Genomic DNA, 70,734 nt, shown 5'->3' on the forward strand with positions numbered 1-70,734 from the left:
AATTGGGTTGTATACTTAAGTTTTTGCCATATGTTCAGAATTATGACTGAATTACAGTTTTTACAACTGCTAAGTTTTGCTTAACTGCTCAGTGTTCTACAAACTTTGATAAAATTTGGATTTTTTTTTTTTTTTTTTTTTTTTTTTTTTTTTTATGAATTTTTAAAAAAAAAGATTTGTTTTAATGTCATTAGGATTTGGATTTTACATAAGATTAAAAATCTTTTGATTTGAAAAGAATTGGCAATTCTGGTTTATAATTTGTGCAGTAGTTGGGAAATTTTGCATCTCAATGTACTCAAAAGAAGATTCTATTAGTGTGCAGGGTTATTCCTGGGTTTACTTGATCTATTTTCTGGGGGATGGTTGTGTTAGAGAAGGTGGGTTTGGTTATACAGTCTCTCTGAACAAGCTGCTTTTAGATTTGGGTATATGTTTTGGAATGGAGGGAGATGGGGGTGAGGGGAAGGTGGCTGGACTTTAGATAATTATCATTCTCAATTAGTAGGGTTTTGATCTATGCAGGCTAGTTTCTAGGTGGATCTAAATGGGGACTCATGGCATATTTTTGGATTTTTATGTGTATTAGCAAAACGAGGAGTGACACCATTACCTGCATCAATGTTATGATTAGGTTTCTCTAGGTTGGGTCATTTTTTTGTATGTGTGGGTGTGGGCATCTTATGCACTGTACACAGCTTCTGGCATTATTAATCCCAAGGGATAGCAAAATCAGCTATGGATCATGTGTCGTAATGTATAGGTTGCTACTTTGAATCTTCCATTGCCCTCCCTGGGTGCTAAAACTTGTATATATATATATATATATATATATATATGCACACACATTCACAGCTTTTGGCATTATTATACGGAATCGAAGTCTCATGTATTAATCATTATTATTTTTCTTATTGATTTGTTGCACTTATCATTAGTAAAAGTTTTGTTCCCACTAATTTAGCCTGAAATCAGCAATTTGGATACTTGACTATTGATGTTGGAGAATTTAAGCTTAATGGTAAAGGAAAAAAAGGCCCATTAGGCCATTTTCCTTTATTTCTATATGCTATATTTAATTTTTTATATTGTCTTGAGTATTTTAAAAGGTCATGTGAGTATGTGACTAGCATGTTACTTATTTCATGACCTAATAATGAGGTTGGATGGTTAGGGTTTATTCATTTTTATAATAACCTTTAACCCTATATGAAAGAGGCTGGCTAGAACTAGAAAGAGTTGGAACAGGTAATGTATAACTTTGTCCCTAAATTGCTTCTTCATTTTGCATCTATTAGTTATTATAATCTTGCTTACTAAATTTTTTCCTATAATTATGCTATTGTCAGTTAACACACACATTGTGCATGTTCAAACATTTGGCTTTACGTTTCTGAAAGCAGATTAGGTGATGTCATGACTCATCCATTGATCCAGATGGCTGAATTAATGACTGTTAAACTGGTCTACTTATGGACTAGTTTTACATATGTTTTCCCAACCCTTGCTGACAACACTTTTGAACAATGTGAACAGAGACTCAAATTAAACAAGCTTACTGATGCCGTGATGACAAAATTTGAGAGCTCATACCCCTCCCACACCCTCAGACCTGATCTCAGGAACCAAATTGAAGAATGCATTTGCAAGAAACTCCCTGATTTGCACACCCCTGATCACCCCACTTATGCCCTGGTATTATTCTCTTTTTCTTTGATAGTTCTTCTCCACCAGTTTTCTGATGATTTTTAGATGTCCTAACTTAACATGTGAGTTTGTGTAGATGATACGCAGAGCAATTGAAGAATTGAATGATAGAAAGGGCTCAACCATGGAAGCAATATCTAAGTTTATTTTGGAAGGGGTTGAGGATTTGCCATGGGCTCATGCAAGTTTTTTAAGTCATCATCTGAGCAAGCTTAGTGAGAGTGGAGAGATCATTAAAGTTTCTGAAAATTGTTATAGGCTTCCCAGTGAAAAAAGTAATTCTCTTCCTAAAAGAGGTCTGAAGAAGAAACGGAAGAAGAGGCATTACCATGGCAGTGAAGGAGATAGAGAGCATAATGTTGAAGAAGGATATCTATTTGAGAAGAAGCAGATGCTTAAAGAAGACAAGCAATCCCAAAATCTGGAGATTGAAGTGAATGGTGAACTCAGTGGAGGACAGAGGCATCGAATTGAAGACATCGAGGACCAAAATCGATCACAGGAATTACAGATTGAACAAATTGGCAAACAAAGGCAAGAAAAAAAGAAAATTAATGTTACTGATCAACAACAAAGTCCAGAAGAACAACGATTTCAAGTGAATGATGAACAAAATCTAGCACAAGGGGTACGTGATCAAAAATCTGAAGATGAAAAAGATGAACAACGATCAATTGAGGAAATTGAGGAACAGATTCATCATGATGGACGACAAATTGTAATGACTGAAAATCAGGATAGAGCACAAAGGCATCAAATTGAAGAAATTGAGGATCGAGATGAATTAGAAGAGCAACAATTTCAGGTTATTGAAGAGAGGCAAGCAGATGAACAACATGATGTATTTGATGAACAAATAAAACAAGTGCAACAGCTTGAAGTTGTAGAAAACCACAATGAAGCAAAGCAAAACAAAGTTGAATCGATTGAAGAACAAAATCAAGAACAGAAAGGTGATATGATTGTGGAAAAATATCCATCTCAAGTGCAGAAAAATAAGCAGCAAGATGAAGTGAGGTCACAACAAGGTCAAACACAAAGGCATGAAATTGAAGTGATTGTTGAGGAGCAGATTGGAATAGTAGAGAAAAATAAGGTGCCTGGAGAACAAATTCAAGAACAAGTGGGTGATGTAATTCAAGATCAGTGTCAAGGAAAAGAACAGCAAAGTGAACTGATTGAAGTGCAAAACTTGCCACATGATCATGTAATTGAAGATGTTGGAAAACAAATTCAATTGCAAGAAGAAATTCTATTAATTGAAAAGCTGATTGAACCACAAGAGCAAAAGAGTGAAGTGATTGAGGAACAAAATGAGCCACGAACTGAAATGAGGAGCAACATGATTGCCCCTAGGTTTTCCCCTTTTCAGTTATTTTGTGTCTTTATTGTGCCCTTTCCTTGTTATTGTTGATCTCATGCCCTCTTGCTTTTCTTGGTTAATAAACAGTGACATGCAGTCATCCAAGGAACCAGAGAAACATAAAGCTATTGTGATGACTGAGGGTTCTCTTACAAGCCTGAGATTGGACAATGATGGTTCTAGACCTCTATCAAAGGTGACGTACAATCTCTTTTCATCTTATAAAAGAATCATTTTATTAAACTTTTTTTTTATTTTAATACTTGATCAATGACAGGTTAAGTGCATAGAATTACTGAAGAGGACAAAGAAAATCCAGGAAAAGCTGATGGATATTATTTACTCAAAAAGTGAGTGGGCGGTGTCAAAGGATGACACTCTAAAACATGTGATGGAAGAACAAGAGAATGAAATTCTAAAGGATCCTGAGCAGTGGCAAATTGAATTTTCTGATCCAAAAAGGCCTCCAGGAATTGATGAAGAAGCATCGCTGGAGTTATTTCTGAAACATAAAAAGCAACTAAAGCTTTGTGGTCAGCTAGAGGTGCCAACAGCCTGGTCAAAGCCAACTAGAACTTCCACTGAGGTCCTCACAAATTCAGAACAGCTTGAAAATGAGCAACAGCCAGAGCTTGGGAATCCAGGCAGAGGATTAGATCTTGATTTAACAACAATAGAAGCAGAAGGAGATAGGCAAGAGGAATCCATATCAAAATCCCTCAACATGGACTCAAGGCAGCTTGAGATGGAGAAGCAACTGGACCTTGGAGAGGAACATGAATGCCAGGTAGTAACAATAACAATTTCTCATCTCTTTGCAATTAACTATTTATTATGAATACAAAGGTAGCAATTAGCAAACACCACATTATAGAAATCATCAAAGAAAGCTGAAAATTGTAAGCATGACAGTGAATTTAATATGCCTTGACCAGATATCACAACTGCAAAATTCAATTCAAGAAAGGCCTGTGGACCTTCAACTAACAGTACTCGAGCAATCATGTGAAAGGCAACAGCCAAGTCAGAGGCAACAACGGAGGAAAACACGGTCTCAGTCCTCAAAGGCATTGGAATCTGATTGTGTTGATGCGAAGAAATCTGAATGTCAGGTATCAATGTGACGGCTTTTCCTGATTTACCATTATATAGAATATGTTTGAAGTTTGAACGTAGAAATGAACATAGAATACAAACTTCAAAGATACTGAATATTAGGCATAACCATAAGCTTTTCCAGATGAACTTATTTATTTATTTATAAAAGTAATAATATAAAATGTTGATTTTGATATATTTTTTTAATAAAATAGAAAGGAATTTATAAGTGAGTTTTCATTATCTGGGAATTGATTGTTGCTTTAAAAGAAAGTGAAAGCAATGTAAAAATTATATTTTTGTAAATTTTGCTTGGTGATTTAAAAAGATAATTTTTTTCCTTTGTCTGGAATTAATGAATAATAAGGCAGGGGAGAGAGAGCAATAGGAAGTGAACTTCTTAGAAAGGGTTGCACATACCTAAGTTACATTATTAATTAGTGATGATTTAATTTAAGTTGGTAGGTTTCATTAGAGAGGAATTGAGATTAATTATGAAAGTAGGAGAAGAAGAAAAGACATAATGGGTAATGCTTGAAAGCATTTCTGAAAGAGGGGGAGCCTTGTATAGGTTATCTACATTTTTGTGTTTACTTATTTGTTTATCATATTTGAGAGAAGTTATGTATATATTATAACTAAGAAGGGCCAATAGACCTTGAACTAACACACTTTAGGAATCATGTCAACAGCTGCCAACACTGGGCCAACAGCAGAGACAACTGCGACCTCGGGGTCTAAGGCCTTCTGTATCTGATAGTGGCAAGATGAAAGCACCCGAGTGCCAGGTATTGAGGGTGACATCTTCTGTTTTGTTGAGCTATTGCGGTCATGGTTAATATTTATATCGTAAAAGATTTGGAATAGAACGGATGATTAAATGATAAATATTGAATTTTCTTAAATTAACAATCACTATATGTCAAATAGAATATCAATTCAAGTAATTGGTAGCATATGCAGGACCAGAAACCTGGAAATCGGATACAAGAAAGACCTATAGAGCTTGAACCTTCAAAACTTGACCAATCAGGTCAAACACTGGCACATACATTGGGGCAACTACAGCGAAGGCAACTACGGCCTCGGGGCCAGCAGCTGTCTAATAGTGGCCAGTCAACAGCACTTAAAAGCCAGGTAGCAATGATGTCAACTACTGTTTATTTATTTATTTTTTAACCTATTTATAATTAGTAATATGAATACAGTAATACTCTGGCCATGGAATTGTCAATAAATATTAAATAATATATGGCAAGATGAAAGCACCTGAGTGCCAGGTATTGATGGTGACATCTTCTGTTTTGTTGAGCTATTGCGGTCATGGTTAATATTTATTCGCTCCATCCCAATTTGTTTGTGCTGTTTCAAAAACCCAACATTTTAAGAAAACATCATTTATTGTCTTGTTTGCGGTATAAAAAGTTATAAGTTTCCAAAACTACCTTTATATAAATTTATCAAAAAATTGGAATACTAAATCTGAAATGGTTTTGGAAATAAAGTAAGGGCATAATAGGAATATTAGTAAATTAAAGGATTTTAATTTTAGAAACAGGATAATATTTTGGAACATTCTAATATAGAATAGAAGACAAACAAATTGGGAGTATATCGTAAAAGATTTTGGAATGGAATGGATGATTAAATGATAACTGTTGAGTTTTCTTAAATTAACAATCACTATATGTCAAATAGAATATCAATTCGAGTAATTGGTAGCATATGCAGGACCAGCAACCTGGAAATTGGATACAAGAAAGACCTATAGAGCTTGAACCTGCAAAACTTGACCAATCAGGTCAAACACTGGCACAGACATTGGGGCAACTACAGCGAAGGCAACTACGACCTCGGGGCCAGCAGCTGTCTAATAGTGGCCAGTCAACAGCACTTAAAAGCCAGGTAGCAATGATGTCAACTACTGTTTTTTATTTTTTAGCCTATTTATAATTAGTAATATGAAATATGAATATAGTAATATTCTGGCCATGGAATTGTCAATAGATATTAAATAATATATGTGACCATCAATTGAATGTGCCATATGATTTCAATTCCATGGAAGCCTTACCAATCTGATTGAATGTGCCATATGATTTCAATTTCATGGATTACTTAGCAGATTGAGAAAAGGCAACTAGATCCTCAAGGCCAAGGTGTTTTCCAAAATAAATTATCATCCTCACAGCATCAGCATGAGTTACAACAACTACAGCATAAAGGTCAAGGGAGGCCTCTGAAGTCAAATCCAGATGTGGACACAGCTATGGGGAAATATCCCTTAGATGATAAGCATCATCATAAGCAGCAGACACCAGAGCACCAAGGGTTGGGGAGGCCTCACGAGAAAATGAAAAATGAAGATCAAACTACCAGTGTATTGTTTCCCACAGCTCATCAGAATGGCCAGAGTAGGCAACTATGTCCTCGAGACCAAGATGCTTCCCAACTTAAACTGGCCGTAAATGATACCAAGGAAAAATCCCTCTCAAAACATCAGCATGAGCAGCAGAAGCCACTCAAGCGTAAAGGTCGAGGGAGGCCTCCAAAGTTAAAGCCAGATTTGGACATGGCTATGGGGGCTCAGCAGCAGCTGAAAAGGCATAAAGGCCGGGGAAGGCCTCCTAAATCAAAGGGTGATGAAGATCAAAATACAATGGCATTGTTGCCCATAGATGATCAGAATCAATATGAGCACCAGCAAGCAGGGTGTCAAGGCCAAGTGAAGCATCCTACACCCAAGGCAAAGGAAGATGCATTGGTGCAAGTGTCAATTCCCTTGGATCATCAAGATCATAATGAATTGCAGCAGCATCAGGAGCACCCACCTAAAAAACGGGGCCGAGGGAGGCGTCCTAATCCAAAACCAGCTTTATCTACTACAACCATGGACGTATTGTTTCCTTCACAGCAGCAGGAACAACCACAACATAAAAAACAGGGGAGGCCTCCTAAGAGGAAGTTGGATGTAGTCGGTGCAATAGTAGAGCCACAAACAAAGCGTAGCGGCCGGGGAAGGCCTCCAAAAGTGGGCTGAAAGAACCCAAAGACAGTATAGATGGTAACATGATGTTTTGTATCTAGTAGCATTAGGCATCATAATGTGGTAGTTTTTATAGTAAGGGTATTTCTTGATTGGTTTTTTGTCTATGTAGAATCATACTAGAAAGTTTTTTTGTTTCTTTTTTGGTAAAAATGTATAGAACAAATATCTTTCCATGCTTTGTTTCTTATATAATAATTTTAATAATATCGAGCAGTCTATATGATTGTGTTATGAAGTCTTCGATGGCTGAACCAAAGCAATGATCACTAAAAGAGACTTGGTAAACTCACTGTCATGTTGTTATTGCAGTTTTACTTTACCGCTCAAGGATCAAGCCAAAATGAAGTTACCATCCCAGATTAAATTTTTGCTCAGAGCTTTTGCTGTTCTTAAGCTCTTGAAAGCTTGTGGTAGCTTGGATTATATTTTTACACATTAATGAAGACATAATATAACACCTTAACTGTGATGCCCCAATTTAATTATGTTTGTGGGTGTGTGATGAGTTTCACATTAAGCATATACTAGGTTGAACTGAGTTTTATTAATAACTATAAGAAACCTCAATCGAGATTAGTCTTTTTGAGGTATAGCGTAGATATGGCTAATACTTTTCCTTGGGTTATTACATTAACAATGTGTCGAACTTACTAATAACTTGCTATTGAAAAATTTTTTCAACGACTTCATGAAAGAGGTCAAGGGGTTGAGTTTCCATGACACATTGGATTTTTACATGTGAGCATAAGAGTGGTGAAATAGTATTATTGCTCAAAGTGAGAACCATATCATGATAAAGAACTAGAAGATTATTTCTATTTGGTATATATATTCTGTTAGTTATATTACTAACTGTATTTAAATCCGTTTGGAAAATTTTTTAGATTAGATTTTACGTTAATCCACGGGTGTCCATAAAAAATATTTCACATATTTGATACTTTTACCTTAATGGTCGCTACTTTCCCCAATTAAACCTTGAACTTCCGACCTCTTCACTGATATTTCCCAATCCCACGCAGCTAACAAATATAGTCTTCTGGAGCAACATAAATGACAATTAAAAAATTTTACTAAAAATTTGTTTTTCATAAGTTTGTTTTTTTGTTTCTAAACTATTGAAAAATGTTATTTCTTCATCCTTATTTTTTATATAAACTATTAAAAAAAACCCTTTACAAAGTTTAAGAATTCAAAAGAAACGTTTTAAAGTTGAGGAATGAAAAAAAACTTTTGATAAAATTAAGGACCAAAATAATATTTTACCCAAACAAAAATAATAATCAAGCAGTATTAACACTTTTGCAGGCCCTTCCCACCGTCACCGGCCACCACAAAAAAACCACATAGCATTTTTTAAGTGAACAAAGGAGATAAGTGAATGGGACTTATTAATTACCAAAATTGTTCCAAGCTCAAGTTGAAAAGAGAAAGTATCTTATTGCAACGGATGTACGTAAAACTTTTTATCTATACCAACACCACCACAAAAACCACCATAGCATTTTTTAAGTGAATGAAGGAGATAAGTGAGTGGGACTTATTAATTACATAGGTTGTTACGAGCCCAAGTCAAAAATAGGAAGTATCTTATTGGAATGGATGTATGCAATACTCCTTTTATATTGGTAATACTACAAACACAATTTTTTCACAACAATTTTACAATTTTTAAGTTGGTTGATTGTTAGTAACGAAGAAAATTTGTGTAGGTCCTAGGAGCGGCTTGTTGTATTTGGAGGCTTAAGGTGAAAACTAATTTAAGCCTTTTATATATTTAAATATTACTTAAACTCTATTTTTTTATAGATGCTAAATTATTGATTAAAATTTTATATTCTTGTTCTACTAAACAAGTAGAATCATGTAGAATATATTTTTTAGAAAGTCTATAGACACATTTAACAAAACTTTTTACACCAGTTGACGTGACAAATTAATAGTGGTAAGTTAAAAAGTGATGTTAGTGGTAGACTTAGATGAGACCTAGTAAATACTTGCCAACTCTGTTGTTATGAAAAAATGTTATGAAATTTTTTGTGTATGTAGTAGTATTGTTTTTTTTTTTTTTTTTTTTTTTTTTTTTTTTTTTTGTGAGAAGTGCTACATCCACAATATTTTCACAACAAATACTAGGTGTTAAGTTGTTACTCGTTCTAATTTAAAACCACCACTGAAATTACTTTTTTGCCTATTAATAATAGCTAGTAACAACTTACTATTTAAAATTTGTTGTAAAAATATTATGGATGTAGTATTTCTCTCTTCTTCTTTTTTCCCTATTTTTCATTTGATAAAAAATTATTATTTTATTTATTGACTGATTTTTGGGCTTAATTTTTTAGGGAAATATTTGGACTTAATTAATATTATTACAATGAAATAAATAATTCTATTGGTTAAAATTTGGGAGCCTTAGGTGATTGCATCGTTTACCTATACTATAAAATTGGCCCTAGTAAGTCCATGACATCAATTATGCCCATCATTAATACTTGACCAACTCAGAAATTTGTTATTAAAAAAAATTGTGTTTGTAGCATTGTTACTATCATATATATGAACATATTAGTCATATAGACGTACACCTTACATTTACATGAGATTGATATTACATATACTCATTAAAAAAAAAAAAAAAGGTTTCTCTCAATTTCTTTGTTTGGTTTTTAATATAATTTATTTCATCGTTAGATACATGGTAAGAGTTTCTAATACTTTGTAAGTGATTAAATGCATATATGTAAATGATTAAAGGTTGAGAAATTAATCTTATTATGGGGAATCATGGAAGCTTCCTTGATGGGATATGATCGATACACTAAAAGTAATGCGGAAAATTGTGAAAAGAGATAATGTTTTATGCACAAAGAAGTTTCCAGGAAGCTCCCCCATATGCCCCATTTTTTCAACTGGAAGTGCTTTTATTTTTATTTTTATTTATTTATATATTTTTACAATGGACAAATCTATTTATTAATTATTAGATTTCCCAATACAATGTTCCAAATTCCAATCTCAAAGGAGGGAAGGAATAAAAGAACCGCTGGCATTAGAAGAAATCTAAGTTTAAGTCCAAACACCAGGTTCCACAATAAACCTATCAGAAAAGTAAAGAATGGTAATTAGAGAGAATTAAAGGAACAAGCAATACCCATTCCTCCTTGGCTCACAAGTAATACTATTAAATTATTAATGTTTACTATATGACCTATTTGTCACACCACCCCATTTCACCAGATTCCCATCTCAAAACCCACGACTTTGTTTCATGCAAAACAAAAACCACAAAACGTCAAGAAAGTATACAAAACTTGATCTCCTTCTCTCTCAGTCATTTCATCAAACACAGTTCAGAAATTCACTTGTTCATTCACTCCTTTGCAAATTGAGGGAAAGAGAAAAAGATATATAGGAGAGTAAAATGAAGGTGGGAATGTTGGGGCTACTACGTGTGGTGGTGTTGTTGCTGGTTTTACGTGTGTCCTCATCCTCATCATCATCATCATCATCATCATCAACACGACTTTGTTTCATGCAAAACAAAAACCACAAAACGTCAAGAAAGTATACAAAACTTGATCTCCTTCTCTCTCAGTCATTTCATCAAACACAGTTCAGAATTCACTTGTTCATTCACTCCTTTGCAAATTGAGGGAAAGAGAAAAAGATATATAGGAGAGAAAAATGAAGGTGGGAATGTTGGGGCTACTACGTGTGGTGGTGTTGGTGCTGGTTTTACGTGTGTCCTCATCATCATCATCATCATCATCATCAACAACTTCATATTTTGGGCAAAAGAATAGAAGGAGCTCTATACTACCAGAACCAGTACCAGTACAAGCAACGACATCATCACTGAGGCTCAACCGAGTTGGGTCCTCCATTGTGTTTCCTCTTCATGGGAACGTGTATCCTATTGGGTATGTATTGTATTATATTATTCTTACCCACTTACAGTTTTTACGGGGAGTAATAAGAGTATGTGTAAGAGTTCTTTTAAGATCATGACATTTATCACAATATGGTCAATTATGGAGAATCACTTTCACAATAATAGACAACTTCTTGTAGCACAAAGGTCATGTCTTTAGACTTTCTAGTGAAAGTAAAGTTATCTATACATCGTTTTTCACAATTTGTGATAAGATCCGTTGTGAAAGTAATATAACTTTCGTCTAAATCCACTTTTGCACTAATTACAGTAGATTATATCAATTATTGTGAAAAATTTTAAATATGTTAAATGGCCTAGATTATAATAGTAAAATGTATCTTTTATTGCTAAAAAAAGGGTATACAGTTTCACCTTCTACAATGCATGCATGCTTTTCATTTTATATTATAAAACTAAAAATGAGGAGGAAAGGAACAAAAGAAAAACCTTAAAATGTCCACGGCTAGCTTCTTTTTCTTTTTGGTGCTTACCAATTTGATATTTTCATTGTTTAGTTTCTAGAAGGATAAAATTGCAAAGGATACTAATTTGTGCTAGCATCTCAATTTCAATATGATATGTCTAACCCCATAAGACATATATTTGTTGAATTTAACAATTGGATTCTGCAGGTTCTATAACGTTACCCTTAACATAGGCCAGCCTTCAAAGCCATACTTTCTTGATCCTGACACCGGTAGTGACCTCACATGGCTCCAGTGTGATGCTCCCTGTGTCCAATGCACCGAGGTACATTGCTATGACAAAATCTGTATCTTATTTTCTTCTAATTTGTACATTGCTTTTCCCCCTTCCTCTTCTTCTTTTTCATAAGCATGCCTAATTAAGTTTATTCTCTATGTAGTAATGCTTTTGGTTATATTATAAAAAGAAAAACGAAAAAGCGAGAATATAGTCAAATATTCATGGAATAACTTGCATTGTAGCTCCCTGTTATAAAAGATGAAACATGACTCTGATGCCAAATTAAAAAAAAAAAAAGATAAAACATAACTCTGATACAATGTTAGAAAAAACATGACATAGCTTTGAAACCACTATAAAGTGTTTGAGAAAATATGGAGAAGAAACTAAAAAGGCATAGAGAGAAAGAATGAAAGAAAAAGAAAGAGAAAACAAAGAATAAACATGGTTCGGTTTTAGAGGCCGACATCCATAGAGAAAAGTTCTTGATAACTACATATTTATTATTAAGCTCCTTGTTACAATGAACCCATTGATGGGTTTCTAAAGTATACTAATATCTAGAGTAACAATACTTGAACTACAAGTAGGACTATGGTTACTTTGCTTATCCTTCAGGACTTAGATTGCTTTATTTATACTCCAAGTAGGATTAGATAGTTTAGACAACAGACTTGAGCTTCGACTAGGATTATGCTTTCAAATATTTAACACTCCCAATCTAGGAAACTTCAAATAATTATCTTGATGCATTGCTTCCACCAACCCAGATATCCCTCCTACAATTTTATGTTATTATAAATTTTGGGATTTTTTTTTTTCTAATTTCCTGTCAAATTTTTCCACTATCATTGTCTTCTCTATTTTTATGCTAATTTTTTTTTTTTCCTTTCAGAAAGTCATGTTATCCTATAAACTGTATCGTTTCTAAAACAATTAAAGTCGGTAAAAGTAACTAGTATTAATGACAATGTGTTAACTTGTTTTCATTGCAGACACCTCATCCACTTTACAAGCCCAGCAACAGCCTGGTACCCTGTAATGACCCTCTTTGTAAATCCTTGCACCCACCCGAACACAGATGTGAAACACCAGGGCAATGTGACTATGAAATTCAGTATGCAGATGGCGGTTCATCCATGGGTGTCCTTGTCAAGGATGCTTTTTCCTTCAACTTTACAAATGGAGAACAATTGAAACCTCCTCTAGCCCTTGGGTTAGTGACTTTGATTGCTTCCTTGATCTCAATCACTTTTATATACTCTTAATTTTCAATTTTCAATTTCTTGAAATTGTTTTGAAAGCAATCCAAGAGAGATGCTTTTAAATAGAATTGCTGTAGTAAGCTTTTCATATTAATACTACGTTGCAAGTTGTCGTGTGAAAGCAGCTTGTAAACAAATGATTTCCAAATGGTGACTAGAGTAATTTGAATCACAAATTGTTTTTGAGACTTTTACTTCCATATGGTAGCAATATTAGCTGTGAACTTCAATTTTGACCATTGTAATACTATGATCAGCTCCTTTTAACTCCTAAAAATCAGGCAGGTACCTGCCAATTTTTGACTATATAGGAGCTTGGAATTCTTATCTTATATATATATATATATGTGAGAGAGAGAGAGAGAGAGAGAAATGTAAAATTCAGTAGTTAATTGCAAAGTTTGTATTTCTTTCCATGGTAATGCAATCCATCAATGGATCAGGCCGTACATATGTCATTTAAGAACCAGAAATGGAAGCTGTAACAAAGTTAGAAGTTAAATGTATTTCATGTCAGGGGGAAAGCACAAGAATACTTATTAAGATGAACAGAATGCATTTTGAAGTATGTTGGTCATGTTTTAACATGGTAACCAAGCATTATATAATACTGCATTACTTGTCTCATCTAAGTAAACTGACCATTCCACTACATTTTTAAGTGGACCTATCTATGATAGGACACAATCCATATTTGGTACTGACATATTGCATATTTGCATGGTGATTTTTATATAATAACCAAGTGTTACTATGGCTGAATGAAACGTTCTCTTTTCCCGCTACTTAGGTGTATGATATGTGATGTATATAAGCATAAATGTTTAGTTATGAGTTGCTTATGTACACTATTACTTATGTGCTTGGAATTTTTTCTTGTCTACAGCTGTGGATACGATCAAATTCCTGGTCCCTATCCTCATCCCTTTGATGGAGTACTTGGCCTTGGCAAGGGAAAGTCCAGCATTGTATCACAGCTTAGTAAGCAGGGTTTGGTGCAAAATGTCGTTGGTCACTGTATAAGTGTCCGAGGTGGAGGATATCTCTTTTTTGGGGATGGCCTTTATGATTCTTCACGTGTGCTGTGGACATCAATGTCACGCGATCATCCGTAATTAGACCTTCTGGATCCCTTCTATTCAATTTAAACAGTCCTCTTTATGGTTCTTATTTTTTCCTCCCACTATAGTAAACACTATTTGTGAATGTGTCAGTGAACATTACTCACCTGGGTTTGCGGAACTCATATTTGGAGGGAAGACAACTGGAATTAAAAACTTACTCACAGTGTTTGACAGTGGGAGCTCCTACACCTACCTAAATTCTCCGGCTTATCAAGCTTTAGTTTCTTTGGTGAGTGAAAAGCATTTTGATAATGTTTTCCAAACTATAGTGTTACAAAGGCACCAGCATTTGTACTAACAATAAGGATAAGGCTCTGGCATTTATAACCCAGTTTTCTCAAATTATTTCTTAATTATTTTAAGAATTGTCGAATTACTAAATGACAATAGTCAATAGATGCTTCCTTTCATCTTCCGTTATAGTTTCTCCCTTTCCCAAATTCATTCCTTATTTCTATTTTCCATTCATCATATCCTTGCAAATTTTTGCTAATGTTGATGTTTTTCTTACTACAAAACTTTCAAAACCACTTGATTTATGTAACAGATTCCAAAAAATAATTGTCATATGTATTTGTAGGTGAAGAAAGAGTTAACTGGAAGGTCCTTAACAGAAGCATTGGATGACAAAACTCTCCCACTTTGTTGGAAAGGTCGAAGACCATTCAAAAGCCTAAACGATGTTAGGAAATACTTCAAGCCCATAGCATTGAGCTTCGCCAATGGTGGGAAAGCTAAAACTCAGTTTGAACTGCCCCCTGAAGCTTATTTAATTATTTCGGTAAGTCCCACCCTAATTCTCCTCACTTGTTCTTTTCATTTCTGTCTTAGTTGCAAGTAAATAATGTACTTTTTTTTTTTTTAAACATTAACAAACATACTATTCCAGCGCATGGGAAATGTTTGCTTGGGAATTATAGATGGAAAAGGAACAGGGCCTTTGAACATCATTGGAGGTAATTGTTGGTACAAAAATTTATGGATCATAACATTCAACATAATTTCGAACATCCAAAACTGAACCAAACCCCTTTATTTTGTTTTATTTTTCTTTATTTTTTTGCAGACATATCAATGCAAGATAAGATGGTGATCTACAACAATGAAAAGCAGTTGATTGGATGGGCGCCTGCAAATTGCGATCGGCTTCCAAAGTCTAAAACTTCTAGCATTTGGTGATAATATCAACTTCTCATCCATGTCAATCAGTCGTTATCGTCAAAGATCAAGCTCCTTAGCTATGATATAAAGGAGAATAGTTGTTTTATCCTCTTTGTATATTACACATGTAAATATGCCTAAGCAAAGTGTCCTCTGTACTCCCATTTGATATGTACTGGGTAGAAGCGGTAAAAGGTTGTACATGGTTGACATTTACAAATATTGTTGATGGCTTAAATGGAATTGATCTTGTAATACTGATCTGAGTCCTTTCCTGCAAAATTTATAGTTTCAGGAACGAGAAATGTGAAATTGTACAAATTGGTGTTGCAATCATTTCTTAACTTTTAGCCTCTATCCTCAATTGGCGATACATGGAGATGGATGAGTTCACTAAATTGGTTCAAGAAGAAGTTCCTTGGTGTATGCTATTTGCAGATGATATAGTGTTAGTGAATGAAACTAGAGGTGGAGTTAATGCCAAGTAATGCTAGGTTGGGTGGATGACAGATAAAGGATAGAGAAACTAATGATTTTCCATGATTTTGCGATTAGCAAGAGTGATGGAAAAAAAGGGAGGAAAGAGGGAGAACGAGAAGGATGAAAAGAAGAAACAAGTATTTGTATTTTTTTTCCATCATAAAACCATTTATGAAGAAAATGATAATATTAAATATCAAGAGGATGAGTAGTAAATTAGTACAAAGTGAAATGTCTCATCCTCCCTCCCATTCCTCCTCCTTTCCCTTGAGGAAATATTAAAAGAGGTGGATGCAATTGGATTATCATCATCCTTCCCCTCCCCCATTCCTATCCTTCCAAACATTTTATAAAAAAGAAAAAAGAAAGATGCAGTTCATCCTTCATTTTTCTTCCTTTCCTCTCCATTTTTCCCATTTTCCTTACCTACCAAATGAAGGGAAATTATTGTGTACTTTCGGAATACCATAGATGCGTACTTCCTCCTCTCACATAAATGATGGGTCTCACTAATTAAATTCATAGTGGGACCCACCATTCATGTGAAAAGGAGGATTACATATTTATGATACTCCAGAAATACCTAGTAATTTTCCCTAAATGAAAATGAATTTTGTATTATTAATTTAAAATTACAGTAATTGTCAATTTCATGAATTCAGTGACTAGTGGAAAGTTAGGAACCTATTGCTTTGTTTCTACATTTTTAGTGGAGTAGTATTTTTTGAAAACACAATTTCATAATTTCACAATTATTATTAAAATATTGGTTTGAAAACATGAGTTCCCTTCTCGTGTGTACGGTTGTGTGCATTTCTGTGTGTACAACAACAATTTTCCTTTTTAGTGATAAGGGTTGCAGACCCAAAAGAATGAAGTCATCTATTATTTATATGTTTTGGCTCAGTTGTATTACTATAATTACAAATTATTTCACAAATTGTTTATGTAGTGGGTATTGAATAGTTATTGATAGATAAAAAAATGATACTAATGATAGTTCAAATAAGAAAAAATAAGAATTTATTACATCAACAGTTTATAAAAATATTGTAAAATAATTTATAACTATAATATTACTATTTTTCCTTATGTACAAAGCAATTGAGACCGTCATTACAAACATGTCAACATTAGACTCCTTTTTTTTGGGCCAAGTTAAATCTCTTTAGAAGTGCACCAATACAGTATTCCAATCTGAAAGGAGGGAAGGAATAAAGAACTGTTGGCATTAAGTCCAACGCAGGTTCCATAATAAACCTAAAAGAAAAGAATGTTAATTAGAGATCTAGAGAATTAAAGGAACAAGCAATACCCATTCGTCCTTGGCTTACAAGTACTACTATTAATGTACTACATGACCTGTTTGTCACACCACCCACCTATCCAAATTCCCATCTAGAAAAATGAAAAAAGACCCTCCTCAATACCCAGGACACAGTTTTGTGCCAAAAAAAAAAAAAAAACCCACAAAACGTCAAGAAATTCAAAAGTGATTGAAAAGACCCTCCATTCCTCCCTTTTTCTGAGTCATTTCATTAAACACATAGTTCGGCCTTCACTCATTTGCAAATTGAGGTAAAAAGAAAAAGAAAGACTAGAGAAGAAAATGAAGGTGGGAATGTTGGGGCTACTACGTGTGGTGGTGTTGATGCTGGTTTTACGTGTTTCCTCATCGTCATCAGCTTCATATTCTGGGAAACAGAATGGAAGGAAGTCTATGCTACCAGTTTCAGCACAAGCAACGACATCTTCGTTGATGCTCAACCGAGTTGGAAACTCCGTTGTGCTTCCTCTTCACGGCAACGTGTATCCTGATGGGTATGTCTTTTATAGTACGTGTTAAAATTATTCTTACCCACTTTCACTTCTGGAAAAATGCTGTTATATACACTTTAATCCACACATCTACGCATATGCAAAAAAAAAAAAAAAAAAAAAAAAAAAAAAAAAAAAAAAAAACGTGAATTGAAGTAATATTAATAGTTCACTTTTTATGTGTCACTTAAAAAAAAAAAAGTAATTAGAGTTAAGAATAATGGTATTAAAAAAAAAAAAAAAGGAATAATGTCATGGATTTGACATTTTTTTTACAATTAATGAGATATCTATTCTGCTGAGTAATATAACTTTCATTTGGATCCATCTCTACACAAATTATAATAGATCATATCAATAGTTGTGAAAAAAATTATGTCATAGACTATATATTAGCAATTAAGGACGTGCTAAGATGAGTTGTAAACCCAAACATTCGAGATTTAACCCCTAGCTAGGAATTTCTCCTGACTCGACCCACACATAGGCCTTTGCACGTGGCTCGTGCGTTTAGGGTTTACTCTACGGGTGGGACTAAAGGGCTTACCTTGGCGAAGTCCCACATCATAAAAATTAATATCTTTTATTGCAAGAAAAAGATAATTTGTATTGTGTTAACAGATTGCATACCATTAAATGAAAGTATACCAAACTCTCTCACCATCTTCCATTCATCGATAGTGCGGCATTAAGGCATAGTGTGGGCAAGTGTGTATGCATATGTCTTATAGATTATTTGAAACCATGGTAAAATATGGTTTTACATTGTGCACAAAATATTCTTTCTACCTATATACCCAAAACAAAAACTATCCAATCAAATTCCCCAAACCTAAATCATTTTTAAGCTCCTATTTTTTTTTTTTTTTTTTAAATCTACTCGTAGGAGTTTAAGCAGCTTGATGGTGGTGGGAGACGTGTATGATGGAGGTGGGGGCCTCTTAGATTCCTCATTCTCTCTCTTACAAATACTTTGTCAATCTTATGTCTTTTATTTTGGTGATAGTAAAACAATGTGTTTCATTTAACAATCCACAACATTTTTGTGTCCCTCTATCTCTCCAAAGGCCTTATCTGGTTAGTTATTACTATTAGTTCTTAATTAATATTAGTATTTTTTTGCTTTTGTTTCTAATACTAAAGCAGTGGATATGTTAAAAGACATGAAGAAGAGATAAATATGTGGTATAAGTTCGGACAATTAATGAGAGATTAATGAGATAATAGTAAAAAAAAAAGTTAACGTCAACTTTTGGGTAACAACAAAAAAAAAAAAAAAAAAAATTAAGAAAAGAGGTAAAAATGGCTAAATGCAAAATTAAAACGTCACATGGTAGGTCCATTTCTTCATTTCCTCTTATGTGACTTTTGTTGAACTCATTTAAGTTTTGTGCGTGGTACATAGTTCATGGTGCGGAACTCTTTTAGGTCATCCTAATCCTAATTGTTTTGATTTTTTTTTTATCCCTTTTATTTCTACTTTTTATTGTTTCTATTATATATATATATATATATATATATATATTATATTTATTAATTTGAATAGAAACAAATTTCTTTTTTAATTCTATTTATTTTGTATTATTTATTTGTTTTTAACACTTGGATTTTGTAGGTTCTTTGACGTTACCCTCAACATAGGCCAGCCTTCAAAGCCATACTTTCTTGATCCTGACACCGGTAGTGACCTCACATGGCTCCAGTGTGACCTTAAAGGTCCCTATCAGCGTTTCCCCAAGGTAAATTGCTATGACAAGATCTCTATCTTGTTTCCTTCTAATTTTTACATTGCCTTTTCTTATAAGCATGCATAATTAAGTTTTTTCTCTATGCAGTAATGCTAATGGTTATATTATGACAAGAAAAAGGAAAAAGAGAGAGAATATAGTCACATGACTCACATCATGGAAACGCGCATTGTAGCTCCCTGTTAGAAAAAGATGAAACATGACCCTGAAAACATAACTCTAATACCGTTTAGAAAAGTTGTGACAGGGACATAGCTTAGACACAATTGTAAAGTGTCTGAGGAAAAATAAAGAAGAATTTAAAGAAGACCGAGAGGGATAGAGAATAACGAATTAACGTAATTCAATCTTAGACGTCTACATCAATAGGAGAAAGTCCTTGATGACACATCTTCATAGTTCCGTGTTATAATGAACTCATTGATGGATATCCATGATATCCTAAAATCCTAGAGTTACTTGAACTACAGGTAGAATTATGGTTATTCTGCTTATATTTCAAGACTTTAGATTGCTTAGCTTACACTCTAATTAGGATTAGATAGTTTGAACCCAGACAACAAACTTGGGATTGTCTAGGATTGCAACTTCATATATTTAACACTCTCGATAGATAATTTAAATAATTAGGAAAAATTAAAAAATTTCACCTTAAACTATATTCTATTTACACTTAACCCCTTGGACCATTGAAATGCATGATTGACCCCCCCACCCCCCCCCCCTACCCAAAGTTATAATTAACTCCATTTTAATGCCCCTAGTGTCTATTTTGGTGTTAAGTATGACAAAATTAAGTATTAAAAAACCAATTTACCAATCTCTCCAAAATAGAGGTAGATGGGTACATTTGTCTTATAATGCTAAATTCTGTTAGACTTGGCAACAAAACAAATTGCAAGGGGTTATGTGTTACGAAGTTTTTACTTTAGGGGGTCGATAGTGTATTTTAATAGTTTAGGGAGCAAAGTGTAGCATGGATATAGTTTAGGGTTGAAAAATGTAATTTCCCCAAATAATTATCTTGATTCATTGCTTCCACCAACCTAAATATCCCTTATTTCATGTTATTCTAAATCTTGTGTCTTTTCCTAATTTCCTATCAAGTTTTTCCACTATCATTGCCTTCTCTATGTTTATGCTATCCTCATTGTTATTAGAAAGTCATGTTATCCTTAATGCTTTGTGGTTTCTAAAACTCATATATGTTGGTGACAATAACTAGTATTAATGACAAGGATAAAAAGTAAAAACGGTTACAAACCTGTTACACACACTATTATACACATTTAAAAAAAAAATTGAAATGGTGAGTTAAAACTTGAAATCGTGTCTTTGATTCATGATTTCAATTCAAAAAATGGGTGTATAACAGTGTTTGTGTAACAAACATTACCCGAATGACAATACGTTACTATGTTTTCTTTGCAGGCACCTCATCCACATTACAAGCCTAGCAACAACCCGGTACTCTGTGAGGATCCTCTTTGTAAATCCTTACACCCTCCTGAATACAAATGTGAAACAACAGAGCAATGTGACTATGAGTTTTGGTTTCAAGATGGCAGTTCAACCAGGGGTGTCCTTGTCAAGGATGCTTTTTCCTTCAACTTTAGAGATGGAACACAATTGGAACATTCTCTAGCCCTTGGGTTGGTCACTTTGTTTGCTTCCTTGATCTCAATTACTTTTACATGCTCTCGATTCTCAATTTCGATAAATTTGTTTTGAGAGCAATCTAAGAGAAAGAAGCTTTTGAATAGAATTTTTGTGGTAAGCTTTTCATATTGTCTTTTTATAAAAGTTCTTATACGAGGCTGCAAGTTGTGTGAAAGCAGCTTAAGAACAAATTACTCCCAAATAGTGACTAGAATAATTTGAATCACATATTTTCTTTGAGACTTTTACTCCATATGGAAGCAATATTTGCTGAGAACTCCTCTTTTGACCTTTGTAACACTATGATGGTTCTCTTAAACTCCACACCAAAACAAAGAGGTAAAAGAAAGGCTCTTTTCAACTTCTAAAAATCCAGCCGGTACCTGCCTATTTTTTACTATACAATTGCTGGGAATTCTCATCTTATATATATATATATATATATATATATATATACCCACACACAAACATGAGAGAGAGAGAGAGAGAGAGAGAGTTAATTGCAAATTTTGTATTTTCTTTTCCTAGTAATGCGGTCCATCAATGGATCAGGCTGTTCATATTTGTCATTTAAGAACCAGAAATGACGAAATTGAAATGAAGCTGGAACTTAAATGTAACTATGTCAGGAGAAAAGCACAAGAAAACTTGTTAAGCTGAAAAGAATGCATTTCAAAGTATGCTGGTCATGTTTTAACATGGTAACCATGCATTACATACATAAAATTGCATTATTGTCTCATCTAACTAAACTAACCATACCCACTACATTTTTAAGTGGACCTATCCATGATGGGTCACAATCATTACTTGATATTGACATGTAATTTTGTATTGCATATATGCATGGTGATTGTTGATTATAACTAAGTGTTGCTATGGATGAATGAAAAGTGCTCTTATCCCGCTACTCACGTGTATGATTTGTGATGCATATAAGCATAAATAGTTAGTCATGAGTTGCTTATGCAAACTGTTATGAATTTTTTCTTGTCTGCAGCTGTGGATATAATCAAACTCCAGGTCCCTTTCCAAATCCCACTGACGGTGTACTTGGCCTTGGCAAGGGAAAGTTGAGCATTGTATCGCAGCTTAGTGTGGATGGTTTGGTGAGAAATATCATTGGTCATTGTATAAGTGTCCGAGGCGGAGGATATCTCTTTTTTGGGGACGACCATTATGATTCTTCACTTGTGCAGTGGATATCAATGTCAAGTGATCTTCCGTAATTAGCCCCTCTAGATCACTTCTATTCAATTTAAACAGTCCTCGTTATAGTTCTTATTTTTCTCTTATTATAGCAAACACTCTATTTGTGATGTGTTTCAGTGAATATTACTCACCTGGGTGGGTGGAACTCAAATTTGGAGGGCAGCCTACTGGAATTGAAAACTTACTCACAGTGTTTGACAGTGGGAGCTCCTACACCTACCTATATCCTCCGGCTTATGAAGCTTTAATTACTTTGGTGAGTGAAAAGCATTCTGAATATTGTTTTCCAAACTATAGTGTTAAAATGCACCAAAAATTGTACTCATAATATAGATAAGGCTCTGGCACCAGTTTTCTCAAATTATTTCTGAATTGTTTTAAAAATTTTCTAATTACTTGCAAAACTCCGAAATTGCTAAACGATAATAGATGCTTCATTTCCTCTTCCATCATAGTTTATGTTGATCTCAAATTCATTCTTCATTTCTATTTTCCATTCACCAAAGCCTAGGAAATAATTTTCCAACATTGGTGTTTTTCTTACTACAAAACTTTCAGAACTACTTGATTTATAGATATACGTTACAGATTATAAATAAAAAAAAAATTATGAAATGTATTTGTAGGTGAAGGAAGAATTAACTGGAAAGTCCTTAAAAGAAGCATTGGATGATGAGACTCTCCCACTTTGTTGGAAAGGTGAAAGACCTTTCAAAAGCCTAGACGATGTTAGGGAATACTTCAAGCCCATAGCATTGAGCTTCGCCAATGATGAGAAAGATACTCAGTTTGAACTGCCCCCTGAAGCTTATTTAATTATCTCAGTTAAGTTCCACCATAATTCTCTCCCCTTGTTCTTTTCACTTCTGTCTCTGTTTGTAAGTAAATAACATACATTCAAAACACTAACAAACACACTATTCCAGGACAAGGAAAATGTTTGCTTGGGAATTCTAAATGGAACAGCAGGGGGGAATTTGAACATCATTGGAGGTAATTATTGGCACATATTGAGCACAACCATGAACATAATAAATATCAAACATCCAAAACTGAAACCCCCCTTTGGTCCCCTTTGTTTTTTGTTTTTGTAGACATATCAATGCAAGATAAGGTGGTGATCTACGACAATGAAATGCAGCGGATTGGATGGGCTCCTGAAAAAAACTGCGATCAGCTTCCAAAATCTGAAAGTACTAGCATTTGATGATAATGTCAACTTCTCATCCATGTCAATCCATCTTTGGTATCATCAAAGAGCACCTAAGCTATGATTTAAAGGAGACCAGACTGAATAGTTGTTGAATGTATCCTCTTTGTATATTATACACACGGAAATATGCCTAAGCAAAGTGTGCGTTGTACTATTTGATATGTATTGGGTATAAACGGTAGAAGGTTATACACAGTTAACATTTAAAAATATTGCTAATTGCTTAAAAGGAATTCACCTTGTAATACTGCTCTGAGTCCTTTCCTGCAAAATTTCTATTTCAAGAACCAGAAATGTGAAATAATATACAAATTTTTGTGGCAATCATTTCTTGACTTTTAGTTTCTATCATTATGTTTTATCATTTTATCTTTGGTTTTCAAATTTTTCTATAAAATGACAAAAACAAAAATTGGTGTTTCACAGAGATGAATGAGCTCACTAATTGGATTCAAGTGGAAGTTCCTTGGTGTATGCTTTTTGTTGATGATATATGTTAGGGTCATATTTTCTATGTAATTGGCTAATCATTTGACAAAAAGTACCTTAACTTGTAATTTGGTAGATCTAAGTCAAGTTTAATGTATCAAGATGTTGTTCAAATATATCAAGTGGTTTCATTAAAGACATGAAGGTTGATCCAAGAAACAAGTGAAGAAAAACTATTTCATTAAGTCTTGACACAAGCTTGACAGATACTACTATCAAGGATTAATGGAGAAGCTCAACACAAGCTCGATCTATCGAGATCTACGATTTCAGAATATCCAAATCTAAAATTCGGCTCATGAAGTCTTCATTTGATTAGGGTTTCTTTTCTCACAACCCTAGTCATATATAAGGCTTATTTTAGAAGTCATTATGTATGGAAACAGAGACCTAGAACTTATATACTCTGTATGAAGCAACTGCGTTTGTATGCTATAGGGTTTTGTAATCAAGTGCTTCTTGATCTTTATTGTTGATGAAGTGAAGAACTTTGCAGTCAACAACAGTCATTTAAGTTACTGGAGTTAGTCACAGATTGGAGATTTGTGCAACAAAGGAAAGAAGACTACTACAATATTAAGTCCAATTAGGTATTGGAGAAAAGGTTCAACTGTAGGTTTATATTTTGGGATAGGCCAGGGTAATGGTAAAATTCCTCATACTTGTAACCGCTTAATTATTGATTAGTGTATTCTTGGGAGTGATGACTTTAAATTCACCCGGTGGGGTTTTTCCATTGCGAGATGTTTTCTCCATTTGTCAACAAATCACCATGTCAATTTAATTTCCACTGCATTTAGTGTATTTGGTGATTTGTTGATGCCTCCACAATTTACATGTAAATTGACCTAATTAATCAACTTGGGTAATTGAATTAATTAACCGGAGTCAATCTATTTTAACCCAACAATATAGTTTTGGTGAATGAAACTAGAGGTGAAGTTGATGTCAAGCTAATGCTAGGTTGGGAGGATGAAAGATAGAGGATAGAGTAACCAATGATTTTCCATGATTTGTGTTTAGTAAGAGCGATGAGGAAAAAATGGAGGAAAGAGGAGAAGGAGGATGAAAATATGAAAAGAGTACTTGTATTTTTTTTTTTTTCTTTTCCACCATAAACTATTTTTGATGAAAATGATAATATCAAATATGAAGAGGATGAGCTGTAGAAAATTAGTAAGTACAGGCACATCACTTCTCATCCTCCCTCCCATTTCCTATTCTTCTTAAGGAAATATTAATAGGGGTAGATGCAATTGGATTATCATCATCCTTCACCTCCCCCATTTCTATCCTACCAAACATTTAAAATAAAATAAAATATATAAAAAAATAATGCACACAATTTATCCTTCATTTTTCTTCCTGTCCTCTCCATTCCTTGCATTTTCCTTATGTACCAAATGAAAACTAATTTTGTGTAATTAATTAAAAAATGGTTCTAATTGTCAATTCGGTTAATTAAGTAGGTGTTAGAAAAGTATTGCTTTGAAGTCATCTCTTTTTTATATGTTTTTGCTTTTGTATATACTGCAGCTACAAACTAAAGCAATTAATTGAGATTGTCTCTATGTAACATTTTTTTGTCTAAGTTAAATCAATCTCGCTTGTTTAAGACCTTAGCTTTTGACTTGGGAATTGCACATCTGGAAATTGAGCTTGATTCTTAGTAGTGGCCCAACTTAGTAGGATGAATGCAGGTGGCTAATTCAGAAGTTTGATTAATCACACCTCCAACATGTTTACAGGGAAATCGATAGATGTGCAGGTACTCTAGCTAAAGCTCAATGCAGTCAACAGTTGGATTTTGGAGTTTATGTTACTCCACCAATTAGGGGTGACAATTCATATTCACGTGTCGGGTTCATGTTGTGTCGAGTCATGAGTATTAGACTATATGAGTCAATCCTAACTCGACATGTTTATTAAACGAGTCAGGATTCCTAACCCTAACACAACCCATTTATTAAACGATTCAGTCGTGTTAACCTATTTATCAGATTTTATTAAAAAAAAAAGTATTAATTAAATTGATATGAATTATTTAAAATCAAATAAATAAATATTTTAATATAGAATTTAGAACTAACAAGTAATTGCATCACATATAACAATTCAAAACTAAAACATATCTCAATATCACATATAATCAATCATAATATGTGAAAGAAAATAAACCACAACAATTAATAAGTTTATATACCTAAGGTTTGAAGGATATATTGGTAAAATGTCATTTAATTAAACGAGTGCAAACAGGTCAAACAGTTTCCATGTGATGGACACTAATCCAACTGATTTATTAAATGGGCCAGTCATGTCAACCCAAATATGACATGAATCCATTAAGTTTCAACTCATAACCTACTAATTTTGTGTCATGTCATGTTGGATTCGCGGGTCGTGTCCAATGTTGCCACCCCTACCACCAGCATAAATGCTTGCCAATTGCAAGTTGTGACCCTTAATCTTGTTGCACACAGTTTACCACACATTACCATATGCACTCTATTGATATCGTGTTATCAGTTCAAATTGTAAAGTGGTGAAAACATGATTTCACAATTTGAATTGAAAGCATATTACATTGTGTAATAATCATTAGTTTATTATCCCGGTTCAAATTCTAACTTTTTTTTTCTTTTTTTTTTTTTACATAAGGAAGTGGTGTTGTAATCTTTTGGTCAGATTATTACACTCCATGTTCATGAGAGGTAGTTATAAACCTAGATCAACTCGGCTGGTTTGACTATTGATCTAATGAACTGATACTTAGGCTGATCTAATTGTTTAATTGGACTACTTATGCAATTTAACTTGTAAAACCTAGAGGGTATTTTGCAATTGGTGTAACCTAGGCAGGTAGTTTTCACCAAACCAATTTTTTTAATTTAAAACAAAATTACCTTTATAGGTCCATTTTGCACATTTATGTGCGAGGAGCATAACAAAAATAGATGTATTTTATAATGAGGTGAAGAACAAAGGATATCATACTGTTTCTGGACTTTCAATGAAGATAAAGCTTAGATTGCAATCCATGAGAGCAACTAATGAGATATATAATATGCATAAAATGTGACTTTGGAGTTTGAAATATGATTTTGTTATTGTAATTTTAAGTAATGTGATAGGATTTTATTTAACAAAGATATGACTAAAATTTTATGACACCCTCTTATTTTATGTTTTCTACTGTTGCTACTTGTGAAATGTGGCTACTTTTTTTTCTAATAAATTTTAATTACCAATAATCAAATTCCTAGACCTAGTTTGAGTATAACAACCACCTAATCCAATAGTATAGTGAATGGAATTTGAAAAATTCGAGTTTACAGTAGTTTTTCAAGTCCATTGAATGCACTATCTAGGTGTCGTTTGGATTAATGTTTAATATTATTTCCCTACTAACAAAAAAAATTAAAAAAAAAAAAAATGCCAAGCAGGCAGGGAACTCGGGGAGTATATATGTCAATCAGCAAGTAGTTTTGGATTCTGACAAACCAAACAACATTGTCGCATATCAAGCAGATAGCAAGCCAAACTTCAGTTTATATTACACACGCCAGCACAATAGAGAACGACCTTACTTGATCAGGATCCTTAGTTGTTAAGGAGACAGGAACCTAAACCCGGTAGATTGAGGCACCAGTCTGTAGGTGGTCGTTCTCAACTTACTTCGGCTAGTTGGGATGGTCTGGCGGGCTCCAAAAAAAATTCTTTTTGACTTGTTTACACACTGAGTTTTTTTGAAGAACTTTTGGGGCAGATTTCTTAAAGATTGCAAATGTACACAATGTTTTTGATGAAATTCGAAAGTGATGTTTTGTCAATTTTTTTTTATAAATTACAATGCACATAAGTTGCTTGATAAAATTCCTGACTGATGTTTTGTTCTTATTCTGTAAGTCCTAAATCCTAATACATGAAAGAGTGGTTAGGGGGAAGAGAAATAAAGATGGGGATGCTGTGTTGTTGTTTTGATGGGTTTCAATAAATTATTTGGATATTTTGATTTTGTTGTTGTTCTTGCTGAAGGACTAATTTAATTGAATTGAATTGTTATAGGTGGGTTCTTATTCGCTGTTTATGAATTATGACATATCTATTAGTTGTATTAGTTTTTATTTTATTTATTTTATTTTTATCTATGTGCTAAGATTTAAATTTTGTGAAATTTAAACTAGGGTGCTTGGTGTGTTTTTCTTATCCTACTTTGAATGGTTTGAATAGAGGCTCTTGTTTTGGTGGAGATACATGATTAGAAAAATATATCATCGGCACGGTTCATCACCAAATTATGTTAAACAGCCAACGAAATTAGATCTCATATACCTTTACATAAGGTTCATTTGTAATTTGGTTGGAATAATGCTTTAAGTTGAACTCAGCATCACAAAAACTGCCATAGCAAACTGCAACAAACCTTAGATGCCAGAATTTTGAAAGCCCTCTTTGGTTGGATCGATTGTCTGTTGCTGAGATTGCTCAAGAGTCGACTCACTTGCCCCGAAAGAGCTGACCGTAATTGAGGCGTTGTGACAGGAACTGAAAGAGCTGGCCTGACCTTGGGTCAGTTGCCAGAAAGTTACTTGAACCAACAAGGATTGAAGTGTCGGAAGAGAAAAGACCATCATTTGGCAGCTAATGGTTTTTCTGCTGAAGTAGAGGCTTTGAGAGGATGGCTGGACAGTAACGCTTCACGTTGGACAATCTTAAGCTTGTCCACTGCCTTTCTTACCCAACCATTCTCTTTTGTCCATTGCAATATTCTTCTGTTTAACATTCAGTAGTGGCTGCAACAACATTGAAATCTTTGTTCTTTCTTTCTTTTTCGATTCTGGGGGGGAAGACATTGTCAATACATTTTTTTATTTCTTCTTTAAATCTTATGTATCTTGTAGTCTGCAACCACATAATACTGTCATCCTGTTGTGTAGACACAGACAATTATGGATTTACCGAATATTTTCATCCCATTAAAAAGACTGCAGTGCATGTAAATTCACTTCAATCAAAATTTAATATTACTTTATAATTGTTCTTAACACCAATTTTATGATTTATCATCAGGTTGTGTTTGTTTAGGGAAGTCTGATGCCATCTTTTATGATAGTGAAATGAATTTAATGGAGCCTCTTACTTTTTGTCTATTGTTTACTGAAAGAAAAAAAATTTGCTCAAATCAGTATTCACCTGCTATTCAGCAAAAAAAAAAAAATCAGTATTCACCTGCCACAATGCGTGCTTTCCTTTTTATATTAGAAAACTAAAACTAAGTAGGAAAATAATAGAAGAAAAATCTTAAATATCCATCTCTTTTTCTTTTTTTCTGTGTGTTTACCAGTTTGATATTCTCATTGTTGGATTTCTTAAAAAAATAAGATTGCAAAGGTTACTTTGTGTTACCATTCAATTTCTATATGATATGTTAAAACGCATTAGACTATTGTGTTTGTCCCCACTCCTCACAGTCATCAGCTTCATATTTTGAACAGCAGAGGCAGAATAATAGGATGTCTATGCTGCCAGTATTAGCGCAAGTGACATTACTGATGCTTAACCGAGTTGGGTCCTCAATTTTGTTTCCTCTTCATGGGAACGTGTATCCTATGGCGTATGTATTCTTGTATAGTATATAATACGTCATTCTTACCCACTTGTACTTTTTATGGATCACAAAAAAAATATATATATATATATATTCTGTATTCACCTTCTACAATGCATGCTTTCCATTTTAAGGTATATAACATATAACTAAAACTAAGGAGGAAAAGAATAAAAGAATTTAATATTTTGAATTACCAGTTTCATATGTTCGTTGTTGGATTAATAAAAAGAGAAAAAAATTGTAAAGGGTACTTTGTGTTATTATTCAATTTCAATATGATATGTCCAAACCCATAGGATATATAATGTGTTGAAATCTAACACTAAGATTTTTTCAGGTTCTATAATGTTACCCTCAACATAGGCCAGCCATCAAAGCCTTACTTTCTTGACCCTGACACTGGTAGTGACCTCACATGGCTCCAGTGTGACGCTCCCTGTGTCCAATGCACTGAGGTAAATTGCTGTCACAAAATCTCTATGTTGTTTTCTTCTAATTTGTACATTGCTTCTTCTTAAGCTCTGCTTATTGTTATATTATGATAGAAAACAAGAGAGATTATACTAATATAGTTATATCATGGAATAACTTTCATGCAGCTCCAAATTATAGCCACTTTGAATAAATTTCCTGGTGCATTGCTTGGTATCCCTCCTGCACTGTCATGATATTCTAAATCTTGGGTCTTTTTCCTGTCAAATTGTGCCACTACTGCTGTCCCCTGTATTTTACTCAGAAACTCATGTTGTCCTAAATGCTATGTATATAGTATATCTGTTTTCCACAGCATATTTTCAGATTATTCAGCTTATTTGGGTTATGTAAAACTTATTAAAACTCTAATTTTTTTTAGATACAACTATATTTTTTCTAAACATTTATTTTTCGTCTCACACAATAAACTGATGAAAATAAGCTTTCTCAAACAAACACAGTTACAAGTAAGAAACCGTTCATGACAATGTGATAACTTTTTTTTTCTTTGCAGACACCTCATCCACTTTACAGGCCCAGCAAAAACCTGGTACCTTGTAAGGACCCTCTTTGTAAATCCTTGCTCCTGCACGGATGCAAATGTGAAACAACAGAGCAATGTGAATATGAGGTTCAGTATGCAGATGGCGGTTCATCTTTTGGTGTTCTTGTCAAGGATGCTTTTTCCTTCAACTTTATAAATGGAGAACAATTGAAACCTCGTCTAGCCCTTGGGTTGGTGACTTTGCTCATCTCAATTACATTTACAAACTCGCAATTTCTGGAAATTGTTTTCAAACCAATCTAAGATAATTATGCTTTTGAATAGAATCGTTGTAGTAAGCTTTTCATATTAAAGTTTGGTAATTTTTCTCATACTAATTTGCAAATGGTCATGTCAAAGCAGCCTAAGAACAAATCTCTTCCAAATGATGATGAGAATATTTGGAAGAGATTTGTTCCAAATCTCTTCCAAATTAGTATGATGATGGGAACACCCTGAGCTGTACGTGCCGCCGCCACTGCAAATAGTTTATACCTATAATATTACTCTTTTTCCTTATGCACAAAGCAATTGAGGTCGTCATTACAAACATGTCAGCACTAGACTCTTTTTTTTTTTGGACCAAGTTAAATCTCTTTAGAAGTCCACCAATACAGTATTCCAATCTGAAAGGAGGGAAGGAATAAAGAACTGCTGGCATTAAGTCCAACGCAGGTTCCATAATAAACCTAAAAGAAAAGGAAAGAATGTTAATTAGAGATCTAGAGAATTAAAGGAACAAGCAATACCCATTCGTCCTTGGCTTACAAGTACTACTATTAATGTACTACATGACCTATTTGTCACACCACCCACCTATCCAAATTCCCATCTAGAAAAATGAAAAAAGACCCTCCTCAATACCCAGGACATCGTTTTGTGCCAAAAAAAACCCACAAAACGTCAAGAATTCAAAAGTGATTGAAAAGACCCTCCATTCCTCTCTTTTTCTCAGTCATTTCATCAAACACATAGTTCAGCCTTCACACATTTGCAAATTGAGGTAAATAGAAAAAGAAAGACTAGAGAGAAAAATGAAGGTGGGAATGTTGGGGCTACTACGTGTGGTGGTGTTGATGCTGGTTTTACGTGTTTCCTCATCGTCATCAGCTTCATATTCTGGGAAACAGAATGGAAGGAAGTCTATGCTACCAGTATCAGCACAAGCAACGACATCTTCGTTGATGCTCAACCGAGTTGGAAACTCCGTTGTGCTTCCTCTTCATGGCAACGTGTATCCTGATGGGTATGTCTTTTATAGTACGTGTTAAAATTATTCTTACCCACTTTCACTTCAGGGAAAATGCTGTTATAGACACTTTAATCCACACATCTACGCATATGCAAAAAAAAAAAAAAAAAAAAAAAAACCTAAAATCGTGAATTGAAGTAATATTAATAGTTCACTTTTTATGTGTCACTTAAAAAAAAAAAGTAATTAGAGTTAAGAATAATGGTATTAAAAAAAAAAAAAGAATAATGTCATGGATTTGACATTTTTTTTACAATTAATGAGATATCTGTTTTGCTGAGTAATATAACTTTCATCTGGATCTATCTCTACACAAATTATAATAGATCATATCAATAGTTGTTAAAAAAATTATGTCATAGACTATATATTAGCAATTAAGGACGTGCCAAGATGAGTTGTAAACCCAAACATTCAAGATTCAACCCCTAGCTAGGAATTTCTCCTAACTTGACCCACACATAGGCCTTTGCGGGTGGCTCATGCATTTAGGGTTTACTCTACGGGTTGGACTAAAGGGCTTACCTTGGCATAGTCCCACATCATAAAAATTAATATCTTTTATTGCAAGAAAAAGATATTAAGTATTATGAAGCTAAAAATAAGGAGGAAAAGCACAAAAGAAAATTCTTAAATTAAGTATCCATGACTTGCGAATGTGAGAAGAAACAATTAATTCAAGAGGGTGGCAAATGGTGGGAATCTGAAACAGAGTAACCATAGGAATTTGAATTAGAAAATAAAGAATTTTTTTTAGAAGAATGAAAAAAAGGGGAAAATAAATAATAAAAAAAGGAAAAAATTAATATGGCCGCTGATGTGGCTCAATTGGAGTGTAGCAACAATAAATACTACGTTTAAGCTTTTAGACATATGTAGATATAGACTAGTAAGCCAATGTGATGCACAAATAATGTTGTAATGTTTTATGTAAGATGATTTTGAAGAATGTTTTACATATATTATCGCATAATTGCTATATAACTTTGCTAGTAATGAATTTATCATAAGAAGCAACAATTAAAAATTGCATGCACATATCCATTATAATTTTTCAGTTTAAGTAATGAGCAATAAAAAAAAAAAACACTTATGGCTTTCCCACATCAAGATCCCAAACACACACAGTCAATTACAGCCTTTAAAAAACCTACAAGTCCACAACATTCGACCTCAATATCCAAATCATAATTGTTATTGTCACTCAATATAAAATGCAAGCCCCCTTCCCTGATTGTAGACAACTCATATGAGTTAGTATTAAATGGAATAACAATGTTGGAGCTAAGTAGGTGTCGTTGAAAGATTGAAGGTAAATGATATCATTTTTTGTCTTAGTATATTTGACATGGAATGACATGAAGGGCTATGGGTAAGTGTATATAAAGGAGTAGAAATGCAAAAGGTGAAAATAGTTGGTTGAAATGCAAAACGTTTTTTATGTATGTATGAGGAGGAAAAATCTTGAATCATTGAATCAAAAGAAACAAAGAATCTTTATTTATTTATTTTTTAATCAGAAAAGTCTTGAAAAATTAAATCAAATGAAACAAAAAGTCAATATTTAATTTGTTATTATTTCCGATGTGGCACTTGAGAGTTTGCAAGGAATGTGCCACATAGCAAAAACTCATACTCTACCATATGCGCCCTTTTTTTAAATATATATATATATATATATATATATATATATACTAGTAAGTTGCTCATGTGATGCATGGATAATTTTATAATATTTTATGTAAGACGATTTTGAAAAATGTTGTACATATATTATAAAGAAAAAGTAAACTAAATTAAATTAAAGAAACATATATATATATATATATATATATAGAGAGAGAGAGAGAGAGAGAGAGAGAGAGAGAGAGAGAGAGAGAGAGAGAGAGAGAGAGAGAGGAGAGAGAGAGAGAGATTAAAAATTAGTTTAGTAGTTTCACTGCACATTTGTAACATTCTCAAGATAACAATAGTTTTTTTTTTTTTAAAAAAAAAAAAAATCATGAAACCAAAAATAAATGCAAAAGAGTAATAAGACCATGATAATCAACTAATTTGTATTGTGTTAACAGATTGCATACCATTAATTGAAAGTATACCCAACTCTCTAACCATCTTCTATTCATCAATAGTGCGGCATTAAGGCATAGTGTGGGCAAGTGTGTATGCATTTGTCTTATAGATTATTTGAAATTATGGTAGAATATGATTTTACATTGCGCACACAATATTCTTTTTACTTATATACCCAAAACAAAAACTATCCAACCAAATTCCCCAAACCCAAATCATTTTTAAGCTCCTAATTTTTTTTTAAAAAAAAAAAAAAAAAAAAAAAATCTACCCGTAGGGGTTTAGGCAACTTGATGGTGGTGGGAGACGTGTATGATGGAGGTCGGGGCCTCTTAGATTCCTCATTCTCTCTCTTACAAATACTTTGTCAATCTCATGTCTTTTATTTTGGTGATAGTGAAACAATGTGTTTCATTTAACAATCCTCAACATTTTCGTGTCTCTCTATCTCTCCAAAGGCCATATCTGGTTAGTTATTACTATTAGTTCTTAAGTAGTATTAGTATTTTTTTGCTTTTGTTTTTAATACTAAAGCAGTGGATATGTTAAAAGACATGAAGAAGAGATAAATGTATGATATAAGCTCAGAAAATTAATGAGAGATTAATGAGATAACAATAAGTTAATGTCAACTTTTGGGTAATAGCAAAAAAAATTTAAAGAAAAGAGGTAAAAAATGACTAAATGCCGTCATATGGTGGAATCTCATGCACTCCCACATGAGGTCTATTTCTTCATTTCCTCCTATGTGACTTTTGTCGAACTCATTTAAGTTTTGTGCGTGGTACATAGTTCATGATGCGGAATTCTTTTAGGTCATCCTAATCCTAATTGTTTTTTTTTTTAATCCTTTTTATTTCTATTTTTTATTGTTTCTATTTTTTTAATATATTATATATTTATTTATTTGAATAGAAACAAATTTCTTTTTTTATTCTATTTATTTTGTATTATTTATTTGTATTTAACACTTGGATTTTTGTAGGTTCTTTGACATTACCCTCAACATAGGCCAGCCTTCAAAGCCATACTTTCTTGATCCTGACACCGGTAGTGACCTCACATGGCTCCAGTGTGACTTTAAAGGTCCCTGTCAGAGTTTCACCAAGGTAAATTGCTATGACAAGATCTCTATCTTGTTTTCTTCTAATTTTTACATTGCTTTTTCTTATAAGCATGCATAATTAAGTTTATTCTCTACGCAGTAATGCTAATGGTTATATTATGACAAGAAAAAGGAAAAAGAGAGAATATAGTCACATGACTCACATCATGGAAACGTGCATTGTAGCTCCCTGTTAGAAAAAGATGAAACATGACCCTGAAAACATAACTCTAATACCGTTTAGAAAAGTTGTGACAGGGACATAGCTTTGACACAGTTGTAAAGTGTCTTGAGGAAAAATGAAGAAGAATTTAGAGAGAGAGAGAGAGAATAATGAATTAACGTAATTCAATCTTAGATGTCCACATCCATAAGAGAAAGTCCTTGATGACACATCCTTCATAGTTTCGTGTTATAATGAACTCATTGATGGATATCCATGATATCCTAAAATCCTAGAGTAACAATACTTGAACTACAAGTAGAATTATGGTTATTCTGCTTATATTTTAAGACTTTAGATTGCTTAGCTTATACTCTAAGTAGGATTAGATAGTTTGAATCCAGACAACAGACTTGGGATTGTCTAGGATTGCAACTTCATATATTTAACACTCTCAATCTATGATAATTTAAATATTTAGGGAAAATTAACATTTTTCACCTTAAACTATATTTTATTTACACTTAACCCCTTGGACCATTGAAATGCATGATTGACCCCCCCCCCCACCCAAAGTTATAATTAACTCCATTTTAATGCCCCTTGAAGTCTATTTTGGTGTTAAGTATGACACAATTAAGTATTAAAAAACCAATTTACCAATCTCTCCAAAATAGAGGTAGATGGGTACATTTGTCTTATAATGCTAAATTCGGTTAGACTTAGCAACAAAACAAATTGCAAGGGGTTATGTGTTACGAAGTTTTTACTTTAGGGGTCAATAGTGTATTTTGATAGTTTAGGGAGTAAAGTGTAGCATGGATATAGTTTAGGGTTGAAAAATATAATTTCCCCAAATAATTATCTTGATTCATTGCTTCCACCAACCCAGATATCCCTCATTTCATGTTATTCTAAATCTCGTGTCTTTTCCTAATTTCCTATTAAATTTTGTCACTATCATTGCCTTCTCTATGTTTATGCTATCCTCATTGTTATTAGAAAGTCATGTTATCCTTAATGCTTTTGGTTTCTAAAACTCATATATGTTGGTGATAGTAACTAGTATTAATGACAAGGATAAAAAGTAAAAACTGTTACAAACCATGTTACACACACTATTATACACATTTAAAAAAAAAAAAAAAAAAATTGAAATGGCGAGCTAAAGTTTGAAATCCTGTCTTTAATTCATGATTTCAATTCAAAAAATGGGTGTATAACAATATTTGTGTAACAAACATTACCCGAATGACAATATGTTACTATGTTTTCTTTCCAGGCACCTCATCCACATTACAAGCCTAGCAACAACCCGGTACTCTGTGGGGATCCTCTTTGTAAATCCTTACACCCTCCTGAATACAAATGTGAAACAACAAAGCAATGTGACTATGAGCTTTGGTTTCAAGATGGCAGTTCAACCAGGGGTGTCCTTGTCAAGGATGCTTTTTCCTTCAACTTTAGAGATGGAACACAATTGGAACATTCTCTAGCCCTTGGGTTGGTCACTTTGTTTGCTTCCTTGATCTCAATTACTTTTACATGCTCTCGATTCTCAATTTCGTTAAATTTGTTTTCAGAGAAATCTAAGAGAAAGAAGCTTTTGAATAGAATTTTTGTTGTAAGCTTTTCATATTGTCTTTTTATAAGAGTTCTTATATGAAGCTGCAAGTTTTGTGAAAGCAGCTTAAGAACAAATTCCTCCCAAATGGTGACTAGAATAATTTGAATCACATATTTTCTTTGAGACTTTTACTCCATATGGTAGCAATATTTGCTGAGAACTTCTCTTTTGACCTTTGTAACACTATGATGGTTCTCTTAAACTCCACACCAAAACAAAGAGGGAAAAGAAAGGCTCTTTTCAACTTCTAAAAATCCAGACGATACCTGCCTATTTTTTACTATATAGTTGCTGGGAATTCGCATCTTATATATATATATACCCACACACAAACACGAGAGAGAGAGAGATGAAGTTAAACAGTAAATTGCAAAGTTTGTATTTTCTTTTCCTGGTAATGCGGTCCATCAATGGATCAGGCTGTTCATATTTGTCATTTAAGAACCAGAAATGATGAAATTGAAATGAAGCTGGAACTTAAATGTAACTATGTCAGGAGGAAAGCACAAGAAAACTTCTTAAGCTGAAAAGAATGCATTTCGAAGTATGCTGGCCATGTTTTAACATGGCAACCAAGCATTACATACATAAAACTGCATTATTGTCTCATCTAACTAAACTAACCATTCCCACTACATTTTTAAGTGGACCTATCCATGACAGGTCACAATCATTATTTGATACTGACATATAATTTTGTATTGCATATATGCATGGTGATTGTTGATTATAACTAAGTGTTGCTATGGATGAATGAAAAGTGCTCTTATCCCGTTAGTCATGAGTTGCTTATGCAAACTGTTACTTATGAATTTTTTATTGTCTGCAGCTGTGGATATAATCAAACTCCTGGTCCCTTTCCAAATCCCAATGACGGTGTACTTGGCCTTGGCAAGGGAAAGTTGAGCATTGTATCGCAGCTTAGTAGGGATGGTTTGGTGAGAAATATCATTGGTCATTGTATAAGTGTCCGAGGGGGAGGATATCTCTTTTTTGGGGACGACCATTATGATTCTTCACTTGTGCAGTGGATATCAATGTCAAGTGATCTTCCGTAATTAGCCCCTCTGGATCACTTCTATTCAATTTAAACAGTCCTCATTATAGTTCTTATTTTTCTCTTATTATAGCAAACAGCCAAACACTCTATTTGTGATGTGTTTCAGTGAATATTACTCACCTGGGTGGGTGGAACTCAAATTTGGAGGGCAGCCTACTGGAATTAAAAACTTACTCACAGTGTTTGACAGTGGGAGCTCCTACACCTACCTATATCCTCCGGCTTATGAAGCTTTAATTACTTTGGTGAGTGAAAAGCATTCTGAATATTGTTTTCCAAACTGTAGTGTTAAAAATGCACCAGAAATTGTACTCATAATATGGATAAGGCTCTGGCACCAGTTTTCTCTAATTATTTCTGAATAGTTTTAAATATTTTCGAATTACTTTCAAAACTCCTAAATTGCTAAACGATAATAGATGCTTCATTTCCTCTTCCATCATAGTTTATGTCGATCTCAAATTCATTCTTCATTTCTATTTTCCATTCATCAAAGCCTAGGAAATATTTTCCAACATTGGTGTTTTTCTCACTACAAAACTTTCAGAACTACTTGATTTATAGATATACGTTACAGATTAAAAAAAAAAATTGTGAAATGTATTTGTAGGTGAAGGAAGAATTAACTGGAAAGTCCTTAAAAGAAGCATTGGATGATGAGACTCTCCCACTTTGTTGGAAAGGTGAAAGACCTTTCAAAAGCCTAGACGATGTTAGGGAATACTTCCAGCCCATAGCATTGAGCTTCGCCAATGATGAGAAAGATACTCAGTTTGAACTGCCCCCTGAAGCTTATTTAATTATCTCAGTAAGTTCCACCCTAATTCTCTCCCTTGTTCTTTTCACTTCTGTCTCTGTTTGCAAGTAAATAACATACATTCAAAACACTAACAAACATACTATTCCAGCACAAGGAAAATGTTTGCTTGGGAATTCTAAATGGAACAGCAGGGATGAATTTGAACATCATTGGAGGTAATTATTGGTACATATTGAGCACAACCATGAACATAATAATATCAAACATCCAAAACTGAAACCCCCCTTTGGTCCCCTTTGTTTTTGGTTTTTGTAAGACATATCAATGCAGGATAAGGTGGTGATCTACGACAATGAAAAGCAGCGGATTGGATGGGCTCCTGAAAAAAACTGCGATCAGCTTCCAAAATCTGAAAGTACTAGCATTTGATGATGATGTCAACTTCTCATCCATGTCAATCCATCTTTGGTATCATCAAAGAGCACTTAAGCTATGATTTAGAGGAGAACAGACTGAATAGTTGTTGAATGTATCCTCTTTGTATATTATACACACGGAAATATGCCTGAGCAAAGTGTGCGTTGTACTATTTGATATGTATTTGGTATAAACGGTAAAAGGTTATACACAGTTACATTTAAAAATATTGCTGATTGCTTAAAAGGAATTCACCTTGTAATACTGCTCTGAGTCCTTTCCTGCAAAATTTCTATTTCAAGAACCAGAAATGTGAAATAATATACAAATTTGTGTGGCAATCATTTCTTGACTTTTAGTGTCTATCATTATGTTTTATCATTTTATCTTTGGTTTTCAAACTTTTCTATAAAATGACAAAAACAAAAATTGGTGTTTCATAGAGATGAATGAGCTCACTAATTGGATTCAAGTGGAAGTTCCTTGGTGTATGCTTTTTGCTGATGATATATGTTAGGGTCATATATTCTATGTAATTGACCAATCATTTGACAAAACGCACCTTAACTTGTAATTTGGTAGATCTAAGCTAAGTTCAATGTATCAAGAAGTATGTTGTTCAAACATATCAAGTGGTTTCATTAAAGACATGAAGGTTGTTTCAAGAAACAACTGAAGAAAAACTATTTCATTAAGTCTTGACACAAGCTCAACAAATGCTACTATCAAGGATTAATGGAGAAGCTCGACACAAGTTCGATATATCGAGATCTACAATTTCAGAATTTCCAAATCTAAAATTCGGCTCATGAAGTCTTCATTTGATTAGGGTTTCTTTTCTCACAACCCTAGTCATATATATGGCTTATTTTAGAAGTCATTATGTACAGAAACAGAGACCTAGAACTCATATGCTCTGTATGAAGCAACTACATTTGTATGCCATAGGGTTTTGTAACCAAGTACTTCTTGATCTTTATTGTTGATGAAGTGAAGAACTTTGCAGTTAACAACAATCATTTAAGTTACTGGAGTTAGTCACAGATTGGAGATTTGTGCAACAAAGGAAAGAAGGCTACTACAATATCAAGTTCAATTAGGTATTGGAGAAAAGGTTCAACTGTAGGTTGGTATTTTGGGATAGGACAGGATAATAGTAAAATCCCTCATACTTGTAACTACTTAATTATTGATTGGTGAATTCTTGGGAGTGATGACCTTAAATTCACCTGGTGGAGTTTTTCCATTGCGAGAGGTTTTCTCCATTTGTCACTAAATTACCGTGTCAATTTAATTTCCGCTGTATTTAGTGTATTTGGTGATTTGTTGTTGCCTCCACGATTTACATGTAATTTGACCTAATTAATCAATTTGGGAAATTGAATTAATTGACCGGGGTCAATCTATTTTAACTCAACAATATAGTTTTAGTAAATGAAACTAGAGGTGAAGTTAATGTCAAGCTAATGCTAGGTTGGGAGGATGAAAGATAGAGGATAGAGTAACCAATGATTTTCCGTGATTTGTGTTTAGTAAGAGCGATGAGGAAAAAATGGAGGAAAGAGGAGAAAAAGGATGAAAATATGAAAAGAGTACTCGTATTTTTTTTCTTTTCGACCATAAACTATTTTTGATGAAAATGATTGTAAGGGCGAGGGCCCAAAATAGTATATTGGGCCTTAGGTCTTGTCCAAGGACATTGATAGGTCCAAGGAGAAACAAATAGGTTGTCCGAGGAGGAACTCCTCCTCAGATATAATGAATATAGTTCACAATATGTACTCCATCAGTTAGCGTAATCATCCAAGAAGCTCCAATGATAGAGACATGCCTCACGAACATATGAGAAGGAAGGAAACCTAAAAATATCTAAGGAAAAACTGCCATCCCCGCATTAAATGCATTGTAACTACTTTTCTGGTCGCATTTATGTGGAGAAGACCTTTAAACAGTGCTACTTTGGCTACCACAACTCACAGAAAACCAGAGAGGGTGTCTGATGGGACAGGTACTCAAGTAAGGGCTTGGATGATCAACAGGTGTAGGGTGAAGATGGTCCAAAAAAGGATATATAAGGTGAAAGACTCTTCATGGAGAAGAGGATGGGAAAAATAGAGATAGAATATAAATTGTCTCTGTATCCAACTGTGATTAATATATACAATTATGATCTCCTTGGAATGAAAGTCCATTGGCATAAAAAATTTCTTATTTGTGTTTGATTGTCATTTAATACAATACTAGCCATTGTTCAACTCATTAGGGCCTAGTTCTTTGACCCATTCTCTACAAATTTATTGTAATGAACTCATTGGGTCAAGATCCTATACATTTTGGGCTTGGGCCACAAATCGGGAGCCTACAATTTGCGTTGTCTGTGAAAAGAACTTGTGTGATTGTCAAAACAATGGTCAACTATGGCAAATTCAGGCTCACAACGGGCAGAATCCATAGCATCTCAAAGTGAAAATCCTTTCGCCAACCTTGAGCGTAGGAGAGATTAGGAGGGCAGCGTGCACATTACACAAACAAGCAAAAGCCACTCTTGAGTTAGGAGTCACGTCTCTCAAGAACAACACAATAAAGCCATGCAAAGGGAAATTGACCAGCTTAAGAAGAAGTTACGCCATGCACAATGAAAATGAACTCCCACCCTGTCTAATTCCTCTTCCAATGTTAAGAAGGATAGTGGTGATCGACGTAGATCAAGGACTCCTCCTAGCGAATCCTTCTCATATGAATTGGCGCACCATAGTGAACGCCAATGCAAAAGCCCCATTCATAGAGGATTGGGAAATGATGTGATGAGCAAAGCTTTGAACCAGATTGCAAAGTCGCCATTCATGCATAGGATCGAAAGGGCAGCTCCTCCTCGGCGTTTCCATAAGCTAATATTCACCATCTACAATGGGCGAACAAACCCGGTGGAGCATGTGAGCCATTTCAATCAGTGAATGGCTGTCTATTCTAAGGACGAAACCTTAATGTGCAAAGTGTTCCCATCCGGTTTGGGACTCATGGCGATGAGATGGTTTGATGGCTTGAGGACGGGTTCAATAAATTCCTTCAAGGAGCTCACTCGGGCGTTTGGCTCCTGTTTTATCACATGTACCAGGGTCCTTCGGCCCTTAAACTCCCTATTGTCTTTGTCCATGCAAGAAGGGAAAACCCTGAAAACATACTCGGACAGGTATTGAGAGATGTACAATAAGATAGAGGGTAACTTTGAGGATGTCGCCATCAGTACCTTCAAGAGTGGCCTCCCAACCGAGCATGGTTTAAAGAAGTCCCTAACAGGAAAACCAGTCACCAGCCTACGCCAACTTATGGACTGGATTGACAAGTATAAAAGGGTTGAGGAAGACCAGCAACTAGGTAAAGGAAAGGCTAAGGTTATCCTTTAGGAGAGAAGGGATTTCAAGTCAGATCGAATCAATAACAACCGGCCTCGAAGAGATTTTGCTGGACAATCAAGGTCTACCAACACCCAGACCGTTTATGTAGTATTCCGAGAACCAGTGCATCAGGTTCTAGAGAAGATTAAGAACGAGTCATTCTTCAAATGGCCAAACAAGATGGCTGGAAACCCCTTGAGATGCAACTAGAGCTTTTATTGCCAATATCATTAGGACTAGTGGCACACTGCGGAAGACTACAAGAATCTGTGGGACTATTTGGACCAGCTGGTCTGAGAAGGGAAGTTGAAGCAGCTGTTGCACCATTCTAGTGGCCAAGCGGGGCAGACAGGTTTGGATCCTCGGAGAGATTCTTCTTCAAGATCTTCTCTAGGAACGATTAATGTCATCTTCGCTACCCCCGATAGGATCGGTTCCTGTCCCTCCAGAGTGATGTCTACGGCTCGGCTATCAACCGAAGACAGCAATTCAGAACTAAAAGAGCCAGAATAGGGGCCCCGTTGGTTTTGGGCTTCTTGGCTGACGATAAGATCGGAACTATCCAACCCCATGACGATGCTTTGGTGGTCATACTCAGGATAGGGGGGTACGATGTGAAAAGATTGTTGGTAAATTAGGGAACTTCTATCGAGATAATGTACCTCGACCTGTACAAGAGGCTGAATTTGAAACCTGAGGACCTAACAACGTACGATTCCCCACTAATAAGTTTCGAGGGGAAGACAGTTACTCTAAGAGGTTAGATTAGACTGCCCATACAGACTGATTCGGATGTGGTGGAAGTGGACTTCATTGTGGTAGATGCTTATTCACCTTATACAGTTATTGTGGCCAGGCCTTGGCTTCATGCCTTAGAAGCCATTTCTTCTACCCTCCACCAGAAGGTGAAGTATCCGTCCAACGGCCAAGTTAAAGAGATTGTAGAGAATCAATCCATGGCTAGGTAGTGTATGGTGGCTGCCATCTTGCATAGGCCCAACGCGAAGTCCTTGGCCTCTGCTAAAAGGAACTTATAGCAATCAAGAACTTTGGTACTGTCCAACAATGAATCAACCGAGGAAGCGAAGTGCGAAGATCTAGAAAAGGTTGTTGTTGGCGATGATCCGGAGAAGTTCTTTCAAGTCGGCTCCCAGCTGCCTCCCCGAGAGAGAAAAGAGCTAATTGAATTCTTGAGAAAAAATGTGGATGTATTTGTGTGGAATGCTTATGAAGCTCCGGGAGTGGACCCAAGTTTCATTTGCCACCATTTGAATGCCAGTCTATCTATTACACCCAAAAAACAACCTCTTCGGCGCTCATCTAAAGAATATTATGATACTGTCAAAGATGAGGTAACGAAGTTTAAGCGGGCGGGGGCTATCAAAGAGGTTTTCTATCCTAAATGGCTAGCCAATACTGTGGTAGTAAGGAAAAAGAATGGAAAATGGCGAGTATGTGTGGATTTCACGGATTTAAACAGGGCTTGTCCAAAAGATCCTTTTCCTATGCCTCGGATAGACCAACTGGTAGTTGCTATCGTAGGCCATCCTCAAATGAGCTTTTTAGATGCCTTTCAAGGATACCATCAAATATTGCTAGCACTAGATAACCAGGAAAAGACAGCTTTCGTTACTCCCACTAGAAACTACCATTACAAGGTAATGCCCTTCGGCTTGAAAAATGTAGGATCCACCTATCAAATGATGATGATTAAGATGTTTGAACCTCAATTGGGCAAGAATATTAAAGTTTATATAGAAGACATGGTAGTGAAGACCAAGGTGGTGTCCAAGCATGTGGGAGATCTCGGAAATATTTTTGAAATACTAAAAGAACACAAGCTGTGCCTTAACGCCTCCAAATGCTCTTTTGGTGTGGGATCAGGAAAATTCTTGGGCTATATGGTGACCCACCGAGGAATTGAAGTTAATCTTGACCAGGTTATGTGATAAACAATTTGTAACCACCTCGGAACCCCAAAGAAGTTCAGAAGCTAACCAAAATGACTGTTGCTCTAAACCGGTTTATTTCTCGGTCCGCAAATAGATGCAAACCCTTCTTCCTATTGATGAATAAATGGAAGGGATTTGAGTGGACTGAGGAGTGTGCTTTGGCATTTCAGCAACTTAAAGAATACCTATCTTGGCCACCTATCATGTCCAGTCCTAAGACGGATGAGGTATTGTTTTCTTATATTGCAGTGGCCCCTCACGCTGTGAGTTTGGTATTGGTACAAGGGCCAGTCTATTATATGAGCAAATCACTACATGAGGTGAGATTTGCTATCTACCACTGGAAAAGGCCATCTTAGCAGTGGTGCATGGTACACAAAAACTTCCCCATTACTTCCAAGCACATACAATTGTCGTCCTAACTCAACTTCCACTCAGGGCCATACTTCGAAGTGATGATTATATGGGGAGGATTGCAAAGTGGGGCACAGTTCTAGGCGCTTTTGACATCAAATACATGCCTTGTATCTCTGTCAAGGGTCAGGTACTGGCAGACCTTGTGGCCGAGTTCACTGAACCCCTGTTAGAAGAAACATCAACAACACAAAACATGGATGGAAAATCGGTTAGCACAATCTCCCTGCAAGAACCTTTATTCTGGAAGGTATATGTTGATGGTGCGGCAAATCGAAGGGGCTCTAGGGTGGGGCTAGTTCTGATCTCTCCCGAGAAGCTCACCATAGAAAAGTCATTAAGATTTGGCTTCTTGGGCACGAATAATGAAGCTGAGTACGAAGCCTTGCTGGAGGGAATGTCCATAGTTCAAAGAATGGGAGGAAAGGCAGTAAATATGTTCTCAGACTCGAGGTTGGTCGTCGGCTAGGTGAAGGGCGAACTAGAAGCAAGAGATGAGAGGATACAAGGGTATTTAAGTCAAGTTAGACATTTGCAATCAGGATTTTAATCCTTCATTCTTTTGCATGGCCCTAGGAATGGAAACACACACTCCGATTCCTTAGCCACACTGGTGACCTCCTCGGCACAGAGCCTACCTCAGGTTATCCTTATAGAAGACTTGTGTAAACCCACGGAGGTCAAGGGACAAGCGGTTCATGTTCACCAAATCAGGGTAGGGCTCAGTTGGATGGATTCCATAGTACTATATCTGAGAGAAGACATCTTGCCGGAAGACAAATCAAAGGCTGAAAAGATAAGAAGAAAAACGTCTCGTTTTTTGCTATCCAAGGACCAAAAATTGTACAAGCGCTCTTTTTCTGAGCCATATCTACTCTGTGTTCTCTCCGAAGCGACAGAGCTACTCCTTGAGGAGCTGCATGAAGGAATTTGTGGAAGCCACACAGGAGGTAGATCTTTTTCTCACAGAGCCATCACTCAGGGCTACTGGTGGCCAAATATGCAGAAAAAAGTATAAGAGAATGTGAAAAAGTGTGATCAGTGTTAGAGGTTTGCACCAAACATACACTAGCCAATAGGAGTTCTCTACCCCCTGTCTAGCCCCTGACCTTTTGCTCAATGGGGCTTAGATATAGTTGGCCCTTTCCCCAAAGCAGTAAGGAACAAGAGGTATTTGTTGGTCGGCACTGACTATTTCCCTAAATGGGTTGAAGCTGAACTTTTAGCAAATATCAGATATGTGGATGCTAAGAAGTTTATTTGGAAAAATATTGTTACCCGGTTTGGGGTCCCTTATTCCCTCATCTCGAATAAAGATCTTCAGTTTGACAGTAAGTCCTTCAGGAGATACTACTGTGAATTGGGAATTACGAACAGATATTCTACTCCGACTTATCCTCAAGGAAATGGACAAGTCGCGTCTATTAATAAGGTCATAGTTAGTGGACTCAAGAAAAGGTTAGATGATGTGAAGGAAAAATGGGTGGAAGAACTGTCATATGTCTTGTGGACGTATTGAACCACGCCTCACAGATCAACAGGGAAGACCCCCTTTTCAATGACTTATGGAGCCGAGGCTGTTATTCCCTTAGAGACAGGCTTCCCAACACTAAAGACCAGCTCGTTCAGTCCAAGTAGTAACAATGAGTTGCTAGAAAGGAGCTTGGATCTTATCAAAGAAAGAAGAGAAAGTGTAATGGTCCAATTGTCATACTACCAACAAACTTAAGCAAGGTTATGATGTCAAGGTAAAGCTAAGGCCACTAATGTTTGGCGACTTGGTATTAAGGAAAGTTCTAGGCACTACAAAGAACCCAGCATGGGGAAAGCTAGGACCCAATTGGGAAGGACCATATTGCATCATCTTTGTGGCTGGTATAGGGGCCTATTTCCTTGAAGAGTTAGATGAACATGTAATACTGAGCCCTTTGAATGTAAACAACTTGAAGAGGTATTATTATTAATGAAAATTTCATTTATCAATAAATTCCCTTGTTGTGGAAAAGTATTGTGCTTCATGTTACTCAAACTGTTCAAGTATTAAACAGAACCTAAGTCCTGCATGGCTCCTCGGACCACAGGCTTAGGGAAATTAATTACTTGGGACATCTGTAAAAGTATTAAACAGAATCTCAGTCTTGCATGGCTCCTCGAACTACAGGTTTAGGGAAAATTAATTACTTTTGACATCTGTACAAGTATTAAACAGAATTTAAGTCCTGCATGGCTCCTCAGACCACAGGTTTAGAGGAAATTAATTACTTTTGACATCTGTTCAATTATTAAACAGAACCCAAGTCCTGCATGGCTCCTCGAACCACTGGTTTAGAGGAAATTAATTACTTTTGACATATGTTCAAGTATTAAATAGAACCTAAGTCTTGCATGGCTTCTTGGACCACAGGCTTAGGGGAAATTAACTACTTTTGACATCTGTTCAAATATTAAACAGATCCTAAGATATGTCAGGTCTCTCCGACCACATATTTAGGTGAAATTAATACTCAAGGGCATGTATATAAGTGTTTAAACAGATCCTAAGATATGTTAGGTCTCTCGGACCACATATTTGGGTGAAATTAATACTCAAGGGCATGTACATAAGTGTTTAAATAGATCCTAAGATATGTCAAATCTCTCAGACCACATGTTTGGATGAAATTAATATTCAAAGGTATCTATACTAGCATATAAACAAAACCTAAGGTCAAAACAGATCCAAGGCTATGTTTACATCCTCGAGTTGAAATCTTTAAGCAAATTTAAACTTATATTTATTTACATAAGTGATGAGCAATATACAGATTGTCTGCCTCTTTTATTTTCCCTCACATGATATAAGTCTATCAATATCAATCTTCATTACATAAGATTCAATTCACAATACAAACACTTAATACACAACTTTGCCCCTAGCACTTAATCAAATTACTTATACTATTAAGCAACGTATTATTGTTGGCTTTTATTGAAGGCACAGTAACAACAGTTCAATGCTATGTATAAAAATAATAAAATTCAAATTACAAAAGATGAAATGAAGAACATTCTTATTGAGTGATAAAGAAAGTACATTGTACGCATTGACATAGAGTCATTTAAAAAAAAAAAAAAAAAAAAAAACTACTACAAAAAGAATTAGAAAAGGAATCCTAAGGGCTAAGCTTTAGCAGAAGGGGCAGGAGGATCTTCCTTCTGGCTTGGCTGAGAAGTAGGAGCATCCTTGGCCTTGGGGTCAACTTCCTGAATCTCGGTCTTTGCTTCCTTTGCCTTGGCAACATCTTTGGTCTCAGTAGAGGGCTTTTTCCCTTTGCCTTTGCCTTTCTCCCCTTCAGCCCCCTGGCCTTGGTCACCAGCCTGGCTGGATCCCTTCGAAACTTCAGGAAGAGAAAAGGCATCTAGGATAGCTAAAGGCTGCTCGGAAGATTCTGGGGCAGGGGCAGGAGGAGAGGAGATAGCAGCCGGGACTTCGTGGATATCCGGATGGTAATAGACACTCTCGGGCTGCCTCTAAACAAAATCTGCAGGGACTCCTACAACGCTAAGGGCCCTATCGTATATCACGTTGCAATAATCCCTACACACCTCTGAAAGCTCATCGGCAAGCCTTACCTGCATCTCCTTCACACCAAGCAGATATGAAGCCTTCTTTTCAGCCTCGGCTACTTCCTTGGCTAGTTGAGCTTCTTTCTTGGCCTTCTGCAACTCAACCTTAAGATTTATGACCAACTGCCTTGTGGCCAGATCTATCTCAGTCAAGTGCAGTTTTTGGTGCTGATCCTCAGCTTGCCTTTCAGTAGTTTTCAAACTAGCCTCAGCACTTGAACGAGCTTGGTCCACCACTTTAAGTTTCTCGAACAGCTCAATTTGCTCCTGCCTAGCAGCCTCCAATGATTTCTCAACATCAGCACGAGTGAGGGCCTCAGCATCGGCCTATTTATGAGCGTCACGGTACTACTCCTCGGCCACAAAAACTTGTTGAGTAATCTGCCCAAAGACCACAAAAAAAAAAAATAATAATAATATGAGTTAAAAACAAAAGCATGATTTAGCATCTAAATTCATAAGTAGATAGACTATTTACCATAGCAAGGTCCCTCTTCAGGGATAGGAAGATGTCATTTTGTGTAAAGCGCCTGTAAGCATCCATATCCTTAAGAAGAAGTAGAGGCTGCTCTAAGGCTTTAGCTATATACCCCGCTTGACCCCTTTGAAATTCCCGGACCGAGGCATTCCAAGGAATGGGAGCCCTGTCCAATTCCAACAGAGGACTCCATGTGCATTGTGTCATGCGCACATCAGCCCTATTTTGTTCTTCTCCGCTATTCATGGACTGGGATTTCCTGCCCCGAGCATCTGGGACCCCCTTCTGTTGTTTCGTTCCCTTCCAAGGACCTACCTTGCCTTCCTCAAGCGTCTCGAATGGCATTTTCTTCTTCAAGCCAAGATTTGGCTTCAGGCCGAGGTTGGTGGGGATCTAGGGAGGGGGAGGGGGAAGATTGAAGGGAACTTGGAACTTAGAGGCTCCTTTCAATGTTGACTCCTTGCCCCTGGAAGCCATGAGCTCCCTAAAACTCTTATTGCCCTTGTTCAGCACCATACTGTCTTCCTCTTTTTTTGAAGGAGCTGTCTGGGCGGGCGAACACTAGAATTGGGGTATGAACACCAGAATTCCTATCTGATTCACCCTCGGCGACTGAGATGTTGATTAGAGGAGCCCTTGGATTATTTTCTTCCTCAAAATGGAATTTATCTATCTCCTCTTATAGTGATAAACAAGACGAGGCAATCTCCTCTTCAGGTATTGCCACTACTTTAGGAAAATTTTGTGGAAGTGGCAGTGCAACTGGTGGAAGGTTCTGTGGAACTGGCAACACAACTAGGGGAAGGTCCTTCCAAGCCAAAAATTCTAGTTTGAAGATGTCAATCCGACACAATCTGGAACTTCCAGCCCTTATTGCTTGGCCTACGTCTTGGAAGATGTGAGACAGTGACTCGTAATCCAAGATTAGATGAGCGGCCGGCAGTTGTCCGTCTTCACTCACAAAATCTCTAACCTTAGAAGGTAGTTGAGAGCTTGAACGTTGGTAAAATTGATCCTCAGAGCAACGTGGTTTTTATTTGCAGAAACGTCCGAGAACGAGATCATGGTCAGATTGACAAAAATTATCTCTAAAAGAAGATGAAATGTCAAAAGTAAAAAGAATAAAGCTAAAAAGGCTAAATCCCCTTCCAAAGGGACTGATCCTAAAGGTACCCCACCTAAATCTCCTGCCCGAGTTAGACAATGAAAACCGTTGCTCACTCCCTTGAGACAATCAGGTAGTCATCCTTCATGCCATTATTAGACTTGGGGAGATAGGATATCAGCTTGCCGACCTCGGACCGGGACTTAAGGTAGTATCCCACACCAGTGAGCTTGTGGCACTTGTACATATAAACCACATTGTGCCACGTGAGCCCTAAGCCTAGTTGCTCGTTGAGAGCGTCTACGCAGCCCAAGACCCTAAATAGGTTAGAGGCAGACTTGTAAAGGGTCAATATATGGTTAATCAAATAGTCCCTGGTTATCCTACCTATGAGAAGTATCATTCCTCCCTCTATTAAAGCAATCATGAGAATGACGACTTGACCCACGACCCTATCAGTAAGTACTCGGTCCGAGGAACAATATTCTAAAACTACCCCCTGTGGGATATGGTACTTAGCCCTAAAACCCTCTATACCGGCCGGTGAGTTTACTAAGTGCTTGAACCTACCCATCTAAATAAACAAAAAGGCCGAGGAGAAAGGCTGAGAAGAAAAAGGAGAATATAAAGAAATAAGGACTTACGGGAACACATATGTTAATCTCTGAAACTTTTAGAAAATTTTCGAAGACTTCTTACAGGAAATAGCTATGGAGACTCAAGAGTTTAAAACGTTTTGTAAGACGGGGCGCTAGAATTCTCTGAAGCTCTTGAAGATTTTTGAAGAAAAAAGGAAAATGGGTTCCCTCAAGGCTTTATATAGAGGGGGTAGATGAGTGAGAATACTCCCGCTCAAAATACTAGGAAAAATGTCAACCATTGGATTGGCGTTTCACCGTTGGATGCGAGGGACATAAAGCCGCCTGAAGTAATTAATAACACCTTGTGGATTACGAAGTGTCAGTGACAATTATGAGGTATGTAAAACCGCATTCTCGCATGTGTAAATCAAAAAATCAATTGATCTTATCTCTTAAAAATCAAAACCCCACTTTTTCTCCTCAGATGGGAGGGAAAAACTAGAATTTTGAGGGGCTATTATAGGGCCGAGGGTCCAAAATAGTATATTGGGCCTTGAGCCTTGTTCGAGGACATTGATAGGTCCAAGGAGGAGCAAATAGTTGTTAAATGTTTCCAATTAAAGTCTCAAAGGTGGGGAACAAGTGAAAAGTTGTCCGAGGAGGAACTCCTCCTCGGATATGATGAATATAGTTCACAATATGTACTCCATCAGTTAGCGTAATCCTCCAAGAAGCTCCAATGATAGAGACATGCCTCACGAACATATGAGAAGGAAGGAAACCTAAAAATATTTAAGGGAAAACTACTGCCACCGTATTAAATGCACTGCAGCTACTTTTCTGCCCACATTTATGTGGAGAAGACCTTTGAACAGTGTTACCTTGGCTACTACAACTCACAGAAAATCAGAGAGGGTGTTTGATGGGACAGGTACTCAAGTAAGGGCTCGGATGATCAACAAGTGTAAGGTGAAGATGGTTCAAAGGAGGATATATAAGGTGAAAGACTCTTTATGGAGAAGAAGATGGGAAAAAGAGAGAGAGAATACTGTAGCAATCTAAATTGTCTCTGTATCCAACTGTGATCAATATATACAATCATGATCTCCTAGGATTGAAAGTCCATTGACATCAAAAACTTCTTATTTGTGTTTGATTGTCATTTAATTCAATACTAGCCGTTGTTCAACTCATTAGGACCTAGTTCTTTGACCCACTCTCTACAAATTTATTGTATTAAGCTCATTGGGCCGAGATCCCATACATTTTGGGCTTGGGCCACAAATCGAGACCCTACAATGATAATATCAAATATCAAGACGATGAGCTATAGTAAATTAGTAAGTATAGACACATCATTTCTCATCCTCCCTCCCATTTCCTCTTCTCCTTAAGGAAATATTAATAGGGGTAGATGCAATTGGATTATCATCATCCTTTACCTCCCCCATTTCTATCCTACCAAACATTTAAAATAAAATAAAATATATAAAAAAGCACACAATTTATCCTTCATTTTTCTTCCTGTGCTCTCCATTCCTTGCATTTTCCTTACGTACCAAATGAAAACGAATTTTGTGTAATTAATTAAAAAAATGGTTCTAATTGTCAATTCGGTGAATTAAGTAGGTGTTAGAAACGTATTGCTTTGAAGTCATCTCTTATTTATATGTTTTTGCTCTTGTATATACTACAGCTACAAACTAAAGCAATTAATTAAGATTGTCTCTACAAACATGTCAGTATGTAACATTTTTTTGTCTAAGTTAAATCAATCTCGCTTGTTTAAGACCTTAGCTTTTGACTTGGGAATTGCACATCTGGAAATTGAGCTTGATTCTTAGTAGTGGCCAAGCTTAGTAGGATGAATGCAGGTGGCTAATTCAGAAGTTTGAGTAATCACACCTCCAACATGTTTACAGGGAAATCGATAGATGTGCAGGTACTTTAGCTAAAGTTCAATGTGGTCAACAGCTGGATTTTGGAGTTTATGTTACCCCACCAATTAGGCAATTCATGTTCGCATGTCGGGTTCATGTTGTGTCGAGTCATGAGTATTAGACTATATGAGTCAACCCTAACCCGACATGTTTATTAAATGAGTTAGGATTCCTAACCCTAACACAACCCATTTATTAAACGAGCCAGTCGTGTTAACCTATCTATCAGATTTTATCCACAAAAAAAAAAAAAAAAGGTATTTAACAAATTGATATGAATTATTTAAAACCAAATAAGTAAATATTTTAATATAAAATTTAGAACTAACAAGTAATTGCATCACAAATAACAATTCAAAACTAAATCATATCTCAATATCACATATAACCAATCATAATATATCAAAGAAAATAAACCACAACAATTAATAAGTTTATTTACCTAAGGTTTGAAGGGTATATTGCTAAAATGTCATTTAATTAAACGGGTGCAAACAAGTCAAACAGGTTCCATGTGATAGACACCAATCCAATCGATTTATTAAATGGACCAGTCATGTCAACTTGAATATGACACGAATCCACTAAGCTTCAACCCATAACCTACTAATTTTGTGTCATGTCATGTTGGGTTCGCGGGTCGTATCCAATGTTGCCACCCCTACCACCAGCATAAGTGCTTGCCAATTGCAAGTTGTGACCTTTAATTTTGATTGTTCAAATGGTAATTTGTGATGCACATAGTTTATCACACATTACCGTATGCACTCTATTGATATCGTGTTATCAGTTCAAATTGTAAAGTGGTGAAAACATGATTTCACAATTTGAATTGAAAGCATATTACATTGTGTAATAATCATTAGTTTATTTTCCCGGTTCAAATTCTACATTTATATATATATATATATATATATATATATATTTTTTTTTTTACATAAGGAAGTGGTGTCCTAATCTTTTGGTTAGACTATTACACTCCATGTTCATGAGAGGTAGTTATAAAACCTAGATCAACTCGGTTGGTTGGACTATTGATCTAATGAACTGATACTTAGGCTGATCTAATTGTTTAATTGGACTACTTATGCAATTTAACTTGTAAAACCTAGAGGGTATTTTGCAATTGGCGTAACCTAGGCAGGTCGTTTTCACCAAACCAATTTTTTTAATTTAAAACAAAATTACCTTTATAGGTCCGTTTTGCACGTTTATGTACAAGGAGCATAACGAAAACAGATGTATTTTATAATGAGTTGAAGAACGAAGGATATCATATGGTTTCTGGACTTTCAATGAAGATAAAGCTTAGATCGTAATCCATGAGATGAGAGCAACTAATGAGATATACAATATGCATAAAATGTGACTTTGGAGTTTGAAATATGATTTTGTTATTGTAATTTTAAGTAATGTGATAGGATTTTATTTAACAAAGATATGACTAAAATTTTATGAAACCCTCTTATTTTATGTTTTCTAGTGTTGCTACCTGTGAAATGTGGCTACTTTTTTCTATATTTATATTTTAATTACTAATTTAGGTATGCATTTTATTTTTAAAAAAAAAATTTACCATATTTACTTTTGATTTGTCAAACTTATTTCTATATTTAAATTTTTTTTCTTATTTAATCCTTTAAGAGCATCTCCAATGGTCTATGTAAATCCAAAATTCTCTCTATAATAGAGAGTGAAACCTAAAAAAAACTCTCCAATGAACTCTCTATTCCTAGATTTTTTTTTTTTTTTTTGGCTCATGAATAGTAGCTCATCAAGTTTGATGAGCTACTGTTCACTCTTTAAATGTTTTTTTCTTATTATAATAATTAGGTGTTAAATAAAAAATGTTGGAAGATGTGTAGTTATTAAAAAAAATAATGAATAAATAAATAATATTTAAATGAGATAGAGAATAGAATAGAAAATCTGTTAGAAGTGTATTTAAAAAAGTAAATAAATAAAAAGTAAAAATTACTGTTTATTTTCTAAATAGTACAAAAATTTGGAGATTCTGTTTGAGATGCTCTAACTCAACCAATGTCTCAGTGGTTGAACCAATAATTGAATTCCTTCACATCCCAAAAAAAAAAAAAAAAAATTTGAATTCCTAGGCCTGGTTTGAGCTTAACAACCACTTAATCCGAGTTTACGGTAATATTTTTTAAGTTCATTGAACGCGTTCCTTGGATTAATGTTTAATGTTATTTCCCTTCTAACAAAAAAAATTGAAAAAACAAAAAACAAAAAAAGCCAAACCCTCTGGGCTGTTCTATAGGTTCGAAAAAAAGCAAGTAGTTTTGGATTCTGACAAACCAAACAACATTGTCCTATGTCGAGCAGATAGTAAGCCAAACTTCAGTTTATATCACACACCGACATACGCCAGCACAAGAGAGCACGACCTTACTTGAACTGGACCTGTTCTATAGGTTCGAAAAAAAATCTTTCTGACTTTTCACAATTTACACAGTGAGTTTTTGAACTTGTTTTTTTGAAGAATTTTTGGGGCAGATTTCTTGAAGATTGCAAATGCACACAATATGTTTGATGAAATTCCAAAGTGATGTTTTGTCAAATTTTTTTATAAATTACAGTGTACATAAGTTGCTTGATAAAATTCCTGACTGATGTTTTGTTCTTATTCTGTAAGTCCTAAATCCCCTAATACATGAAAGAGTGGTTAGGAGGAAGAGAAATAAAAATAGGGATGCTGTGTTGTTGTTTTGATGGGTTTCAATAAATGATTTGGATATTTTGATTTTGTTGTTGTTCTTCCTGAAAGACTAATTAAATTGAATTGAATTGTTTTAGGTGCGTTCTTATTCTCTGTTTATGAATTATGACATGCCTATTTGTTGTATTAGTTTTTATTTTTTATTTTTATCTATATGCTAAGATTTAAATTTTGTGAAATTTAAACTAGGGGGCTTGGTGTGTTATTCTTATCCTACTTTGAATGGTTTGAATAGAGGCTCTTGCTTTGGTGAAAATACATGATTAGAAAAATATATCACCAGCACGGTTCATCACCAAATTACGTTAAACAGCCAACGAAATTAGATCTCATATACCTTTACATAAGGTTCATTTGTAATTTGGTAGGAATAATGCTTTAAATTGAACCCAGCATCACAAAAACTGCCATAGCAAACTGCAACAAACCTTAGATGCCAGAATTTCGAAAGCCCTCTTTGATTGGATCGATTGTCTGTTGCTGAGATTGCTCAAGAGTTGACTCACTTGGCCTGAAAGAGCTGACCGTAACTGAGGCGTTGTGACAGGAACTGAAAGAGCTGGCCTGACCTTGGGTCAGTTGCAAGAAAGTTACTTGAACCAACAAGGATTGAAGTGTCAGAAGAGAAAAGACCAGCATTTGGCAGCTAATGCTTTTTCTGCTGAAGTAGAGGCTTTGAGAGGATGGCTGGACAGTAATGCTTCATGTTGGACAATCTTAAGCTTGTCCACTGCAATATTCTTCTGTTTAACATTCAGTAGTGGCTGCAACATTGAAATCTTTGTTCTTTCTTTCTTTTTCGATTCTGGGGGGGAAGACATTGTCAATACATTTTTTATTCCTTCTTTAAATCTTATGTATCTTGTAGTCTGCAACCACATAATACTGTCATCCTGTTGTGTAGACACAGAGAATTATGGATTTACCGAATATTTTCATCCCATTAGAAAAACTTCAGCGCATCGAAAATTTAATATTACTTTACAATTGTTCTTAACGCCAATTTTATGATTTATCATCTGGTTGTGTTTGTTTAAGGAAATCTGATGTCAGCTTTTATGATAGTGAAATGAATTTAATGGAGCCTCTTACTTTTTGTCTATTGTTCATTGAAAGAAAAAAATTTGCTCAAATCAGTATTCACCTTCCACAATGCGTGTTTTCCTTTTTATATTAGAAAACTAAAACTAAGTAGGAAAATAATAAAAGAAAATTCTTAAATATCCATCACTTTTTCTTTTTTCTCTGTGTTTACCAGTTTGATATTCTCATTGTTGGATTTCTTAAAAAAATAAGATTGCAAAGGTTACTTTTGTGTTACCATTCAATTTCTATATGATATGTTAAAACGCATTAGACTATTGTGTTTGTCCTCACTCCTTACAGTCATCAGCTTCATATTTTGAACAGCAGAGGCAGAATAAGAGGATGTCTATGCTGCCAGTATTAGCGCAAGTGACATTACTGATGCTTAACCGAGTTGGGTCCTCAATTTTGTTTCCTCTTCATGGGAACGTGTATCCTATGGGGTATGTATTCTTGTATGGTATATAATATGTTATTCTTACCCACTTGTACTTTTTATGGATCACGAAAATATATATATATATATATATATATATATTCTGTATTCACCTTCTACAATGCATGCTTTCCATTTTAAGGTACATAACATATAACTAAAACTAAGGAGGAAAAGAATAAAAGAATTTAATATTGTAAATTACCAGTTTGATATGTTCGTTGTTGGATTAATAAAAAGAGAAAAAAATTGTAAAGGGTACTTTGTGTTATTATTCAATTTCAATATGATATTGCCAAACCCATTGGATATATAATGTGTTGAATCTAACACTAAGATTTTTTCAGGTTCTATAGTGTTACCCTCAACATAGGCCAGCCATCAAAGCCTTACTTTCTTGACCCTGACACTGGTAGTGACCTCACATGGCTCCAGTGTGACGCTCCCTGTGTCCAATGCACTGAGGTAAATTGCTGTCACAAAATCTCTATGTTGTTTTCTTCTAATTTGTACATTGCTTCTTCTTAAGCTCTGCTTATTGTTATATTATGAAAAGAAAACAAGAGAGATTATACTAATATAGTTATATCATGGAATAACTTTCATGCAGCTCCAAATTATAGCCACTTTGAATAATTTTCCTGATGCATTGCTTCGTATCCCTCCTGCACTGTCTTGATATTCTAAATCTTGGGTCTTTTTCTTGTCAAATTGTGCCACTACCGCTGTCCCCTGTATTTTATTCAGAAACTCATATTGTCCTAAATGCTATGTATATAGTATATCTGTTTGCCACAGCATATTTTCAGATTATTCAGCTTATTTGGGTTATGTAAAACTTATTAAAACTCTACTTTTTTTTAGATACAACTATATTTTTTCTAAACATATATTTTTCTTCTCACACAATAAACTGATGAAAATAAGCTTTCTCAAACAAACACAGTTACAAGTAAGAAACTGTTCATGACAATGTGATAACTTTTTTTCTTTGCAGACACCTCATCCACTTTACAGGCCCAGCAAAAACCTGGTACCTTGTAAGGACCCTCTTTGTAAATCCTTGCACCTGCACGGACACAAATGTGAAACACCAGAGCAATGTGAATATGAGGTTCAGTATGCAGATGGTGGTTCATCTTTTGGTGTTCTTGTCAAGGATGCTTTTTCCTTCAACTTTATAAATGGAGAACAATTGAAACCTCGTCTAGCCCTTGGGTTGGTGACTTTGCCCATCTCAATTACATTTACAAACTCTCAATTTCTGGAAATTTCAAACCAATCTAAGATAATTATGCTTTTGGATAGAATTGTTGTAGTAAGCTTTTCATATTAAAGTTTTGTAATTTTTCTCATAATAATTTGCAAATGGTCATGTCAAAGCAGCCTAAGAACAAATCTCTTCCAAATGATGATGAGAATATTTGAATCACAGTCTTTGTTACTTCCATATTGTAGCAATATTAACTGAGAACTTCTCCTTTGACCTCTGTAACACAATGGTGACTCTTTTCAACTCCACTCCAAAACAAAGAAAAAAGATAAGCTCTTTTCTACTCCTAAAAATGAGGCAGGTACCTGCCTTCTTTTTCTTTTTTTTTACCAAATAGTTGCTTGGAATATATATATTTGAGAGAGAGAGAGATGTAATTCAGCAGTTGCAAATTCTGTATTTCTTTTCCTGGAAATGCAACCCATCAATGGATCAGGCTGTTCATATTTGTAATTTAAGAAGCAGAAATGGTGAAATAAAGCACAAGAAAACTTGTTTGATGAAAAGAGTGCATTCCAAAGTATGCAGGTCATTTTTAACATGGCAACCAAGCATTACTCTATACTGAATTACTTCTCATCTAACTTAACTGACCATACCCGCTACATTTTAAGTCAAACCATCTGAGATGGATTACAATCCTTATTTGATGCTAACTTGTAATTCAGAATTGCATATTTGCGTGTGACTTTTGATTATAACCAAGTGTCTCTAGTGCTGGATAAAAAGTGCCCTTATTATGCTCTCAGGTGTATGATATGTGATGTATATAAGTACAAATGGTTAGTTATGAGTTGCACTGTTATTTATGTGCTCTGAAATTCTTCTTGCCTACAGATGTGGATATGATCAAAGTCCTGGTCCCTTTCCTCATCCCTTTGACGGAGTACTTGGCCTTGGCAAAGGAAAGTCCAGCATTGTATCACAGCTTAGTAAGCAAGGTTTGGTGCAAAATGTCATTGGTCATTGTTTAAGTCTCCAAGGTGGAGGATATCTCTTTTTTGGGGATGACCTTTATGATTCTTCACGTGTTCTGTGGACATCAATGTCTCGTGATCCTCCGTAATTACTCATTCTGGATCCCCTCTATTCAATTTCAACAGTCCTCATTATAGTTCTTATTTTCTTCTCATTATTGCAAACACTTTTTGTGAAACATCAGTGAACATTATTCACCCGGGTTTGCTGAACTCATATTTGGAGGGAAGACTACTGGAATTAAAAACTTACTCACAGTTTTTGACAGTGGAAGCTCCTACACCTACCTAAATTCTCCTGCTTATCAAGCTTTAATTTCTTTGGTGAGTGAAAAGCATTCTGATAGTGTTTTAAAATGCGGCCAGCATTTGTACTAATAAGATGGATTAGGCTCTGGCATATGTAATCCAGATTTTCCTCAAATTATTTCTGAATTGTTTTAAGAATTGTTAAATTACTTGCAAAATTCCTGAATTACTAAAATTACAATAGATACTTCCTTTCCTCTTCCATCATAGTTTTCTTGTATTCAAATTCGTTCTTTATTTCCATTTCCCGTTCACCAAATCGTTGCAAAATTTTGATACTGTTATTATTTTGCTTACTACAAAACTTTTAGAACTTCTTGATTTAAAGATTTACACTACAGATTCCAAAAAAAAAAAAAAAAAAACAGTTCTTATATAATGTCATACGTATTTGTAGGTGAAGAAGGAATTAACTGGAAAGCCCTTAAGAGAAGCATTGGATGACAAGACTCTCCCACTCTGTTGGAAAGGTCAAAGACCATTCAAAAGCCTACAAGATGTCAGGAAATACTTCAAGCCCTTAGCATTGAGGTTCACCAATGGTGGGAAGGGTAAATCTCAGTTTGAACTGCCCCCTGAAGCTTATTTAATAATATCAGTAAGTCCCATCCTTGTTTTCTCCCCATGTGCTTTTCATTTCTGACTCAGTTGCAAGTAGATTAGGCTCTTTGTATCAAAACATTTACAAACTTACCATTCCAGCGCAACGGAAATGTTTGCTTGGGAATTCTGGATGGAACAGAAGCAGGGCAGGATGTGAACATCATTGGAGGTAATTGTTTGTACATTCTGAACATCGTGGGGCACAATCATGAACATAGTATCAAGCATACCATACTGAACAATACTCTCCCCACCCTTACCAAATTTTCTGGTCCGCTTTGCTGTGTGTTTTTGCAGACATATCAATGCAAGATAAGGTGGTGATCTACAACAACGAAAAACAGTTAATTGGATGGATGCCTGCAAACTGCAATCGGCTTCCAAAGTCTAAAACTACTAGCTTTTGAAGACAATGTCAACTTGTCATCCATGTCAATCCGTCTTTGTTATTATCAAAGAGCTCCTTAGCTACGATATATAGAAGAATAGTCATTGTATCCTCTCTGTATATTACACTCGTAAATATGCCTAAGCAGTGTGCTTTGTATTCCTATTTGATATGTATATGGTAGAAACTGTAAAAGGTTATATACTTCTTTCTAGTGTCAATAAGAAACTTAAATTATATATTAATAAAAAGAGAACTTAATATATGGACATCACAGAAAAAAAAAAAAAAAAAATCAAATCAAATCAAATATGTGAAATTTTACGATTGCCACTTACTTGGTTTCAATCGTTGCATGATAACTTCTATGCTTCCTACCAGCTAACATCTCATTCAATCTATACAACTAAACAATCATTTTTTTATTTAACAATTTAACTCAACTTTGACAAGTTATTGCCTTTTTGGTCATTGTAATCATAGTTATCAGTATCGTAAGATGCACGACAAAAAATTCTATATCGTAAAAGTGCTTAGTAAGTGCTCATGAATCATACGATGTATAGGTGCATATTTTATGAATTGTATCGTTGAATCATACGATACATAGACATGTAGGTCTAAAATAAGTTTTTATTTTTTTGTTAAATTTTGTGGTTTTATTTGATGTAAACTAGTTGTTAGACTGTATTTTTTAAAGAGAAACGTTAACAAATGTCCTAAAGGCATTGGTTTATGAACTACTTTTAGAAACATTTTATAGAAAAATGATAAAGTAATTAATTTTTCTAATAACTTTTTATATTTTTCATGAAAGTAGTGTTAAAATTTTCTTAATATGGTTTATTAACAATTGCTCTTAGGATACCCGTTAACATAGTACTTATATGAGTTGAATAAAATAACATGTCTATGAGTTCTCCCCTCCCACCCCCCCCTCCCCCCTTCTCTTTCTCCTACAAAATTTGAACTACATACTTGACACTTCACTTTCGTATTTGCAAAGAAAGCTAGAATGCAAAGAAAAAATTATTAGAATAATAGAAAAGAGATAGTAATGTTGATGATAATATAGAAAATGTAGATAAAGAAATAATTTTGTAAGATAATAAACATGATGAAAACATTGATTTAGATGAAGGTTTTTTTTTTTTTTTTTTTTTTTTTTTTTTTTTTTTGGAGTAGAAGATTTAGATGAAGTTTATTAGGCAAGATGGCTCATATATCATGTATTATCACCAGTGGGAAATCAAACACAAGCCATAGGATTACATAGTACTACCTCACACGATCAAATAATTGGGATGCCAATTATCGCCACCTCTTTCTTTCTGTGTCTCACTTTGATTGATCGCTTGCTAAATTGTAGGAGTAATTAATTATCACCCACAAAAGAATTGTCACCCACATCCATGTGCACAAACACAGACAAGGATTGCCAGCCTGACCCCACATACTAAAATATTTGGTAGTATTTTGGTGTATATGTCGACCTACAAATACAACGCATTTGTTACATTCCTTATCATACTTTTTTAGAGCAACACGGATGCAGCTGTAAACCAATTGAGCTATGTCGGGCATTTTGGGTTGTTTAAAAGCTGTCAAACCAATTTTCATGAACTTGCTCATCAAAGAAAAGAATAAAGAATCGTCATATCTATCAAATAGACCATATAAATGTTTTTTTTTTTTTTTTTTTATAATAATAATTATTAATATCAATATATTAAATCAAGGGATGAAAAATCTCATCACCACCCTAAACACAAAAAAGCACTAGTTTTTTTTTATTTTTTTATTTTATTTTTTTAGCCCTAGTTTGATCCTTAATCACCCCAAGTAACTCATTAAACATTACTTGATAAAATTATACCTATGGAAAACCAAACAAAAATTGTTAAAGGTATTATCAATTTTACTACAAAAGGTTTATAAATTTATTTATATTATAGTATATAAAAAATCAAAATTTTTATAGCGAATGAGATTAGATTCTCCATGATCTTAACTGTAAATAATGAATTATTATTATGTCAGTGTTTTATATTGACATACCCTTGAAATCACCAAATTGACCCCTTATTTTACCAAAGTTACTAGAATGCTCCAAGAACACTAAAATGACCAAAATGTCCATAAGCACTGTCATTAAAGTTTGTTCTTATGCTAAAGTTAGGTAGCTTATTTGCTTATGCAATTTAATTATTTTGTAATAAATTTTTATTATTTTCCTAGAATGAAGTGTTATACATAACTTAACATGCCTCTGGCAAATGGTGTCCCTAGCCTAAGCAGTAATACCGCTTTAGATTAATACAAATGGATGACATGTTCTTTCCATGCATAAGTGATTTAAACCATGGAGTCATGCTAAGGGTCTTAAAATGTATCAAAATATCTATAACGTTTACATAAATGAATAAACTATGTATAACATATGATATATTTCATTACGATGCGGATCATCAATGACAAGAGCGTGTGGTGCTCATAGAGAGACAACGATGCCAAAGCATTCTATATGTAGACTATGATTACCCTCAATTGTGTATGTTTAGACTTAGAGTCTCACACATACGTATGTTGCACACCACATTAGGGGTGAAATCGGTCAGTTTTGGTCAGGGTGAAGGGAGATTTTTTCGCTTAACCAAAATTTTCGGTTTTACCATATTCGGCATCAAAATCGAACTATAGGGAAGGACACTAAACCGAACTGACTGGACTTCAATAGGTTCAATTTGGTCAGCTTTCGGTTTCTACTAATTTCTTAGAAACCAAACCAATAAAAGAAAAGAAAAACTTATTTCCCTTTATTTTCCAACATTTTCTCAACACCCAAATGCTAAGCACCAAGAAAAGAAGAACCTATTTCCCTTTATTGTTCTAAATTTTCTCAGCACCCAAATGCCAAGCACCAAACAAACACAAAAAAAAAAAAAAAAAAAAAAAAATCAAAATCATTTATTTTTAGCAAATAAACAACACAAAAGCATGAAACATGCTTGTCCTTACCACTAAGCTACAAGTACAATCTTGAAATAATTTGTATATATTGATATTAATACATATTGGTCAGTTTTGTGCAATTCAATATAATATTTTCTGAATCTGAGATTGAACCTAATTGATAAAAAAAATTGGACAAAATAGATTCAGTTCGGGTGGTTTTAATCGGTCCATTTGGTTTGTCGGTTTTTATATTTAATCCCTAGACCACACAGGATGCTATGGTGCACCCTAATACACCATACACAAAAGGTTGATAGTGGATTTGTATGTGTAAACACCAACTCTACATGTTTTCCACTGCGAAAATAAGGCGAAACTCTAATTGATTTTCGTAGTAGAAACTTCATTCCAACAATTCATGGTGACAATATAAATAAGATAAACCCTCACTTCTTCCCCGTAGAAAACGAAAGCCAATTTTTTGATTTATTTTCCATGGGTAGTTACCACAAAGTTAGTTAAAAAGGAGCAACGATGACATGCAAGCAACGAGGGGTGCCTAAACTTCTCCACATGTAATTAAACTTCCAAACTCATATTACTGGTTTTAGACATTGTTTTTTATTCACACTTAAAGATAAGGTGATTTGTGACTTCCCCTTTGACCTAGATTTGGTAGTTAAATTCAATCAGACATAGGTAACTCATCACATAGAATTGTAATGATAGTTGGCAATTTCATAAATCCTGAGATTCCACACTTCTCATCAATTCAGTCTCCATGTACACATGAAAGTCATGAGAGGAATCAATCTCCATGTACACAAGAAAGGGAAATTTTGGGTATCAAAACTCATCAAAAAGGGAATAGGGCAAGAAAACTTTAACATAAGATTTTTGGAACTTTTTTGAGATGCTTTTCTTTGTAGCTAACAACACTTCTAAGTTCTACTTGACGAGGAGAAACCAAGTTAAGAGAGGATTGATCCAACTTCTTAGTGCTTGGTTAAAAAGCATCAAACTCTCCTGGTAAAATTTATAGTTCATAGTCATTTATTTCTATTGCAATTTTGATTTTTGATGATTATAATTTTTTTTTTTTGTTACAACTTTCTCAATTATTCATTACTGATGAGTCCAAATTCTAATGGCTTCGTCAATCATAATGGATGAACCCAAGATACGTTACACATTTATGCTAAAGAGTAATAGATAGAGCAACGGGAAAGAAAATGTTATACAAATCAAAGCCTTAGTTTATAACGTATTAACCGTTACAAATGAGAATGGCTGCAAAGATCTGTTGCTCATTGAAGACAAGATGGCTATCAAGCCAAAGAGGAACGAAACCAAAAGGTACACAATTCTCATCCCTAAAACTACTCCCAAGTTGAATTCTTTTGCGATATACTTCAATTGAATTCCATTTTAACTTAATCATTGGAGGGTTTTTGGAGAACACCATACCGGTTAATTTCTTTTTCTCTATTTCATATCTTATTGCAGGTTCGTCTCTAGATGAATCCATCCTTATCATCCATCTACATAGACAAGAACTCAACTGATGATTTTCTGCATCATCAGTTTGGCGCAGTCTATGGGAAACATTTACAAAGCCATATAGTTTCCCTTTTCTTTGCAAAAGAATTCCTCTTGATACCAGATGGATTCCACTCAAGTAGCGCAACAAATTCAAGCACTGACAGCAAGTGTCAATGAACTAACACGGAAAAATTCAGAGCTAAGGCAAATTGCCAAAGCCCAAAGTGATCAAAGAAATGAAAAAAGATAGAAGAACAACAAAGACGAGGAGACGGCTGATTCGTTGAATCATAGGAAAACAAGAGCTTCAAAAGAAAATTCATCCAGGATGGAAAGTGAACTCTGTAGCATGAGGAGAGAGATGGATGAACTTAGGAGTGCCATGAAAGAAAAATCCATGGAGAACCTAGATGGGATGATTCGGGGAATAGATTCACCATTCACCACTGAGGTGTTGAATCATCCTCTTCCAACAAAGTTTTGCCTCCCTCAGCTCAAGCCATATGACTGTTCAAAAAATCTTTTGGACCACGTCAAGTCCTTCAAAACTTTAATGCACCTGCAGATGACTTCGTATGAAGTAATGTGTAGAGCCTTTTCAACTACACTAAAGGGGGAAGCTAGAGTCTGGTTTAGCAAAATACCTTCAGGTACCATTGCAAACTTTAAACAACTCAGCAGGAGTTTTGTTCATCATTTCATCGGAGTACAGCAACACAAGAAGCCAACTAGGCATCTTCTTAACATTCAGCAAAGAACAGAAGAATCTTTGAGGCAATATGTCACTTGCTTCAATAAGGAGTTGCTACAGGTGGACGAATCATAAAACCAAGTTATCTTAATGACCTTCCAAGCGGGTTTGTTACCTGGAGACTTTCTCTCTTCAATTGCCAAAGGCCCACCTAACTCGGTAGCAGAGTTGCTTCACAAAGCCCAGAAGTGTATGAACGCGAAAGATGTAGTAGTAATTGCAAAAGAAATGACCAATAAAAGGAAGAGAGACGAAAGAACAAATCATCACCTTGAGAAGAAGAAGAAGGAAACACAAAGCCCAAAGTAGACTTTAGATGGAAAGAGAAACCTCCCAAATCAAAGGTCAAGGTTTACTAATTTTACTCCTTTGATAATGCCTATTGAACAGGTGTTAATGCAAATAAAAAATTAATCATCCTTGCAATGGCCTCATCCCATATTGGCTCTAGCAGAAGGTAGAGATAAAAGCAAGTATTGCAGATTTCATCAAGATCACAGACATCACACCAATGAATGCAGACACTTAAAAAAACAAATAGGGACCTTGATTCATCAAGGAAAGCTGCAAAAATTCATGCGAAAGACGAATTCATACAGACGACGGCAGAGAAACGGAAAGAATCGAAAGCAAGAGACAAACAATACCAAGGCTCCCATAGGTGAAATAAGGATGATAGCAGACAAGTTAGTAGCAAGTGGACCCTTAAAATCTCCCAAAAAGTCATATTTAAGGAAAATTAGGGCCAACATGGGGAGGACCTTGAAGTTATGCTTGTCCATGGGACATAAAGTACTTAAAAAAGTACTACCAATAAGAAACTTTGAAGAATTTTCATTTTTATTTTAAGTGTATTTCTTTTTCTTGTGTTTCCCATTTTAGCTAGGATTTCTATCATTCACAAATAAAGCATGAAGAACAATATTATTCAGAAGATACCATTGTCATTATTTTTTCTTTTAGACATGTGACCAAAATTAATCATATACTATTACCAAACGTCACTATTGACCTAAAAAGTTATTAATGCATAACTTAATCGTCATTAATACCTAAAAAGTTATTAATACATAACAAAATCATCATTAATACATGATCTAAAAAGTTACTAATACATAATGAATTTGTCATTAATACATGAATCTAAAAATTTATTAATACATAACAAATCCATCATTAATACATGACCTAAAAAGTTATTAATACATAACGAAATCGTCATTAATACATGGCCTAAAAATTATTAATACATAACAAATCTGTCATTAATACATGACCTAAAAAGTTATTAATACATAACTTAATTGTCATTAATACATGACCTAAAAAGTAATTAATACATAACAAATCCATCATTAATACATGACCTTAAAAGTTATTAATACATAACTTAATGGTCATTAATACATGATCTAAAAAGTTATTAACACATAACGAATCTTCATTAATACATGATCTAAAAAGTTATTAACACATAACGAATCTTCATTAATACATGACCTAAAAAGTCATTAATACATAACGAATATGTCATTAATACATGACCTTAAAAGTTATTAATACATAACTTAATGGTCATTAATACATGACCTAAAAAGTTATTAACATATAACGAATCTTCATTAATGCATGACCTAAAAAGTTATTAATACATAATGAAATCGTCATGAATACATGACCTAAAAAGTTATTAAGACATAACTAATCTGTCATTGATACATGACTTATAAAGTTATCTAAAAGCATAACATAATGACCTCAAAAATGGCTAAAAGTTAACATGTCAAGGATATGGCAATTAAGAAATATAGCATCAAAATATTCGAACATCAAGCAAAAAACTGCCAAAGCAAATAAAATAAACATGCTCAAAACAAGTGAGCCTAAGAGATTGTTTCTTAGAGACTAAAAGCAGGAAATATAAACTTGCTCAAAACAAACAAGCCTATGGAATTGTTTTTCAAAAGCTAGAAATAAAAGAAGTGTTTCGAGTAGGATTAGAAGGAGACGGATTCACTGGAGCCTTAGCAATGACAACAGTATCATCTTCCATCCTATCATCTACATTACTAGCTAACCCATCAGTTGAAAGACAATCCGCCAGAATCTCCTTCTCAATCACCTCCATGTCAAGAGTAGAAAAGTCAAAACCTAGATGATGTTTAGCCGTGTACTTGTCGAAAAGTTCAAAACCTTCCACATAATAGTCGTACAGCTTATCAGAATATGCATCAAACTTCTTAAACTTTTCAACCACCTCAAAGTCAGTTTTTTGAAGAATAAGTGCAGCATCTTCGATTTGCTTATCTTTCAGCCTAGAGAAAGCCTTCTCAATCTTCACATCATGCTCTAGAACTTTCACATGATCCTAAGCCTAATTCACCTCGTCAGAAAGAGATGTAACCTTAGTCTTCAACACTTCATTCTCAACAGAAAGTGCGTCCACCTTGGACTGGGCAACTACGTACTTTTCCTCATAGTCCAAGTATTTCCCAAAAAGATAAAAGGATTCATCCAACACCTTGAGCATAAAAGGTTAGAAGAAATCAAAAGAAAAACCTTCATGCAAACATATCACAAGAGTAAAGAGCAAACCTGCATAACCTTGTGAACATGAGGAGACACTAGTTCAGCAAAAAGTGTTATTATCAGTGGTTTCAAGTCCTCAACAAAAATGGAATCATGGCCTTCACCACTGCACAATCAACATCGTCCCAAAAAGTGCCAACCACTGCCCGATCTTGCCCTTTGCTTCAGTTCACCTCAACAGTAGGCATAATCATTTCCAATGATGATGTGGGTGAAGCAGGACTCTAGAAGGTAGGTTGAACAATAGGGAAAGTAACCACAAGATCTTCCCCCTTAGACGGTTCATCATCTTTACGACGTCTCTTCGATAAGAGACCCTCCTTCAACCTCATCTTGGCCTTTTTCTCTTGGACTTCAGCCAATTTCTCTTTGCTAAATTTGGTCTCCATTTCTTTAAAAAAAAAAAATAATAGTAATGATTAGAAAGGGAGGGTGTTTGAAGGCAACGTGATATTTGCAAAGATCAATATGCTCAATCTTTTTGACAGCCTCAATGTTCTTTTTAGACGTAATTAGAAGGTTCAGGTCCAAGAAAGTGAAGAAAAAGAAACTGTGGAGATATGAGTTCGTCATAATCATAGATGCTCTTAATATATCCCTTGACATTTTGTAGTCGATGGTGATATCGTTTTTTCAAATGAGGACAAACAAACCCTACATACATGTAAAGAATTTCTACAAGGTTGAGAAATAACAAGCATGTGCATACATTGATGCATACACACACACACACAAAGAAAATGAAGGACGCACCAGACACAGGAGTGCCCCACCTATGAAGCAATTTGGGAGCATCTTTTGAATTTTCACTTAGAGTGGTTTCCCAACCATCACCAGGCATGAAGAAGAAATTAGTTTTCCACTCGCGAAGGGAAGAAGGGTAATCAAAAACTAACCTTGACTTTTTGTCCCAAGGTTTAAATTCCCAATAACCAAGAAGCTTGGACCGTCCTAAATGATAAAGATGTAAGAATTCTTCTACCCTAACGATATCCCCTTCATTGGCAGACATTCACATCACCATACAACATACAACCGTTCTTTATGAGTTGGGGGGACAAGCTAAGCAGGAGCGAGTTTTAGAAGAAGGAATAACTCTCTAATAAAGGGATGAATAAGAAAACAGAGGCCACTGACGAAGTCAACCTCATAGAAGCAAACTTCATCAGGAAAATAAGAGATAACTCTATCACTAGCATTAGGAATCCTAATTTTAATAGAAGGAGAAAATTGGAATCTATTCCTAATTCTAGATTCATCTTTCTTTCTGAGAGTGTAGAGCACCCTTAAAGCTATAAAAGGGGTTTTTTGAAGAGACCTCAGAAGCATTGTCTTGTTCAGATGAAGATAAACCTGTTTCAAGCTCACTAGATCGAACTTCCCCCTCACCTAACATCCTCGACAAGATTTGGGCAAAACTCACCGATTGATGAATCAGTGGAAAAAAAAAAAAAAAAAAAAAAAAAAAAAAAAAAAAAAAAAAAAAAAAAAAAAAAACCAGAATATTCCTAAAGGGAAAATTCCGCCCCACAAAAAAACCAACTTGGGGACATCCCCTACCTTCAAAGACAAGAAAACCACACAAACGAGCAAAAAAGAAGGAAATAGAAGGGCAATCTAGCCTAATCGAAGAATAGTCCACCATAAAAATGAAGAGAAAAAAGAAGTTTTGAAGAAAAGACTTACCATAATCTCTAGAAGCAATAAAGAAGAGGAGAGCTCCAAAAATCCAAAAAGAAAAAATTTGATGGAAAAACGTGCACAGGAAACCTGAGAGGCAGCTCCTTGGTATGACGAGGCAATCTTAGATTCACACGTGTCACGAGGACAGACAAAACGTCATCTCACAATAAATGCGAGTACACGAAAAAATGAAGAGACAATTTCTTTTATTCCTATCTTGTCACATAGACGAAGACATGAATAAGAGGCAACTGATGAGTCCAAATTCTAATGGCTACGTCAGTCATACCCAAGATACGTTACGCATTTATGGCAAGCATTTATGCTAAAGAGTAATAGATGGAGAAACGAGAAAGAAGACGTTACACAAATCAAAGCATTAGTTTGTAACGTATTAACCGTTACAAATGAGAATGAATGCAGAGATCCGTTGTTCATTAAAGATAAGATGGCTATAAAGGCAGAAAGAAACAGAACCAAAAGATACACAATTTTCATTCCAAAAACTCCAAGTTAAATTCTTTTTACAATATATTTAATTCCATTCTAACTTAATCATTGGAGGGTTTTTGGCAAACATCACACCGGTGTATTTCTTTTTCTCTATTTCATATTTTATTGTAGGTTCGTCTTTAGATGAATCCATCCTCATCGTCTATCGGCATAGACGAGATCTCAATTGACGATTTTATGCATAATCAATTACGATTGCATAGACCTCCAATAATTGGGTTGTGCTAATTATGCATCGTGGTTCATCATGCTCCTTTTTTATTGCAATTCTACGAAGGATGATATTAATGTTATAAATTGAAAC

At 34.9% G+C, this 70,734-nt stretch overlaps 7 protein-coding genes across 20 annotated transcripts in view; all 7 read left to right on the forward strand.

Annotated features, from left to right (window-relative positions):
• Window positions 1–7,428, forward strand: part of LOC115963852 (trichohyalin-like) — an 8,677-nt gene extending 1,249 nt beyond the window's left edge. The window contains exons 1-10 of one of the 9 annotated variants that reach the window (XM_031083059.1): window positions 1,158–1,408; window positions 1,537–1,695; window positions 1,784–3,063; window positions 3,158–3,266; window positions 3,348–3,857; window positions 4,006–4,182; window positions 4,861–4,956; window positions 5,123–5,305; window positions 5,891–6,073; window positions 6,291–7,428. In XM_031083059.1, the coding sequence (XP_030938919.1) occupies window positions 1,570–1,695; window positions 1,784–3,063; window positions 3,158–3,266; window positions 3,348–3,857; window positions 4,006–4,182; window positions 4,861–4,956; window positions 5,123–5,305; window positions 5,891–6,073; window positions 6,291–7,208 (3,582 nt within the window). In that variant the 5' untranslated portion in view covers window positions 1,158–1,408; window positions 1,537–1,569 and the 3' untranslated portion in view covers window positions 7,209–7,428. The other 8 variants (XM_031083055.1, XM_031083052.1, XM_031083054.1 and 5 more) reach the window with 8 other exon arrangements.
• A 3,310-nt stretch (window positions 7,429–10,738) lies between these two features.
• Window positions 10,739–15,753, forward strand: LOC115962938 (aspartic proteinase Asp1-like). Its single transcript, XM_031081823.1, has 8 exons — window positions 10,739–11,140; window positions 11,787–11,904; window positions 12,855–13,075; window positions 14,011–14,235; window positions 14,339–14,477; window positions 14,829–15,029; window positions 15,138–15,204; window positions 15,315–15,753. The coding sequence occupies exons 1-8, from the start codon at window positions 10,905–10,907 to the stop codon at window positions 15,425–15,427; spliced, it is 1,320 nt and encodes a 439-aa protein (XP_030937683.1). The 5' UTR covers window positions 10,739–10,904; the 3' UTR covers window positions 15,428–15,753.
• Window positions 15,754–17,282: 1,529 nt separating this feature from the next.
• LOC115965759 (aspartic proteinase Asp1-like) lies at window positions 17,283–23,778 on the forward strand. Its single transcript, XM_031085051.1, has 8 exons — window positions 17,283–17,710; window positions 19,323–19,446; window positions 20,887–21,107; window positions 22,115–22,339; window positions 22,444–22,582; window positions 22,953–23,150; window positions 23,253–23,319; window positions 23,421–23,778. The coding sequence occupies exons 1-8, from the start codon at window positions 17,499–17,501 to the stop codon at window positions 23,531–23,533; spliced, it is 1,299 nt and encodes a 432-aa protein (XP_030940911.1). The 5' UTR covers window positions 17,283–17,498; the 3' UTR covers window positions 23,534–23,778.
• Window positions 23,779–29,288: 5,510 nt separating this feature from the next.
• On the forward strand, window positions 29,289–30,967 carry LOC115962865 (aspartic proteinase Asp1-like). The gene is made up of 3 exons (XM_031081742.1): window positions 29,289–29,645; window positions 29,980–30,097; window positions 30,631–30,967. The coding sequence occupies exons 1-3, from the start codon at window positions 29,545–29,547 to the stop codon at window positions 30,922–30,924; spliced, it is 513 nt and encodes a 170-aa protein (XP_030937602.1). The 5' UTR covers window positions 29,289–29,544; the 3' UTR covers window positions 30,925–30,967.
• A 514-nt stretch (window positions 30,968–31,481) lies between these two features.
• On the forward strand, window positions 31,482–39,413 carry LOC115962864 (aspartic proteinase Asp1-like). The gene is made up of 8 exons (XM_031081741.1): window positions 31,482–31,906; window positions 34,971–35,094; window positions 36,536–36,756; window positions 37,710–37,934; window positions 38,047–38,185; window positions 38,551–38,748; window positions 38,849–38,915; window positions 39,017–39,413. The coding sequence occupies exons 1-8, from the start codon at window positions 31,695–31,697 to the stop codon at window positions 39,127–39,129; spliced, it is 1,299 nt and encodes a 432-aa protein (XP_030937601.1). The 5' UTR covers window positions 31,482–31,694; the 3' UTR covers window positions 39,130–39,413.
• A 5,101-nt stretch (window positions 39,414–44,514) lies between these two features.
• LOC115964747 lies at window positions 44,515–46,397 on the forward strand. Its single transcript, XM_031084003.1, has 4 exons — window positions 44,515–44,727; window positions 44,814–45,331; window positions 45,455–45,828; window positions 46,009–46,397. The coding sequence occupies exons 1-4, from the start codon at window positions 44,515–44,517 to the stop codon at window positions 46,395–46,397; spliced, it is 1,494 nt and encodes a 497-aa protein (XP_030939863.1).
• An 8,382-nt stretch (window positions 46,398–54,779) lies between these two features.
• Window positions 54,780–60,646, forward strand: LOC115965974 (aspartic proteinase Asp1-like). Of its 6 annotated transcripts, XM_031085305.1 has the most exons (10): window positions 54,780–55,020; window positions 55,873–56,031; window positions 56,736–56,854; window positions 57,195–57,312; window positions 57,845–58,065; window positions 58,958–59,182; window positions 59,283–59,421; window positions 59,804–60,004; window positions 60,109–60,178; window positions 60,307–60,646. In XM_031085305.1, exons 2-10 carry the CDS (start codon window positions 56,023–56,025, stop codon window positions 60,414–60,416), a joined length of 1,212 nt encoding a protein of 403 aa, XP_030941165.1. In that variant the 5' UTR covers window positions 54,780–55,020; window positions 55,873–56,022; the 3' UTR covers window positions 60,417–60,646. The 6 variants fall into 6 exon arrangements, with proteins under 6 accessions (XP_030941165.1, XP_030941168.1, XP_030941169.1 ...); XM_031085308.1 differs by lacking the exon at window positions 55,873–56,031 and having other exon boundaries at window positions 54,781–55,060; XM_031085309.1 differs by lacking the exon at window positions 55,873–56,031 and having other exon boundaries at window positions 54,781–55,060; window positions 56,739–56,854.
• The last annotated feature ends 10,088 nt before the right edge of the window (window positions 60,647–70,734 follow it).

This window comes from Quercus lobata, chromosome 10 (genome assembly GCF_001633185.2).
Source record: "Quercus lobata isolate SW786 chromosome 10, ValleyOak3.0 Primary Assembly, whole genome shotgun sequence".
Taxonomy (NCBI): Eukaryota; Viridiplantae; Streptophyta; class Magnoliopsida; order Fagales; family Fagaceae; genus Quercus; species Quercus lobata.

Excerpts from the sequence above, each read along its gene's own strand:
- LOC115965974 (XM_031085305.1), top strand. Across the intron at positions 56,855-57,194 it reads GGGAACGTGTATCCTATGGG|GTTCTATAGTGTTACCCTCA; the intron begins GTATGTATTCTT and ends AGATTTTTTCAG. Across the intron at positions 60,179-60,306 it reads GGATGTGAACATCATTGGAG|ACATATCAATGCAAGATAAG; the intron begins GTAATTGTTTGT and ends GTGTTTTTGCAG.
- LOC115965759 (XM_031085051.1), top strand. The coding sequence starts at position 17,499 with ATGAAGGTGGGAATGTTGGGGCTACTACGTGTGGTGGTGTTGATGCTG. Across the intron at positions 23,151-23,252 it reads AAGCTTATTTAATTATCTCA|GACAAGGAAAATGTTTGCTT; the intron begins GTTAAGTTCCAC and ends ACACTATTCCAG. Across the intron at positions 23,320-23,420 it reads GAATTTGAACATCATTGGAG|ACATATCAATGCAAGATAAG; the intron begins GTAATTATTGGC and ends TTGTTTTTGTAG.
- LOC115962864 (XM_031081741.1), top strand. The coding sequence starts at position 31,695 with ATGAAGGTGGGAATGTTGGGGCTACTACGTGTGGTGGTGTTGATGCTG. Across the intron at positions 37,935-38,046 it reads TCAATGTCAAGTGATCTTCC|TGAATATTACTCACCTGGGT; the intron begins GTAATTAGCCCC and ends GATGTGTTTCAG. Across the intron at positions 38,749-38,848 it reads AAGCTTATTTAATTATCTCA|CACAAGGAAAATGTTTGCTT; the intron begins GTAAGTTCCACC and ends ATACTATTCCAG.
- LOC115962865 (XM_031081742.1), top strand. The coding sequence starts at position 29,545 with ATGTCTATGCTGCCAGTATTAGCGCAAGTGACATTACTGATGCTTAAC. Across the intron at positions 29,646-29,979 it reads GGGAACGTGTATCCTATGGC|GTTCTATAATGTTACCCTCA; the intron begins GTATGTATTCTT and ends AGATTTTTTCAG. Across the intron at positions 30,098-30,630 it reads CCTGTGTCCAATGCACTGAG|ACACCTCATCCACTTTACAG; the intron begins GTAAATTGCTGT and ends TTTTCTTTGCAG.
- LOC115962938 (XM_031081823.1), top strand. The coding sequence starts at position 10,905 with ATGAAGGTGGGAATGTTGGGGCTACTACGTGTGGTGGTGTTGGTGCTG. Across the intron at positions 13,076-14,010 it reads AAACCTCCTCTAGCCCTTGG|CTGTGGATACGATCAAATTC; the intron begins GTTAGTGACTTT and ends TCTTGTCTACAG. Across the intron at positions 14,236-14,338 it reads TCAATGTCACGCGATCATCC|TGAACATTACTCACCTGGGT; the intron begins GTAATTAGACCT and ends TGAATGTGTCAG.
- LOC115964747 (XM_031084003.1), top strand. The coding sequence starts at position 44,515 with ATGACTGTTGCTCTAAACCGGTTTATTTCTCGGTCCGCAAATAGATGC. Across the intron at positions 44,728-44,813 it reads TTGCAGTGGCCCCTCACGCT|GCCATCTTAGCAGTGGTGCA; the intron begins GTGAGTTTGGTA and ends CCACTGGAAAAG. Across the intron at positions 45,829-46,008 it reads TTGTGGAAGCCACACAGGAG|ATATAGTTGGCCCTTTCCCC; the intron begins GTAGATCTTTTT and ends AATGGGGCTTAG.